This window comes from Callithrix jacchus, chromosome 8, assembly GCF_049354715.1.
Source record: "Callithrix jacchus isolate 240 chromosome 8, calJac240_pri, whole genome shotgun sequence".
NCBI lineage: Eukaryota > Metazoa > Chordata > Mammalia > Primates > Cebidae > Callithrix > Callithrix jacchus.
This window is the reverse complement of record NC_133509.1, coordinates 129,265,032-129,323,041: the sequence shown is the minus strand read 5'-3', so window position 1 is coordinate 129,323,041 and position 58,010 is coordinate 129,265,032. Positions and strand designations below refer to the sequence as shown.

General features: G+C 44.9%; 2 protein-coding genes across 2 annotated transcripts; both read left to right on the top strand.

Annotated features, from left to right (window-relative positions):
• Positions 1–4,177: 4,177 nt before the first annotated feature.
• On the top strand, positions 4,178–19,056 carry SERPINA9 (serpin family A member 9). Its single transcript, XM_009006493.4, has 5 exons — positions 4,178–4,225; positions 12,681–13,325; positions 14,299–14,572; positions 16,771–16,918; positions 18,288–19,056. The coding sequence occupies exons 1-5, from the start codon at positions 4,207–4,209 to the stop codon at positions 18,489–18,491; spliced, it is 1,290 nt and encodes a 429-aa protein (XP_009004741.2). The 5' UTR covers positions 4,178–4,206; the 3' UTR covers positions 18,492–19,056.
• Positions 19,057–28,874: 9,818 nt separating this feature from the next.
• On the top strand, positions 28,875–41,886 carry SERPINA11 (serpin family A member 11). Its single transcript, XM_009006492.5, has 5 exons — positions 28,875–28,940; positions 33,338–33,983; positions 35,472–35,745; positions 39,037–39,184; positions 41,541–41,886. Exons 2-5 carry the CDS (start codon positions 33,341–33,343, stop codon positions 41,742–41,744), a joined length of 1,269 nt encoding a protein of 422 aa, XP_009004740.1. The 5' UTR covers positions 28,875–28,940; positions 33,338–33,340; the 3' UTR covers positions 41,745–41,886.
• Positions 41,887–58,010: the final 16,124 nt, after the last annotated feature.

Below are 58,010 nucleotides of genomic sequence, written 5' to 3'. Positions count from 1 at the left end.
GCATGCTTGGCACTGCACGGGTGCTTTCCCCGCCTCACTGGCCCACAAGCCTTACAGTTGGTGTGACCATCCCATTATACTGATGAGAAAATTGAGGCTCAGGAAGATCACATCACTTGCACAAGGTCCCACAGCCAGTCAGCCACAGAACTAGGACCAAATACAAGTCCTCTGAGCACTTGTGGCTTTTATTTGTCCCATCAGTTCATCCATCCATCCATTCAACAAATATTCACTGAGCATATTTTATTCACAAGCCCCTAAAAGCCCCTCTCTGTCCCCACACAGAGAGGACATTCAGGGAAAGAAAAGGAGAGGAGAGGAGAAGAGAGGAGAGACGAGGGGAGGGGAGGGAAAGGGAGGGGAGGGGAGGGAAAGGGAGGGGAGGGGAGGAGAGGGAGAGGGAGAGGGAGAGGGAGAGGGAGAGGGAGAGGAGGAGAGGCAGGAAAGGGGAAAGGGAATAGGGAAAAGGAAGGGACAGAGGGAGGGAGGGAGAGAAGGAAGGAGGGAGAGAGAGATGGAAGGAAGGAAGGAGAAGAAAGAGAGAAAAGGAAGAGAGAAGAAAGAGAGAGAAAGAAAGATGGCAGGAAAGAAAGAAAAAAAGAAAAAGAAAGAAAGAAAGAAAGATAAAGGAAGGAAGGAAGGAAGGAAGGAAGGAAGGAAGGAAGGAAGGAAGGAAGGAAGGAAGGAGACATTAAGTGGAGTTGGTAAGGGCGACTAGGTGCTGGCGGGCATCACAGCTGGCCTCCCTGCGGGGCTGAGACAGTGAGTTGTATGATTCTCCTCTTCAAGGTCTCTGCTGCGCAGTTCTCTGGAGCCTTTGGCCTGGGTGATGCTCATGTAAAGGTGGACTTTACGCATAGGAGAGAGATTCGCCCTAACCAAGAATGAAGGGGTCCAGTGTCAGAGGCCCAGGATAGACAGGCTGCCTTGGTGTGGTCCAGCTTGACCTAAAAGAGGCAGAAAGCCTCTGTGCAGCCTTCAAGCAGGAGGCTTTCTGCCTCTTCCAGCAGGGGTTGGGTGCCAGGAGTCTGGTTTCCCATCTGCCCCCACTCTGCCTATAGCATCGCCTGCCTGGGCTGAGGTCATTCACGTGGGCACATGACAGAAGTGACAGACTGGTGTGTTGGCAAGGGTGATAACAGATGGGAAGTCCTAGTTCCTGGCCCTGCTTTTCCCAGACACTGACTGTGTGGCTGGAGCAAATACCCTTCTTCCTCATGGGCTTACACTGCCCATTTGTGCAGTGATGAGGTTGCCCTGGATGCCCCAGAAGATCCTTCTATTTTAGGCAATATTTTGATGCTCACATGGGAAACGACAGAACTGGCTCCAAAGTTTTATGAATAGCAAAATGCATTTGTTTAGTCAATAATGCATAATAATTATAATAGTAAAATGCATTTGTTTAGCCTATAAATACTTACTGGGAATCTACTGTGTACCAGGCATGCTTTCTGAAAATGGAGAAGCCAGGGTGGACAGGAGAGACAGAGACCTGGTTCAAGCAGAGCTGAGGTCACATGGCCTGCTTCCTCCCCATCCCCCAGTGTCCCCCTCAGAACCAGCCAGGAGCATGTTCCTGGCCCTGCTGGGTCACCACGTCGGTGCTCGGGTTTTTCCACAGGGGTGCAAAGCTGCTACCTCCTTTCTTTTCTGGAAATCAGCTCTCCTTTGGTGCTGTTTCTCAAATTGTATTCATTCCCAAACCACTTTCATGATTAGGGCTGAATTGCCATCTTTTTTTTTTTTAACTATTATTCACTTAAGACCTATCCTTAAATCAATTCATGTTAAGAAAAGGAAATCTGTTTAAATAGAAAAACGAATATTGCAGTCGTACATAGAAACTAGCACAACTCGCCACAGTACAAAGTACAAATGCACACAACAAAACTAATTCGGTGACTACATTCCACCAAGACCCCCAGCCTCTGGTTTGCTCACCCCTGTTAGAAAGGAAAGTCACCAAGTCTAAGACGGTGGTAAAGATGGGCTGGCACCAAGCCAAGACTCACTCCTTGGGGAGCTCAGAATGATCAAAAGAGAACTGGAAGAGGGAGGACTTTGCCACTGAGTGATTCCATGTCATGGGCAGAAACCACATGAGATTGTTTACCCCGTGAACAGAGTAGTCGTCTCCCTGATCCCTGGAGTCCTTGGCTAAGGTTGGAATGTTTTCCTGATTTATGTCCTTGACTGATTGGCTTTTCTTTCTTCTTTTTAAATTTTGGAATAATTTTAGCTTCAGGTAAAAGATATAAAGAGTCCACAGAATTTCCATGCACCCTTCAACAGCTTCACCTAATGCTAACGTGTTCCATGACTATGACACATCAGTCATAACTGAGGAACCAATATTGGCAGTTTACTATTCATCAAACTGGAGACTTTATTTGAATTTCACCATCTTTTTAAATGAATATATTTTTTCTGTTCCAGAATCCAATCCAGGATACATGTCACATACAGTGGTCTTTCATTTTAAGGCCTTTGAGCAAAGGCTGGAGGTTTGTGGGAAGCCCTGGAGTCAGACAGGTGGAGGTCAAAATCGCAGCTGTGCCATTTATTTGGTTTGTGATGTTAGGCATGTCATTCGGTGGTCCAATCCTTAGTTTTGCATCTCAGTGATGTGAGGACAGTAATACTGATCCTTCAGGGTCTTGGGAGGATTCAATGCCATGGCACACATGCACCCACTTGGCATCTGCTGAGCAGGTATCCATAGAGTACTGGCTTTTAGAGGCCTCTAAGATCAGAAGGGCAGTCCACTGGATGGACTTCCATGAACATTGAACATCCTTCCAGCACAGACAGCTTTTTGATAGTTGTTTCTTTCACCATGATGTCAACAGAGGAATCACAGATTTCTGGGAAAGGAAGGAAAAGAGGCCCCCCAGGATGAAGATCCCTGCTTGGGTAGGAATCCCATGTGTCCCATGATGTTGAAGTAATGACCCCTTGCCAAAAACAAAACAACAACAACAAAAAATAGACTAATTAACAGACAGACAAAACTCCTCAGGGTATGGGGTCTGGTCTGGATCTATCTTCCTTCCCCATCTCTACCTTCAGCTTGGTTCAGATTCTTGAAAGTCAGGTGATCACACTGGGCAGGCTAAGAAACAAACAGTGTTGCAGTAGAAGGGGTGGCAGGGAGCTGCACTTCCTGAGACAGATCCATGGTGGGGATTGTGGATCTCAGCTGGGGAGGCATCTTAACAATCCGAAGGGTAGCCTCTAGCTAAGATGGCACTGCAAGAGTAGCCTTGAGGTACCCAATCTTCTCCACTTGTTAGGAGAAACAATGGGTGAAATATTAAAATAAGTATTGAAATATAAAAGTAAAAAGATTCAGCCAGTTTTAAAAGTAGTATGAATATCTCCAATAAATTGGGAATGGAGCAGAAGCGTTAAGAATGTGTGAGGCAGGCAAGAGATCCTGTAGCCAGGGACCCAAGAGGATCCCAGAAAGGCCTGGACATAGCAAGAGAGGCTTCATGGAGGAGGATGGACTTGAGAGAAGGCTCCATTTTTATGGGCCCATGGGGATTTGCTCCCAGCTGGTTGCTACTCCAGCAGCCTTGGTTTTATGAATTTGGAGATAAATAGATCTTTACTTTCCAGGTGGCCCTGAGGCCCCAGGCACCAATGACCTCAGAGCTAGTGGGAACCCTGAAGAGCGTCTCTCAGTGGCAAGGACAGAGGGTGGGGTGAAGGGTGGGGGGAAGATGTACCCAGCCCTCCCCACTTTCAAGTCTTCTCATCTTTCCCTGAAAGATCTGATTGGGTAGTTCTGCATGGGACCTGGGAATTTGCATTTTATTGAGATCCCAATTAAGCTTGATACTTACTTCCCATACTTCTTCAGGCTGTCTCTCTGTGTTTCACCAACTATGAGTCTTTACAAAAGTGCCTGGGTGTGGGTGAGTCAACAATGACTGGCCCTCAGGGTTCCCAAAATCCCTCCCACTTCTTCCTCCCTCTTCACATTCCCATGTATTCTGCTATTGCTTTCCCTTATCACTTGCTAATAAAAGTCCCAGCCCTGGAGGATGCCACACAAAGTCCAGATTGTCTAATCAGGGAGACAGACATACAAGAAGACAAACTGCTGTGGTTTGCTCCAGGTGTTTGTAAAGGGAGGAGCAGACTTTCTAGGGGATCTAGAAAGTGCGTGGGTGATTTTGAGCTGGAGCTGGCAGGATGAAAAGGAGTGTGTCAGGTAAGGAGACTGGGATGGGTAGTCCAAGCCAACTGAGAATTGTGTGATCTTAGAGAGTAGAGAAAGAAACAGCAGGGTGGCATTCATTTCAATGTACTGTGTTTTGGCTTTTATTTGGGTATAGTTCACATAAAGTACACAAGTATCACAAATATTTCTGCTCACTGTTTCTTCAAAATTTTCTGTTCTCCACTCTTCCCAAATTTTTTTGCCTAGAACTCCAATTACACATATGTTAGACCATTGATGTTGTCCCACAAGTCACTGGGACTCTTTTTATTATTATTATTATTTTCCAGCTTGCTGTCTTCAGTTTGAATAGTTATCATTAATATAATTTCAAGATCACAGATCTTTTCTTCCATAGTACTAAATTTGCTGTTAAACCTAGTCAGTGAATTTTTCATTTCAGATATTAAGTTTTTCATCTCTAGATGTTTGATTTTTCTCACATTAGAGTAACATTTTGATTATTTAAGCATATTTTAAGTAGCTGTTTTAAAGTTCTTATCTGTAAATTCCTTAATCTCTATTATGTTTGAGCCTGTTCCTGGTGCTTAATTTTTGTTCTGGTCACGGGTCACATTTTCCTATTCTTAGAATGTCTAGCAATTTTTCACTGGATGCTAGACATCATAACATTACAATTTTATTGTATGGATTTTGTTGTCTTCCTTTGCAGTGTTTGACATTTGTTTTAAGAGTCAATAAGTTACAGATCTGCTTGAACTTGTCAAGGCATGTTTTTAAGTTTTGTTAGTTGGGTCGAGTGGAGCTTTAGTTCAAAGTTAATTTAGCCCTAATGCAAGATGTGACACTTCTGGGTCTCTACTGAATGTTCCAGGTCTTTTTACTTTGGATGGTCATAACCTTAATATATCCTCATGCTTTGTGAACTCTGGGAATTGTTCTGTTTATACCTTCACATTAGGTTTCTTTGTTCTTCTGTGTGTATGTGCATGTTGACCAGCCATGTGGAATTTTGCTTCATGCATGCAGAGCTTAGCGCTTAGTTTGAACTTAAGGAGACCTCTATACATGTTTCTAAAGCTCTCCTCTAGCACTTCACTGCACAAATTGTAGCTTCCTCAGCTTTCTCAAACTCTGATGTCTGTCTCCTAAGCTCAGCAAGCCTACCATGCTTTCCTTGAGTTTTCTTCCACACATCCAGAAAGTGTCCTTAGGCAGAAAATTGGGACAATTGTAGAGCTTATCTCATTTTTTTCCTTCCCTGCCTTTTCTCTAATGTCTGAATTGTTTTATATATTTTTTCAAATATCTCAATAGTGTCATAAATTTTGTCAAGTTTTCTATCTGTTTACAACCGTTTGCAATCAATATCAGTTACTTTATATTGGCCAAAAGTGTAAGTCAACTCAAACTCTACGTATACACCTGCATAACATTCCTTTAAGTAGCTACAGGACTTTTCATCACCCTGAGTTTCCTTTGCTTATTGCCAGTCACATGTGAGCATCAAAAAACAGGGCAGAATGGCCTAACATACATGTCAAGGGCAAAGGGCTTCATGGTCTGTGATGAAGTTACAGGGGCCAGCAGAGCTCAGGCTATGCAAGTTAAGACTTTATTGTTTACTTTGGGAAATGGGAGGCTATTGGGACATTTTAAAATAGTAAGTGACATAGTCAGGTCTGAGTTTTAAAAGGCTATTCTAGCTGTCACGTGCAGAGTGAATTGAAGGAGCAGGATAGAGTATGCAGAGAGAGCTGTTAGAAGGCTTTGTAGCATCCCAGGCAAGACAGGATGACAGCACAACTAGCCTGTTAGAGTGGAGGCAGAGAAAAGTGGATGGACTTGAGCGATGTTCAGAGGAGGCAAAGTTGACAAAACTGGGAATGTGTTAACATAAAGAAAAAGGAAGTACAAGGATGTCTCATAGGCTCAACTAACTAGGTGAATGGTGGAGCCAATGATAGAAATGTTGAAAGGTGGTTTCAGCTGTGGCTGTTGCTGGGAGATGCTCTTTGGGAAGGAGTCTGAGTTCATGGTGGTTCATACTGCATGGAAGGTTTATTTCAACATCAGAAGGAGATATCAAGTAGGCAGTTAGACATACAGAGATCAGAGGAAAGGACTGAGCTAGAGACTAAAAAGAATACTAGGACATTTGCATGTCTTAATAATGAAGCCATGGGTATTGTGGCATGAAATCAGCTGGAGGGAGAGGAGAGATTAAAGTGAGGAGAGAGCTGCAACCAAGTAAGTAAGTGCCAGGACTCGCCAAGCACACAAGGACAGAGCAGAAGAGGAACCTGCAAAAATGGGTAAGGAGGAGGTACAGAGATATTGGGAATGTCTGAGCCAGAGGGAAGGACTGGATCAGAGCATGGTGTTCGGTGTCAAATGCTACTGGAAAGTCAAGTAAGATGAGAACCTAGACACATTAGTTGGCTTTTAGAAGCACCTGAGTCACATTTTTGTGATACAGAAGCCAGGCTAAAGTGGACCAGTGAGTGAGTTGGAGGTAAAGCCACAGAGACCATGAATACACAGCTCTTGAAAATTTGGGCCACAAGGGGAGGAGTGTGGAGATAGGGCAGCAGCTAGAAGCAAATGAGAGGGTGAAAGGAGTGTTTTTATTGTGACATTGTTGGTCTCTTTGTGTAAACAAGCAAGACTTGAACATGTTTCCAAGCTAACAGCAAGGATCGGGTTGAGAGGGAGTGTTTAAGTGCAGAAAAGAGAGGCAGAAGCGTCCTGAGATGGAGAGAAGAGATATTTTCCAAGGCTCAGGAAGCAGGACTGGCCATCAAAGGAGGGCAGATCAAGTAGGGATAGGAAGAGAGGATGCCCTTTGAGGGAAGTTGAGACAATTCCTTTTCATAGAATCTGTTTTATGTGAGATAGGAGGCAAGGTTTTCTGCCGTGTGTGTGTGTGTGTGTGTGTGTGTGTGTGTGTGTGTGTGTGTATGCATGCATGTGGGCACACATGCATATGTAGCAGGGTGGGCATCCATTCCACCACGGAATGAAAAGGTTAAGGACATGGAAAAGGTGAAGGTATTCCCTGAAGTCAATGGGAGAGTGAGCTCATGAGTTACATGTTGCCAGGCAGATAAAGGCTGGTGTTTGGGAACCCACAGTGGACCAGGTTGCCTTGCAGAAACGCTCGTCCAGCAGCACTTGGCAGGGAAGGGGCAGACAGGTAGGTTCTGTCACACATGGAGACTTGCCACTGGACTGGGACATGAAGACAGAGGCCTGGGAGTGAAGCACATTGGATTAAAATGAAGCCCTTGATGCCCAAGCTGGATAAAGAGGCAAATGAAGACAGGGGATGGGGTGGAATTGAGAAATGCGAACAACTGGGTCCTCAAAGATGAAGCTGGGGAAGTAAGTCAGGGCCAAATAGAGAAGGATCTTGAATGCCAGCGGCTTGAGCATTTTTCCTGAACTCAGTGGGGAGCCATTGAGGAATTTGAGGTGAATGACGCACCAGATCAGCATTTGGAAAGCTCACCCTGTCTGCTGGGTGGACGAGCACTTGGAGATGGGAGTGGGTGAGAGACAATGGAAGGTGGAATGCAGGCTGTGGTAGCTGGGAGGGAGAGGCCCAGAAGAGGTAAGCCCTGGGGATGGCAGAGTGTCCCTGACACCCCAACGAAGAGCAGAGCCCACTGGCTGAACACTCACATCAACCCAGGCCACAGCCAAGAAAGGGGCAAGGGTCTTGGCAGGGCTGGGAGAAAGAAGGGGTGGCCACAGGATGACAGGAGTTCAGGGTGGGGAGAGGCCAAGTATGGTGGATTTTTAAGAGCCAACCGAATGAGCTTCAGCCAGGGTTTTCCCCCATTCTTGGGAGAAATGACCTGGGGGCCCTCAGACATAAATCCCAGACTCAGAAGGGAAGGAGAGCCTTTTGAGACCACCTCCTCCTAAGGTTTTGTAAAAAGCAGAGACTTATCTGAAGTCACATGGAGGCCGGTACCATTAATGGGTCAGGACACTTACTAGCCAACTCCCCGACTTCAGGTGGATCTCCCCTACTCAACCCAAGCCCAGAAGAAACAAGACTTGGGGCATGAAGACCATGTCTAATAGGCCATCTCTGCTGATGGGAATGGGGATTCTCTGGGAGGGACAATGCAGTGTCAGTGGGGGCCTCTGAGAACAACCTGCCCCACCCCCAGCCTCGCCAAAAGGGGCACAGACCCCTGGTGGTTGTGGCATACCCCTGTATGTGGCTGATATCCTCTTCTTTCAGCCTGGTCCCCTCTCCCATGGTTACGAATCACCAGGGACAATCCTATTCCTTCACCCTGCTTCCAAGGGAGGAACACAAAATCATAAGAGTCACAAAAGAGAAGCAGCTTTGGTCTCCTGTCCACCATGGGCCAGATGCCACACTGGGCATTCTGTAGACGTTGTCCCGCCTCTCCTCAGAGCTGCCCTCCTTATAGATCCGGTTGATGCCATTCAGAAGGTGAAGCATTAAAAGGACAACTTTATTCTCTGGACAGAAAATACTACTCTGAGGTTAGGAGGGTAAGCATGATCTTGCCTAGGCTCTGACTTCTGAGTGGCCGTCAAGATCAAGTGCTGCCCTTTTGTGATTGAGTCTAGAGGGCTGAAGACCCCAAGTTAACACAGTAGACCCCAGCCTGTCACAGGGAAGCCTAGAGATGTCACATTCTTACACGGCTTCCTGAAAAGCCCCCGTCTGTCACAGAGCTCATCAAATAAAAGACACTCGAGGTTTCAGTCCCATGTTCTTCCAGGTGGCTTCCATTTCACCATTCCAGCCCTTTTTTTCTCTTTATTCTTTTTTCTTTTTTTTTTTTGAGACCAAGTTTTGCTCTTGTTGCCCAGGTTGGAGCACAATGGCACGATCTTGACTCACTGCAACCTCCACCTCCCAGGTTCAAGTGATTTTCCTGCCTCAGCCTTCCAAGTCGCTGGGATTACAGGCACCTGCCACCATGCCTGGTTAACATTTGTATTTTTAGTAGATACAGGGTTTTGCCCTATTGGCCAGGTTGGTCTCGAACTCCTGATCTCAGGTGATCCACCTGCCTCAGCCTCCCAAAGTGCTGAGATTACAGGCGTGATCCACCATGCCTAGCCACCACCCCAGTTCTGAGGCTGGTATAAATGCTTCTCCATCTCGGGACAGTGCATCAAGCGTCTACTGAGCCCCTATAATGGGCACTTCTCTGTGCTGGTGGGTGAAGGGGGTAGGAGGACAGAAAGCAGGTGTGTAGAGCACCAAAGAACACAGACAGGTGCCAGGATAGTCTTCAGAATTCTCTGCTGCTGAGGGTTTCTGCAGCCATCCCACAGTGGGGAGACTGGGGCCCAGAACCAAGTCAGCATATCCCTGCCTAGGACCCCTCTCTCTGCAGCCCATCTCTCCTACTCCCCAGCCCTTCCTGCCAGCCTCTTGAGATCCATGTCACAGAACCTTTTCTGTTCCTCAAAGCTGCCTAGCTCTGGGTTCCCTCTGAGTCCTTGCACATGTGGTCCTCCCAGCCTGAATCTTTCTCTTCTCTGCTTTTCCCCTTTACTTTGCTAACATTTTTCAAGTCTCAATCAGCTGTCACTTCCTCTGGAAGACTTTCCTGTTGTGGAATAGGTGTGCCAATACCTGTACTTACACACACACACACACACACACACACACACGTGCCTAGTGGTGTTTGCTCATTGCCCATCTTCCCAGTCAGCTCCTTAAGGACCAGGACCCTGTCTCTCTGTCCCTTGTTTTAGCCCCAACACCTCCTGTAGTACCTGCATAATAAGTGCACATGTTCAACGCAATGGACTGAATTCATGAATTACACATTCAAAGAACCTAGAGATTATCGAAAGGCATAATCATTCATCTGGTGTGTGGTCAGTGATCATTCATCTGGTAACAGAAGTCGAGTAAATTTCAGAGGTGGCAGAAGACAGAAGGGAGTGATGAAGTCACAACAGGGGAGGGGGAACCAGGGAGGGCCTCTCACGCTGGTAATAGCTACGTAGAGTCTTCCAGAGTGAAAAACAATGGCTTTTCCACATGCAAAGGAAGGTGGTGCCCAGGAGGGGCATTTGTAGCGGAGTACGCTGTACCTGAGCAGGGCATGGGTGAGTGAAAAGAGGAGGGAGGGAGGTGGACCCTGGGCTGTTTGCTGTTGGTGTTGACTGCAGAGAGACTGCAGATGAATACACAGGAAGGCAGTGGGGCCAAAGAGAGGGGAAGGGGCCAACTCTTAATGTCATATGTCACAGGGTTCCCAGTGAGCTCCTTAAGAGCCAGGATCCTGGCTATCTGTCCCCCACTGTGGCCCCAACACTTCTATCTCCCAGCAGATCGTCTCTGCTCAGAGTCAAATTGGTGAAGTTTCTTAAGAAAAATGTTTTGAGGAAACATGACCAGAGGAGGGAGATGAGTTCAGAAACCTTCAGGATTGTCCCTGGGGGAAATTAAGAGGGGCTGGACCAAGAAAAGGGCAAAGAGATGGAGAGAGCTGGGGCTTGCAGTGTCCCGAGGAGGAAGAACGGTGTGGGAAGGAGGTAGCTGAAGAGGGCAGAGTGGCCATCAGTATCCTGACTTGGAAGACAACAGCACGAGTAAAATGACCGTCTCAGAGAAAGGGAGAGATGCGGCACTCAGGGTGGGGGCAGATCCAGAGGTCAGTTCAGAACACGGGGCAAAAAGTCCAGTAGGTGAATGGAGGGATGCAGACATAACTTAGGGAAAAAAACCCACTTCAGTCAAACAGGCAAACACAAAACTACAAAAGAGAACTCGCCCAATCACATAAATGGAAATAGAGAGAAATGAACACTTTTGCAAAAGAATTACTCAGTAAAAGGGTTCTTTATAAAGTTCCATCTAAGTTAAATTATACCTGCTATAGTGAAATATGATTCATTAGGATATTTCATTTCCACAGAGAAATTTTTGGGAATGCTGCTGTTACATGATGCTTAGTCTTACATAGACAAGTGGCTGTGTGTGCCAGTATTTTTGTCACTCTGGGCAAAGGTTCTTTTGTATTTTCCTTCTTCATTTCTGGTGAAATAATTGTTCACTTGTTGACTGAATTCTTGTTCCAGGGGTAAAGTTTTCCCTTCACAATCAGGAGTAAAACTTCATGCCAGTGGCCCTAGGAGAAGAGTGTGTGGCAGTCATTCACACTGTAGTATAAATGACCAAAGAGCAAAGTTTGATGAAGGGCAAGGGTGGTTATGAAGGTACTGTGCTTGTGAAAAGGGTGATGGGGTGAAGGACATCCAGGTCATGGGGGAGAAATTATAAAATTGGAGAGAGAAAAGCCTTCAGACAGATGTAACCTATCAGAGCACATACCTGCTTTGCTTTCCCCTATGGCTGAGCACAGACCCCACCTTGCATTAGATTCATACACCTTCGTTCTATAAAATGACCATTTACTGTGGTACCTCAGGATCAACCCACAGGGTTGGAGCTCCTCTGTAAAGCTGTGTTAAGGCAGATGAAATCTTTCTGATGAAACTGAACAGGTGAGGGTGCTGTGGGCAGGGCTGGTGAGACCTGCGAGCATCAGTTGATAGAGTTACCCAAATCAAATTCTCTCTGACTTCAACAGAACAATGGTAAAAATAATATACTGAGCACTCACAGTTCATGTGCCTTATCACACTCAGTCCTCTGAACAACTCTGGAAGGTAACTAGCTCTGTTTTACAAAGGTGAAACAGAGAGTCCGGAGAGGTTACTTGCTCACCATGAAAGTCAGGGTGGAATGCAAGCCCAGCCCTGTTGGGGTTTGGAATTGCCATCAGGTCATTCGGTCTGAAGTCTCCTTGGTGTCAAAGACTTGTCAGCTGAGGCCTGAATGGGGAGCAGACAGATGTGGCTAGAGCTGTAGCTCATTAGCAACTGACCCCCAGTGCTCAGTGCTCAGGAGGCCCACCGCAAAAAAGACAGCCTTTTGCTCCAGGTTTCCACTTTTTGAGAGACACGAACACATTAGTAAATGCCTGTGTCTGGGAACAGAAAGCCGGGGTGAGAAAATAATTAGATCTACACAAAATGGATAAAGAATGTGTAGAGGGACCTCCAAAGGCTGAGAAACCACTTCTGGCTGCTAAGAGGGGGGGACTCTGCGATCTGGTCTCACACTCTCAAGAAATAAGTCTACGAAGCAGAAACAGCAAAAAGCATGGGCTTTGGAATTTGAGACCTGAGTTTGAAGCCCACCCCGAACACAGACAAGTCAACGGTGTGATCTGGGGTAAGTTAGACAGACTCTCTGCAGCCTGTTTACTCATTTGCAAGTAAAACAAGAGCAATGATAATACCTACATGGCGGAGCTATTGCGAGGCTCAGAGGAGATTACATGAGAGAGCTCTGCTAACCGTCCTATCTGTCCTCATTCTGCTGCTGACGGCGTAGGTGTTGAGGGGTCTCTGATTCAGGGCCTGGACCCTCAGTTTACCCCCTCAATGGTTCTTACCTCTCTTGCAGACATACTTTGTTCCAAAATGGTATCTTCCCTTTATGGAGTTCTCTTTGCTGTTGGCCTCTGTGCTCCAATCTACTGTGTGACCCCGGCCAATGCCCCCAGCGGATACACCCACCATTCCTCCGCAAAGAGCACCCCTGCCTCACAGGTGTATTCCCTCAACACCGACTTTGCCTTCCACCTGTACCGCAGGCTAGTTTTAGAGACTCCAAGCCAGAATGTCTTCTTCTCCCCCATGAGTGTCTCCACTTCCCTGGCCATGCTCTCCCTTGGGGCCCACTCAGTCACCAAGACCCAGATTCTCCAGGGCCTAGGCTTCAACCTCACACACACACCAGAGTCTGCCATCCACCAGGGCTTCCAGCGCCTGGTCCACTCACTGACTGTCCCCAGCAAAAAACTGATCTTGAAGATGGGAAGTGCCCTCTTCATCAAGAAGGAGCTGCAGCTGCAAGCAAATTTCTTGCGCAATGTCAAGAGGCTGTATGAGGCGGAAGTCTTTTCTACAGATTTCTCCAACCCCTCCATTGCCCAGATGAGGATCAACAGCCATGTGGAAAAGAAGACCCAAGGGAAGGTTGTAGACATAATCCAAGGCCTTGACCTTCTGACAGCCATGGTGCTGGTGAACCACATTTTCTTTAAAGGTAAGGATTTAAGAAGTTGATTTTTATTTATTTATTTTATGATGAAGACGATGATTTTTGCTTAGTGAAATGTACAAGCCAGACAAACCCTAGACTGGTGGAGAAATGGGAGGGCCCGAGTTCTAATTAGCGCTGCATTAGCTGGCTGCAGGACCTGGGATAGCTCCTCATTTAGTTCTCTTTAGGTAGACAGATTAGGTGATTTGAGGTGTTACATTTGACTCTGGGGGGCCCATAGTAGAAATCTGGAAACTGCTTGAGAGAAAGGATCTCTTGCTACCAGAAGCTGTCCCACTGTCCCTTGAAAGTTTTAGAGAAGGAACATGGAGCTCTCTGACAATGCAGTTTAAGAAGCAAATCCAAGAGTGAGAACACTTTTATAGGTGTAGAAATGTAGACAAGCTGATGTGACTGTCATTCACACCCCATAGATAGATGGATGGATGGATAGATAGATAGATAGATAGATGGATAGATGGATAGAAAGATAGATAGATGGATAGATGGATAGACCCATTTATCCTTCCATCAGTTCATAATCCCTTCCATTCATCCATATATCTACCCAGCCAGCCAACCATCTATCCATCCACCCTCTATCTGCCAAGTTATCAACCCATTTATCCATCTATCCTGCCAAGAGGAAAGAGAAAGAAAGAAAACTGATATGCTTTGAGCCCTTACTAAGTTGCCTTCACCTTACGTTGCTCTATTTAACATAATTCTATTTTTAATTGAAATACAATTCACATGTCATAAATTCCATCATTTTAAAGTGTACAATTCAGTGATTTTTTGTTTTTACTATATTCACAAGTTTGGGCGGCTCTCCACTGTGTAATTCCGGAGCATTTTTTTGTCACCTCAAAAAGAAACCTCATACCCATTAGCAGTAATTCCCCATTTCATTTTGCTGTCTTTACCTCACCAATTGCACTTTGACATAAAGACCTCTTTTCTCTCTTTGTGCTAGCCAAATGGGAGAAGCCCTTTTACCCTGCATATACAAGAAAGAGCTTCCCATTCCTGGTGGGCAATCAGGCCACTGTGCATGTCCCCATGATGCACCAGAAGGAGCAGTTTGCTTTCGGGGTGGATGCAGAGCTGAACTGCTTTGTGCTGCAGATGGACTATAGGGGAGATGCCATGGCCTTTTTTGTCCTCCCTGGCAAGGGCAAAATGAGGCAACTGGAACAGACCTTGTCAGCCAGAACACTGAGAAAGTGGAGCCACTCACTCCAGAAGAGGTAGGCGTCTATGTCAGTCAATCTCCTGGGCCCTGGGGCAGGGGACGCACACATTCAAGGATGAGAGAGAGACTGTGCTAACAGCTGTTGGATAATCACTTCTGTACAGTGAGCACCAACTGCATACAGGACAAAGAGCCTGAGGCTGTCTATACACATTCTCACGTGAAGTTCACTATCACCTGATGTCTTAGTACCATTCATTTCACAGACGAGGAAGTGGAGGCGCCAGGGGGGGTAAGTGAATTGCCCAAGGTTATATAGCTGTTATATGCTAGCAGAGCTTGCCCTAGAAGCCAATCTGATGTTGAATTCTGTGGAATTATCTCATAAAAGCAAGCAAACAAAAGCATTGGTGGTCATGTATAAGATTGAGGATAACAATCCAAAGGTTGGTGAAAAGATAAAGTAACCTACTATTTACAAAGTACTTAGAAGAATTCCTAGAAGATAGTAACTTTACAGCAAATGTTAGCTAGCAATGTTATTATTAGTTCCATAATTATTATGGAGAATATCAAAAAGATCAATCATGAGATAAAAAAAGTCAAAGCTTTATGTTCTGTCTCTTGGCTATATAATTGGCATCGTAGAACACTTTTTAGCATCATTCCCTGGTGCTCATAGTCTAGGAAGAGAGAAGGAAGGCTGTAGCATAACTGGAATTCAAGAAAGAGATCAGGCAATGCCCCAGGGGAGGGCAGGCAAAGTGCTGAGGAGCTTCTGAGCAAAGAGAGATCACTTTCAGCTGGGATTCAGGGGCAGCTTAAGGAGGTGGCGGCATTGAGCCCCACACATATGGGTAGGATACGAGCACACAGAAGCATGGGAAGAGCAGCTTTGGTAGAGGACACAGCATCAGCAATATCTCAAAATTAAGAATGAAGAGATGCCACAGGGCATGCCAGCAACTTCTTCTCTTCTCAGGATGCATCTGGGGCTGGAGAGAGGAAGGGGAGGTGGCTCAGAGACTGAGGAGGAAGGGATGGAGCACAGAGCAGCAAGTGGAGCATGGAGAAGACAGGGAAAGTGGACAGTGACAGAGAAGAGAGAGCTGTCCCTGCTGTGAGGGGTCACAAGACACCTGTCAGATGAGGACTGAAATGTGTCCATTCAATATTTTTTTGTGTGCTTTCATTTCTGTGAGTCACTAAGTGCATGACCTTGAGCAAAGCACTAAAACTAAGCTGGCCAGGTGCGGTGGCTCAGCACTTTGGGAGGCCAAGACAGGTGGATCACAAGGTCAAGAGATCAAGACCATCTGGTCAATAAGGTGAAACCCTGGCTCTACTAAAAATACAAATTAGCTGGGCATGGTGCTGCGCACCTGTAGTCCCAGCTACTTGGGAGGCTGAGGCAGAAGGTGGAGGTTGCGGTGAGCCGAGATCATGCCATTGCACTCCAGTCTGGGCAACAACAGCAAAACTCCTTCTCAAAAAAAACAAAAACAAAAACTAGGCTTTATCATCTTTAAAATGGAGGTAATATTCTTAAATGTGCCTGGGACAATGTCTGCCATATAATAAATGTTCAATACATGCAGGCTGTTTATTCTTGGTTCAGAGAAACCCTTGCAGAGGAAAACAACATATTGTGCTAAATTATCAGGTGGTGTTGTCCAGTATAGCAGCCACCAAGCCACCTGCAGTTATTTACACTTAACCAAAACGTAGTAAAATTAAAATTGTAGCTCCTCATTTGCACAAGCCACTTTTCAAGTTGCTCAATAGCCACACATGGCTAGTGGCTACCATATTGGAGCACACAGGTACAGGATCTTCCCAACATCGCAGGAAGTTCTGCTGGACTTTGCTGCGCTAGGGCGTCAGCAGGGCCTGCATCAGGAAGTGCTGGTGAGGAGGTACTCCAGACAGTGGGTGGCTGATGAGCTTCCATTACTGCTTGATGTCTCCTGTTGGTTTCTGCCATAGACTCCCTTGCTGACCACTTTCTCACCTCTGCACCCACTTCAATGGGGGGTCTGTGTGTCTCCCTTTATGTCTTCAATGCTGGACCTGCTCAGCTGGGAGGCTTACTTCAAGAGTAACCTGGGTTGCTTGGCTAGGATGTGTTGACCATTTTAGCATCATCTAGCAATGGTTGGAGGAAGAACGGAGTCTCCCAAAATGGCACCTAGGAGCAGAGATGCAGACATCATAGACTTGTGACCTCGTCTTTTCCTTTTCCCTACTCCACAGGTGGATAGAGGTGTTCATCCCCAAATTTTCCATTTCTGCCTCCTACAATCTGGAAACCATCCTCCCAAAGATGGGCATCCAAAGTGCCTTTGATAAAAACGCTGATTTTTCTGGAATTACAAAGAGAGACTCCCTGCAGGTTTCCAAAGTGAGTTGAATGAGAATATTTGCAAAAACGTCTAAGCTTCAAGCACCTGAAGAATTCATCAAGCACTCTCACTGATAAGGAGACAGGCCTGGAAGGTGAAGTGAGGTTCTTCTGCGGCCAGAAGAACCAAATCTTGTGGCTTATGGCCACCATCCCTCTGGCACACAGCATCTGTTTTCCCTCTTCACACAAACATTCCAAAGGCATCCTCAGCAGGCAACTGCTCCCCATGCCTGCTGCAGGAAAGCAGGTGCCCCCACCGGGATCTGACCTCACCTTCTACCTCCCTGAAGTTTAGTTTCTTACACAGGCATCACAGCCTGGCTGCCCACAGACCATCTGCATCCTGTAGATGTGTTGTCTGGCCTTCAGTGTGTAAGGAGAGAGAGAAAGATAACTTTTAAAATCTAGTATATTGAATCTAAAAGTCTAGATTTCTGATCCTCTTGAAAGAAATCACTGAGTCCAATTCCCACGTGGCAACAGTGAGCCCATGTTTCCAGATGGCAGCCATCACTGGGGCTGAGCCGTGAGTGCCCCTTTTAGCCAGATGGTACCCTCCAGGTAACATGGGCACCCCATGCTCTTACAAGGGGTCTCCCTCAGTTACTTGGGGTTACCTGCCTAGCCCCTGCCCACATATGGGTTACTGATCCCTCACCTAAAATTTTATTTTGGTAATGGATCCTAATGGTCACAAGTGACCCTGGAGCCACTGAAGGGGACCTTTGTTGTTGGTTTTCAGAAAATGCAGAGAGTCCCCACTGGAATATGATGAGCATAATGGACTTCTCACGGAAAGTGCATCTGTGACCCTATGAAAAACAATGCCTGTAGTCTCAGGAGCTCAAGACTCCTTGGAGCTTAGAAGTACAGGAATTCCAGGTTAAGACTCTCTTCCCTAGAAGACAAAGGAGGGATCTAACCCTAGTAATAACAAACCCATGTCTGCCACGCGAGAACTGCAGCAGTTACTCCTGCTGGCAGGTCTGTGAGCACGTGCTTTGTATGAGCTCCTTTAATTTACATGGTAACCTTGTGGGACACGTGCAATTACTATCACCTTTTATAGATCAGGAAACTGAAGCCTGCAGCATCTAAATAACTTTTGCAACAATAAGCGGCAGGACTGAGATTCACTCCGATCTTCCTGCTCCATGTTTGTAACTATCTCACTCCAGGTATAAGGGCTAATGGGCCACAGTCAACACCCACTGCAATGTATTGAGCAAACCCAATGCCAGGCATTTGAACCTTGAATCTTTTCAAGGTAGACATCACCATCTCAGGGCAAAACACTCAGTTTAGTTTACTCAGTTAAGTAAAGTGTCTCCGCTGGGGCCACTGATGTTTGCTTTTTCTTTGGCAGGCAACGCACAAGGCTGTGCTGGATGTCAGCGAGGAGGGTACTGAGGCCGCTGCAGCTACCGCCACCAAGTTCATAGTCCGAGCGAAGGATGGCCCCTCTTACTTCACTGTCTCCTTCAATAGGACCTTCCTGATGATGATTACAAATAAAGCCATAGACAGTATTTTCTTTCTAGGGAAAGTGGAAAACCCCACTAAACCCTAGGTGGAAAATGGCTTGTTACACATTCTAATGCACAAGAAATAACAAACCACATCCCTCTTTCTGTTCTGAGGGTGCACTTGACCCCAGCGGGGCTGCATTCACTGGCAGGGATCAATCACCAAACCATCAACAGGGACCCCTGTTGTCACAAGCCAGTGCCCATTCACCCCAGTCAGTGCTCTTTCCACAAATTCTCCCAGGGAACTAGCTTCATGGGATGTTGCTGGGTTGGTATATTTCCTTTCCTTGGGGCTCCTGGGAATGAAAATACACCAACCCAGGCCAGGCACCTCTATTGCAGAATTACATTAACACATTCAATAAAACTAAAATATGAATTCACCTGTCACCAGGGTTCTAATCGGAAAGTGATTTACTGGTGAACTCTCAGTGGTGGGGTTGTGGTCCCATGACATCTCAGAGGCTGCATGATTTTTTTCCCTTCATTTACTCAGCAAAAACTCATCGAGCACTTAATATATGTTAGGAGTGAATCAGACAGAGAACACTCCTGGCCTATTAGGCCTAAATGGGGGAGACGGAACCCCCTGCAACAACAATAAAACCAAACCTATACACATGATTGTGACAGTTTATGTTAAGTGCCACGAAGGCATTGAATAGGATGACTGAGCGTGAGGGAGGGCAAGCGGGGAGGGGAGCACAAAGGCTGTGAGTCGAGAATGAGGGATGAGCAGCATGCTAGAGGGACAGAGCAGGGACCCTGTGGCTGCAGCATCATGTGTGACAGATGGAAGAAATGACACAGAGACTCAAGGAGGTTGGCTGGTGGAGACCAGTGTTGGCCAAGGAGAGTCTGGGTTTATGGGGAGCGCCAGGACCCTGGCTGAGGAGGGCTAATGCATGGGCTGTGAGGGTCTCCCTGGGCGCCATGAAACAGTTTGCCATCTGCTCGAGGCTGGCTGCCTTCCTAACTCTGACGATGTCGCGTATGCACATGCAGCCTTGTGGGTGCCCAGCCCCTTCCCTGCTGGTTTGTAATGGCAATGGTCTCACTCCCACACTCTGAGTCCTGAGAGGAGCACAAGGAGCAATGGGCCATGGTGGCACCATGACAAAGGCAGCTTGTGTCCTCTGAGTCAGAACCACCATCCCTTTCTCCCTCGCTGCCTGATGGGCTGTGCTGGCACCTCTGCATCACCCTCATTACCAAGGGCATCTCTGGCAGTCTCAACAGAGCCCTTGCTCCCGTCAGATCCAAAGACTCCTCGTCTGGGGGCCCTGGTGCCCCACCCACCTTGGATGTGCCAGAGGCCTCGTGTTGGCTTTCTCATGCTCTTCTACAAGGAAAGAAATAAAACAAAAAGGAGAGCTGGCAGAAGCCCAAGGAGAATCTAACCCGCTGGTCCTCATGCTCCCGCTTTATTTCACAAACAGAACAAGCTGCCACTGCGCTCCAGCCCGGGCAACAGAGCAAGGCCCAGTCTCAAAACAACAACAAACAAACACACACAGAATAGCTGAGACTCAAAGAGCAAAAACAGCTAACCTCAACCACAGGGCCTTCCTGCGCCGAGTTAGAACGAGGACGAATGGCCATTTATGAAGGGCTCCTGCAACACTGCCTGGAGCGAGCACTGTTTTATACACAGTCCTCTTCCCTTGGGCTCTAAAGGTCATAGAGGAGAGGCCCGGCATCCTTCCTGGGACGGAGCTTACCTGCTCAGACACTGCCCCAGGCTTCTGCAGACTAGTCAAGATGCCCTACAGCACACAAAGGAGATAGCGGGTGTGAAGAAGCGACTAACAACACTTGTTGCTCACAACTAGTTCTTTCTACAAACTGCAGGGAGCCCAAGTAGTCAGCAGTGGGTGAGGGCTGTCAGCATCCCCCCGACAGCTTTGCGTCCAGTGGCACTTACAATGAACCAAGCTTAGGTGGCATCCTGGTGCCCACTCAGACCTGCATTGGCAAGCAGGTACAAGAATAGTCATGGGATGTTTTCTGTCAGTTGCTGAGGTCCCGGCTCTCTGTTTTTTGAAATGCCAATCCTTTGCATTTGTTTTTAACTGTGCCTCATATTTTGTTTTGTTTCCATTGGGTGTGGTAAGGTGACAGACAGAGACACCTGCCTTTGAAAGAAGAGTTTATTACTTTGACCACCCAAGAGGAGGGGGCCTGCCCCACAACACAGGGCCACACGGATAAACACCGGGTCTGGTCCAGAGGCATGGGAGCAAGGGGAACGTGTGGCCAGAGCCTTTAGTACTGCAGTGTGGGGAGTGGTTAGGTGGGATGTCCCTATTGGGCATGAAGTAAAGCACACAGGTTGGGGCGTGTGGTGGGAGGGTTTGTGAAATGATTCCTGCGTGCCCACGAAAACGCAGAGAGGGCACGGACATAATCAGCTGTGGCCATTAGTTTGGGCCATCCTTTCAAGATGCAAAATCATCAGTCACAGAATCTCAAGCATGAATATTACAGCATCGTATGAAAGTTTCACTCAAGCAGGAGTGGCAAATACAGACCTATGGGCACCCACACTTCTACCCCATTGAGGGAATCTGGTTCAGCCTCCTGAGACTTTATGTTTTACAAATGCCTTGATTGGAACCACTGTGCAAGCCTCAGTGTTTATCCTTCCATGTTAGGATAAGCTTTACTTGTACTACTCAATAATTCCACTTTTCAACGCTATTGTTTTATTGTTTTTAACTATAAATAAGATGCATGCTCTTTATACGGAATTTGGAGAATACAAAAATCTACAAAAAAGAATTTAAAGTCACCTTAATTTTATCATCAAGAGATTCTGTCATAAATAAATACTCATTTAATTCTAAGCTGGTTCCAGACACTAGGGAGAATGGATGATTGTAAGCCAATGATTCCCCTTCACACGTTTCTCAAAGTAGCAAGAGGAAAGATTTTTTTCTGTTTGTGGAATTTCCTTCCAATTATTTTTTGTCACCCAGGCTGGAGTGCAGTGGCACAATCTTAGCTCACTGCAACCTCCTCTGCCCTCCAGATTCAAGGGATTCTCCTGTCTCAGCCTCCCAAGTAGCTAGGATTACAGGTGTTTGCCACCACATCTGGCTAATTCTTGTATTGTCAGTATAGATGGGATTTCACCACGTTGGCCAGGCTGTTCACAAACTCCTCAAGTGACTCCCCAGGCTGACAGAGGTACTAGGAAGAGACCACAGGGAGAAGAAAACTTCCAGCTGAACTTGTTAACAATTCCAACTGAACAGAAAGTCTTCTGGCCAGAACTCAAGGGAGGGCGTGAATCTGGTGTGCAGACTCCACAGGCTGGGAGGTGTGAAAGCCCTACAGGCATTTGCTACCCGACCCAGCCCCTTCCAATCTTTTTATCAATACTCAGATTATATTTCATTTGAAGTTTCTGCACAATACTGGAATGATTTGGTGTGGTGGTGAAGGCTTGGACTAGGGGATAGGATCCAAGTTCTGAGCCTGGCCCCATCCCCCCACTTAATGAGCAAGTTACTTAACCTCATAGGGCTTCAGTTTCCCATCTATAAAGTAGGGATGACTGCCTCTCTCACATTCTTGCAGTGAGGGTGACCAATAAAGAACACAGCCTAAAAGGAAAAAAAGAGGGGAGAAGTGGCAGACAGAAGGCAAGACTAGATTGCATCTCTTGTCTTGGACAGAGCAGTGTGTGGAGACTCACATCTTGAACTTTTGCTCCAGAACTTCTCCAGGAATAAACCGGGAAAGCCAAGAGAACCCACAGACCCTTTGAAGGAAGCAGGTTGTTCCTGTAGGACCCAAGAGACAGTCCAAATATTGTGAGTGCCTAAGGTGTGAAAGTGGGAAAGGGGAATTGTCCACCACAAAACACATACCCTCTCTGGGGAATCTGAGGGTCTAGATCACAGAAGAAGGATCTGACCTTACCTGGAGCTGAGTCAATTTAGAAAGCCAAGCAAAATACAGGTAGAGGAAGCAGCAGGAAAAGCCCAGTGGATTTTCCACCCTTGGAAAGCTATTTCGGACTTTTCTCACAGGTGTTCTTGGGGAAGGCTGACAGAGGTACTAGGAAGAGACCACAGGGAGAAGTAAACTTCCAGCTGAACTTGTTAACAATTCCAACTGAACAGAAAGTCTTCTGGCCAGAACTCAAGGGAGGGCGTGAATCTGGTGTGCAGACTCCACAGGCTGGGAGGTGTGAAAGCCCTACTTGTTCTCACAGGTGGGAAGCTGGTAGCCTGGGGCAAGTTCTCAGCCCTTCCCACCCACTGCCTGTAAACAAACTTGGTGCTGTTTGGGAAGCCATGGTGGGAGTGAGACCAGTCTTTTTGGTCGCATGAAATCTGGGTGAGGCCTATAACTTCCAGCTTTCCCCCACTTCCCTGACAACCTGCATGGCACAGCAGAGTCAGCCATAACCCTCCTGGGAACAGCTCCATTGACCTGGGAACCATACCTACATATCTCACGCAGCCACAGCAAGCCCTGCTCAAGGAGACTCTGAGCTCAGACACACATAGCCCTGCCCTCCCCACTCCACTCACCCCATGATGATCCTTCCTACCTACTCTGGTATCTGAAGACAAAGGGCATATACTCTTCGGAGTTCTAGGGCCCTACTCACAGCCTGATCCTCCCTACACTACCACAGGTGATACTCTCTTAAAAGTGCCACCTTCTGGCAGGAGGCCAACCAGCACAAAAACAGTGCATTAAACAACCAAACTAAGGATCCTCACAGAGTCCATTTCACCCCCTCAACCACACCATCTTCACCAGAGCAGGTGCTGGTATCCATGGCTAAGAGACCTGCAGATGGACTCTGTGCAACCCCCAATACCAACCTAAAGTCTGGTAGACCTGCTGAGTGGCTAGATCCAGAAGAGAGATCATAATCACCATAGCTCAGCTCTCAGGAAGCCACATCCCTAGGAAAAGGGGGAGAGGACTACATCAAGGGAGCACCCCATGGGACAAAGGAATCTGAACAGCAGCCTTCAGCCCTAGATCTTCCCTCTGACAGAGACTGTCCAAGTGAAGAGCAACCAGAAAAACAATTCTGGTAACATGACAAAACAAGGTTCTTTAATACCCTCAAAAAATCACACTAGTTCACCACCAAACCAAGAAGAAATCCCTGATTTACCCGAAAAAAGTAATTCAGAAGGTCAGTTATTAAGCTAATCAAGGAGGCACCAGAGAAAATTGAAGTCCAATTTAAGGAAATTTAAAATAAAAGGATATAAGAAACATAGTGAAATGAATAGCATAAATAAAAAACTACCAACTCTTTAGGAAATAAAAGAGAGCATGGAGAGAAATGCAAAATATTCTGGAAAGTCTCAGCAACAGAATCGAAGAAGCAGAAAAAGAACTTCAGAGCTCAAAGTTTCCAAATGAACCCAATCCAACAAAGACCAAAAAAAAAAAAAAGATTAAGAAGAAATGACCAAAGCCTCCAAGAAGTCTGAGATTATGTTAAGTGACAAAACTTAAGATTAAGTGGCATTTCTGAGGAAAAAAATAAATCTAAAACTTTGGAAAACAGATTTGGGGGAATAATTGAGGAAAACTTCCCGCACCTTGCTAGAGATCTAGACATCCAAATATAAGATGTTCAAAGAACACCTGGGAAATTCATCACAAAAAGATCATCACCTAGACACATTGTTATCAAGGTATCTAAAGTCAAGATGAAGAAAAGAATCTTAAGAGCTGTGAGACAAAAGAATCAGGTAACATGTAAACCTAGCAGATTAACAGCAGATTTCTCAGCAGAAACCCTGCAGGCTAGAAGGGATTGGAACTCTGTCTTCAACCTCCTTAAACAAAACAATTATCAGCCAAGTGAAATTGGCTGACGGTTTGTATCCAGCAAAACTAAGCTTCGTGAATGAAGGAAAGATACAGTCTTTTTCAGACAAATACTGAGAGAATGCACCACTACCAAGCCAGCACTACAAGAACTGCTAAAAGGAGCTCTAAATCTTGAAACAATCCTGGAAACACATAAAAACAGACCCTATTTAAAGAATACATTTCACAGGACTATAAAACAAAAATAAAATTTAAAACAAAAACAAAGTATACAGGCAACAAATAGCATCATGAATGGAATACTACACATCTCAATACTAATGTTAAATAAAAATGGCCTAAATGCTCGAGTTAAAATATATAGAATGGCAGAATGGATAAGAATTCACCTACCAAGTATCTGCTCCCTCCAAGAGACTCACCTAACACATGAGGACTCACATAAACTTAAGGTAAAGGGGTGGAAATAGACATACAAATAGACACTAAAAGTGAGCAGGAGTAGTTATTCTTATATCAGACAAAACAAACTTTAAGGCAACAGCAGTTTAAAAAGATAAAGGGAGGCATTATATAATGATAAAAGGCCTTGTCCAACAGGAAAATATCACAATCCTAAATATATATGCACCCAACGCTGGAGCTCCCAAATTTATAGAGCAATCACTACCAGACCTAAGAAATGAGATAGACAGCAACACAATAATAGTGAGGGACTGCAATTTTCCACTGACAGCACTACACAGGTCATCAAAAGAGAAAGTCAACAAAAAAAAAAAATCCATTTTTTAAAACCAATGGACTTAACAGATGTTTACAGAACATTCTACCCAAAAAGCACAGAAAATACATTCTGTTTATCAGCACATGGAATTTCCTCCAAGATAGACCATATGATAGGCCGCAAAACAAGTCTCAAGACATTTAAGGAAACTGGAATTATATAAAGTACTCTCTCAAACCACAGTGGAATAAAACTGGATATCAACTCTAAAAGGAACCTTCAAAACCATGGAAGTACATGAAAATGAAATGACCTGCTCCTGAAGAATCAGTGGATCAACAATGAAATCAAGATGGAAATTTAAAAATTATTTGAACTGAACTATAATAGTGACACAGCCTAACAAAATTTCTGGGATACAGTAAAGGTAATGCTAAGAGGAAAGTTCACAGCCCTAAATGCCTACGTCAAAAAGTCTGAAAGAGCACAAATAATGTAAGGTCACACCTCAAGGAATGAGGGAAACAAGAACAAAGCCAGCCAAAGCCCAGCAGAAACAAAGGAAATAACCCAGGTCAGAGCAGAACTCAACGAAATTGAAACAACAACAACAAAAATCCAAAGATAAATGAGACAAAAAGTTGGTTCTTTGAAAAGATAAATAAAAATAATATACCTTATCAAGAATAACCAAGAAGAGAGAAAATCCAAATAAGCTCAATTAGAAATGAAATGAAAGATATTACAACGGACACCACAGAAATACAAAAGCGCATTCAAGGCTGCTATGAACACCTTCATGTGCATAAACTAGAAAACCTAGAGGAGATGGATAAATTCCTGGAAAGATACAACCATCCTAGCTTAAATCAGGAAGAATTAGCTACGCTGAACAGAAAAATAACAAGCAGTGAGATTGAAATGGTAACTTTAAAAATTACCAGCAAAAGAAAGTTCAGGACCAGATGGATTCACAGCTGAATTCTATCACATATTTAAAGAAGAATTGGTACCAATCCTATTGACACTATTCCACAAGATAGAGAAACAGGGAATTCTCCCTAAAACATTCTATAAAGCCAGTATCACCCTAATGCCCAAACCAGGAAAGGACATAACAACAACAACAACAAAATGACAGACCAATATCCCTGATGAACATGGACGCAAAAATCCTTAACAAAATGCCAGCTAACTGAATCCAACAACATATTGAAAAGGTAATTCACATGATTAAGTGGATTTCATGTCAGGGACACAGGGATGGCTGTCAGTAAATGTGATACACCACATAAACAGAATTAAAAACAAAAATCATATGATCTTTTTAATAAATGCAGAAAAAGCATCTGACAAAATCCAGAATCGCTTTGTCATTAAAACCCTGAGCAAAATCTGCACATAAGGGACATACCTTAACGTAAAAAAAGCTGTCTATGACAAACGTACAGCCAACATAATACTGACTAGGGAAAAAAATTGAAAGCACTCCCTCTGAGAACTGGAACAAGACAAGGATGCCCACTCTCACCACTTCTATTCAACACAGTACTGGAAGTCCTTGCCAGAGCAATCAGACAAGAGAAAGAAAGGGCATTTATATCAGGAAGCAGGAAGTCAAACTGTCACTGTTCGTTGATGATGTGATCATATACCTAGAAAACCCTAAAGATTCCTCCAAAAATCTTCTAGAACTGATTAATTAAGCAAAGTTTCAGGATACAAAATTAGCATACACAAATCAGTAACTCTGCTATACACCAACAGTGACCAAGCTGAGAATCAAGTCAAGAATTCGACGTCTTTTAAAATAGTCACAAAAATATAAAATAGTTAGGAATATACCTAACCAAGGATGTGAAAAATCTCTACAAAGAAAACTACAAAACACCGCTAAAAAAAGCACACAAACAAATGGAAACACATCCCATGCTCATATACGGGTGGAATCAATATTGTGGAAAATGACCATATCACAAAAAGCAATCTACAAGTTCACACAATTCCCATCAAAATACCATCATCATTCTTCACAGAACTGGGAAAAAAAACTAATACTAAAATTCATATGAAACCGAAAAAGAGCCTGCACAGCCAAAGCCAGACTAAGCAAAAAGAACAAATCTTGAGGCATCACATTACCCGATTTCAAACTATACTATAAGGCCATAGTGACCTAAACAGCATGGTACTGGTATAAAAATAGGCACATAGACCAATGGAACAGAATAGAGACCCTAGAAATAAACTCAAATACTTACAGCAAACTGATCATCAAGAAAGCAAACAAAAACATAAAGTGGGGAAAAGGCACCCTCTTCAACAAATGGTGCTGGGATAATTGGGTAGTCACACATAGGAAAATGAAACTGTATCCTCATCTCTCACTTTGTACGAAAACCAACTCAAGATGAATCAAGGACTTAACTCTAATATCTGAAACTATAAAAATTCTAGAAGATAACATTGGAAAAACTCCTCTAGACATTGGCTTAGGCAAGGATTTCATGACCAAGAATCCAAAAGCAAATGCAATAAAAACCAAGATAAATAGGTAGGACTTAATCAAAGTAGAGTTTTTGTACAGCAAAAGGAACAATCAGCAGAGTAAACAGACAACCTACAGAGTGGGAGAAAATCTTCACAATCTTTACATCTGACAAAGGACTAATATCCCAAATCTACACAGAACGCTAACAAATTAGCAAGGAGAAAAACAAACAACTCCATCAAAAAGTGGGCTAAGGACATGAATAGACAATTGTCAAAAGAAGGTACACAAATGGTCAACAAACATGAAAAACACTCAGCATCACTAATCATCAGGGAAATGCAAATCAAAACCACAATGTGATATCAACCTTCCTCCTGAAGGAAGAGCCATAATCAAAAAATAATAATAGCTGTTGGTGTGGATGTGGTGAAAGGGAGCATTTCCGTACTGCTGGTGGGAATGTATACTAGTACGACCACTATGGAAAACAATGTGGAGCTTAAGGAACTAAAAGTAGAACTACCATTTGATCCAGCAATCCCACTACTAGGTATCTATCCAGAGGAAAGGAAGTCATTGCACCAAAAAGATGCTTATTCACGCATGTTTATGGCAGCACAATTTGCAATTACAAAATCGTGGAACCAACGCAAATGCCTATCAATAAATGACTGGATAAAGAAACTGTGAGATATAGATATAGATATAGATATAGATATAGATATAGATATAGATATAGATATAGATATAGATATAGATATATAGATATATAATGGAATACTACTCAGCCATAAAAAGGAATTAATTAATTGCATTCCCAGCAACCTGGGTGGAACTTGTGACTATTATTCTAAGTGAAGTAACTCAGAAATGAAAAAGCAAACACTGTGTTCTCACTCACAAGTGAGAGCTAAGCTATGAGGATAGAAAGACATAAGAATGATACAGCGGACTACAGGGACTCGGGAGAAAGAGTGCGCAGCGTGTGAAGATTAAAAGATGGCGCACTAGGTTCAGCGTATACTGTTTGGGTGATGTGCGCATCCAAATCTCACAAATCACCACTGAAGAACTTACCCATGTAACCAAATACCACCTGTTCCCCCAAAACCTATCAAAAGAAAAAAAAAAGAATACAGCTTGGATCACATAAGCACGGATACAGGCATCAGCAGCAACCACACCACCACCCACTCCTAGCTTCAGAATATAATATTCTTAAACTGAGCCTTGGCTTAAGTCATAATCCAGCATTTGTTTGTGGGACAGGCAGCCAGGGCAGATAATTTGGGGAAAAAAAGAGCCCTTCCTGTTTGCTGTGCATTGTCTTCATACCAGTTCCCAGAATTGACCTGACAAATATTGACCAGGTTGCTGCAATCTTCAAACACCATTTTCCTGTGGGTAGACGTGATGCAGTGCTGAAGACCCGGGTCCCCGCTCAGTGACTGCTCTGTGAGTACTGTGCCTATGCCTAAAACGAGGGCAGGGGCAGCAGCTGCCTCCCTCCCTTCTCTCTCTCTGTCTCTCTCTCTCTCTCTCTCTGTGTGTGTGTGTGTGTGTGTGTGTCTGTCTGTCTGTCTCTCTCTCTCTCTTTGTGTCTCTCTCTCTGTTTCTCTTTCTCTCATTCTCTCTGTGCGTGTGTGTCTCTCTCTCTGTGTGTGTCTCTTTCTCTGTTTCTCTCTCTTTCTCTCATTCTCTCTGCATGTGTGTGTGTGTCTCTCTCTGTGTGTCTCTGTTTCTTTCTCATTCTCTCTGTGCGTGTGTGTCTCTGTCTCTCTCTCTGTGTCTCTTTCTCTCTCTGTTTCTCTTTCTCATTCTCTCTGTGCTTGTGTGCATGTGTGCGTGCGCGCGTGCGCGCACGTGCTTGTTCCTGGCTTTGGTGGTGGCGACGGGAGAAGTAAGTCCCTGAAGAAGAAATTCAGCCAGGTACTCCCTCTGAGTCTTAAAGGAAGCACTTCAGGTTTTCAGTCACCTTTTAGGGAAAACTTGGCCCCTAAGAATTTTGAGAGAAGAACCCCAAATAATCCTGGATTAGACAAGAAAATGAAGCAATACAACCCAAAGCACAATGACAACGGTGCTGCAGCAGATTTACTAGGAGCTGCCCTCTGAAAAGGGTGCTTAGGAGCTCTGGTCTGGAATCTAAGTCTTGCTCCTGCTGTCAGCAGCTGGCTTGTCCTAACCCTGCATCAGTTGTCCCCTGTGTACAATAGGGCTGATAATCCCTGTGCTTTGAGGTTCTCCTGAGGACTAAATTCAATGAGACGAAGCAAGTGTTTCTCAGAAAGTACACCACTGGTATTTGGGCAGGACCACTCTTCACTGAAAGGGACTGTTCTGAAAGCTTTCGGGAGCTCGGGCTGCTCCCCACCTCATCTCCAGCAGCACCCCTCCTCCAGGCACTGAGCTGACCCAAAAAGTCACCCCTACCTCCTTTACACACGCCCCTCCCCCTACCTTTGTCAGGAGCCAGTGTTACCATCACTTCATAAACCCTTAGTAAGTGAAAATATAATACTTTATGAATATAGTTCTTAATTTTCCCCTGGGATCTTTCTGGAAGAGGAATTAAGAAAAGAATTGGGCATTTTTACTCCCAGGCTTGATAGAGAAGAAAACCACCACTGAGTACTTTCGACACGCTGAGAGCTTGGTACATTGACTGTATAATCCTGAAATGGCCCCACACCCGGGAGGTGGGCAATATCATTTACATTTTGCAAATGGAGACACTGATTTCAGAGACTTGCTTTTGCACAGTACCCGGCAGTGAGTTACTGCACAGCCTTGATTCCAAGGCCCCCTCATTTACAATTCAGTCCTCTTTGGGAAATAGGTCCTTTGAAGTCAGGGACTCCTTGGGGTGCAGTGGGGTAGAAAATAAAGCTGAGTTCAGTGGAATAGAAAGAATAAACCAGAAATAGTTTCATCACAGTCGCTTTACTTTACTCAGGGGGAGAACAATTTTTAAATTGTTTTGCGTCTTCCAAATTTTCCATCAAAAGAAAATCTGAAGTGCGTGGAGGCTGTGATTAAGCAAGCCCACACTGAGCTGTGCTGGAGGAAGGGAGGAAATAGCCTTGGGGCCGAGCTCACAGGACTCTGACCAGCAAAAGCATTTCGACATAGCAGATAATGAGAGCGCATTCCTCCCTCCCTGACACCCGGCCTTTGCGGTTTGGCAGGTTATTTAGGGCACCAGGGGCTATCAACCATTTGCAAAAATATAATCTCTCTTGCACTGTCACAGCATTTGCAATTGATCCAGATGTCATTGGTTTGGGCAAAAAATTATTAAAGGTGCCAGTTAAGACACACATGTCATCAGGACAAACCAATGAGAAGTGATAAGGGCAGTGAGCATTGCAGAGCTGCTGTGCAAAGAGCGGAACAATGGGAGGGTTGGGTTTGAAGGGAGAAGAAAAGGCTGCCTTCCTTACTGAGGTCATCAAGGTTTGGGAGGGCCCCAGCCGCTCTGCGGTAGTGAGTCTTCTGCAAGAACCTGAGGATGTGTGCAGGGTGGGTGGGGCATGGGACTGAAAGGGAAAGGAGAGCATGGAACACAGGGCAGAGTAGAGTCAACATCGTTGGCACTGCAATCTCCCCTCCAGCTCAGGCTGCATCCCCTGCCCTAAACCAAGGGGCCTTCCTGCTCCTGCACCACTTTGATCCCCTGGTAGTGGACTGAAGGCTCTTTTGGCACATTTTGCAACTTAAAATAAAGCACAAGAGATATCTCATTAGTTTGCAAGGGCCAGCTTAATAAAATACCACATGCCGGGCAGCTTCAACAACAGAAACTTTTGGCTCACAGTTCTGGCGGCTGGAAGTCCAAGAACAAGGTTGGCAGGCTTGGTGCCTTCTGAGGCTGTGCGGGAGAATCTGCTCCAGGCCCCTTTCCTAGCTTTGCCTCTCTCCTAGTTTGCTGGCCATCTTTCACGTTCCTTGGCTTGTAGAAGCCTCACTCTGATCTCTGCCTTCATCCTCACACGGCATTCTCCCCATGTGCTGTCCGTGTCCACAATTCTCTTTCTTGTAAGGACACCAGTCATATTGAATTAGGAGCCTGCGCTAATGGCCTCATCTTAACCAATTACATCTTCAGTGACCCTATTTCCAAAAAAGATAATATCTGGAGATACTAGGTGTCAAGACTTCAGCATATGAATTTCGGGCAGGTACAATTCAGCCCACAACAGATATTTATCCCCACAGCCCTGCAGCAATTAAAAAAAAATAGAGGTTTCAACCTCTGCATGTGACAAGAGGCATCCCAGATATCAGAGGCTGGACAAAGACATGGAGACGGAGTTGATCCTCTCACTGCTCCTCTAGGCTCAATCAATCCTGCTGCTTTGCTGTCCCTTCTGGGCCGTCCTCACCTGCAAGTCCAGGTGGCCGATCTTCACATCCACCCTCCAGCTAATGAATGACTGGAAAGGTGGATGGCATTCTTCTCACTCTTGGGGCCTGACGGAGGCTTTACACATCATCCTTTCCCTTCCAGTGGGCAGGATCATTGTCAATAGCCACGCTGGATGTGAGGGACGCCTAGCATCACTGGCAGCATGGCCAGGACATTGGCTCCAGGCATGTCCTTCTCAGTTTGTCATCACATGTATATTTGCTTATTTAGCTACTGAGTGTCACCTAAGCTAGTGTCAATTAAACCCTAAATTCTAGGAAATCTGAAATTTTCTTTACTTCTTTCCCCCACTAAATACTGAGGACCCAGTGTACCTCGGACTAGGCAGATCTTTGAAAGTTAATGAATTATTGAAAGAATGACTGGAAAGAAGAAAGAAAAAGTAAGGAAGGGAGGAAGGGAAGAAAAGAGGGACGGAGGCTAGACTATGGAAGTTGTTTTGTTGTTGTTGTGTTGTTTTGTTTTGTTTGTATGTGTGTTTGTTGGGTTTTTTTTTTTTTTTTTTTTTTTTGAGACAGAATTTCACTCTTGTTGCCCAGGCTGGAGTGCAGGGGTGCGATCTCGACTCACTGCAACCTCTGCCTCCCAGGTTCAAGTAATTCTCCTGCTTCAGCCTCCCGAGTAGTGGAACTACATCTGTGTGCCCCCACAACTGGCTAATTTGTGTGTGCCTGTGTGTGTGTGTTTTTTAGTAGAGACAGAGTTTCACCATGTTGGCCAAGATGGTCTCGATCTCTTGGCCTCGTGATCCGCCCACCTCGGCCTCCCAAAGTGCTGGGATTACAGGCGTGAGCCACCGCACCTGGCCTTTTGTTGTTTTTAAAACAGGTTCTCACTCTGTTGTCCAGGTTGGAGTGCGGTGATGCAATCACATCTCACTGCAGCCTCAACTTCCCAGGCCCAAGCAATTCTGTCACCTTGTCCTCCAGAGTAACTGGGACTGCAGGCACACGCCACCACACCCAGCCAATTTTTAAAAGTTTCTTTTAGAGGGGAGGTCTGCCTGTGTTGCCCAGCCTGGTCTCAAACTCCTTGATTCAAGCGATCCTCCCCACTCAGCCTCCCGAGTGCTGAGATTACAGGTGTGAGCCACCATGCCTGGCCCTGGCCAGGAGTCGCTGTCGTTGTTGTTGTTATTGTTTTAAAGCCCAGAGACTTTCACTCAACAAAATCTTAGAACAAAATCTTAGAAACCCATATGCAAAGCAGATAAAGGGTTGCTACCTTCACTGAAGCCCTGGAGGAGAGTGTCCAGAATCCTAATCACAGAATCCTAATCATCCATGGCCTTGTCTTCTGCAGGGCCCCTCATGGCAGCCCTGTGAGGCACAGTGTGAAGATGGGGTTTGTTTGTTGTATAAGCAATAAAGAATCATGATGTTATTTATGAAGAAAAGTGATATGTTCACCCTCTTGGTTTCAGAGAATGGGGCCAGCTTGGCTTTGGCTGCTGGGAGCAGGGATCCTGGCCTCTGTCCACTGTCAGCCCCTTCCTGCCCATGGAGATAAAAGTCTGCAGGGACCTCAACCTCCCAGGCATCAGCTCTCAGAGCCAGCCCCCGCCTACCACAGAATCACACCCACCATTACCAATTTTGCTTTGCGTTTGTATAAAAAGCTGGCAGCAGACACCTCCAGAAACGTCATCTTCTCACCGGTGAGCATCTCCACCACCCTGGCCCTGCTCTCTCTTGCGGCCCAAGCTGACATCTCAGCTCTGATCCTGGAGGGCCTAGGATTCAACCTCACAGAAACCCCAGAAGCGGACATCCACCAGGGCTTCCAGAGCCTCCTCCACACCCTTGCCCTACCCAGCCCCAAACTCGAACTAAAAGTAGGAAACGCCCTGTTCCTAGACAAGCGACTAAAGCCTCAGCAGCACTATTTGGACACCATCAAGGAGCTTTATGGAGCTTTTGCTTTTTCTGCCAACTTCACAGATTCTGTTACAACTGAGAGGCAGATTAATGACTATGTGAGAAGGCAAACATACGGGCGAGTCGTGGACTGCCTCCCGGAGTTCAGCCAGGACATGCTCATGGTTCTCGCCAATTACATCTTCTTCAAAGGTGAGGCTTGCTCAGACAGAATTATTGCCACCTCCTCTGCATGTAAATGCTCTTACGGCAGGCAGCTAGCCAACAGGTTCTTTGCTAACCACTTGGGGAAATCCATGAATAAGATAGAGCTTTCCCACCCTTGCGTAGCCACAGTCCATGTGGGTTGGAAATAAGTACAGATGCAAAATAACTCAGTGGGATGGTGATGGATGCCACAGAGTTCTCAAAAGAGGCACCCATCCAAACTTGGGAAGCTTCCTGGAAAAATAGCCACTTAAGCTAAGACATGAGAGCGAGTTGTATTTACTCAGGTGAAAAGGCTTGGGAGGGGTAGGGCAAAGAGGGTTCATGATGATAAAAAGCAGCATATCTAAAGGTCCAGGGAAAAGAGGTACCATTGCATTTTCAAATAACTGAAACAAATTTAGTTGGAATAGGACATCAAACACAATAGCGGAATAATCGGAGGAAGCCAGGCGTTGTGCTGTAGAGGGAAACAGGGCCACGAGGAGGGTTTCCAACTTTATTCAGGGAACCTTAGAATTGCCAGAGAGTTTAAGTGTGAAGGGATAGGATCATATATGGTTTTAGGAAGATCAAACTGGCTGCAATTTGGAAGGTGGCTTGGAAGGGAGGAAGAGTAGGAAAGGAGACAAGTTGGGAGGTTCTCAACGTGGTCCAAAATAAGTATGATGGTGGCCTTGAAAATAATATTGTGGTTTTGGAGGTAGAATTTGCAATACTCGGTCGTTGACTGGGTGTGGGTATGTAGGACAGGATGACCCAGTTCTGTTATCAAGACCAGTGTTTGTGGGGACAGATTTATAAGAAAAGAGAAGATACCACACGTGTGAAAGTAACGACGACCCCAGCATTCTTCATTTCTAAGTACCTCTTAATGGGCTTTTGCTAATGCACGACATTTTATTAATTGAATTCTTTTCCTTTTTCAGTTTGATTAGGGAGCTGGGGTGTGTGGGTGAAGGAAGAAGCTCTCGAGCTTCTCTGTAGAAGGTTGTTGTCTAGAGGTAGTTTGGTTGAGAAGGATTAATTCAATGTTTGCAAGCAACCTGAGCTATGCAGTCAGTCATCCCTGCTCTGCAAATTAGTATGTGTAAATAAATTCACAAAGACTCAGTTTGATCATCCCTGATATGGGAATAATAACACTCATTTTTATTAATTTTTATGACAATTCCAAGAGATAATATCTAACACATGGAAGGTGCTTAGTAAATGGAAAAATACCTTTTGGCTTCTTAGAAGCTAAGTTCCTCTGAAATGGAACAAGTCATAGGCTGTTCGTGCTCAAACACCGGTGACTTGTCCTAGAAGCTGAACCAGGCCTAAATTCTAGTCTCCTGGCTCTGTATCCATTCCACTTTTTTGCCCTATCCTTGCATAGCCAAGAGGAAGTCACCAAACCAGTGTGGTTTTGTGTGTGGTTTTGCTCTCTTGAAAAGAGTTCTCATGGCCTTATGGGTTTTGTGTCCTAAGCCAAGTGGAAGCACCCTTTTAGTCACTACCAGATCCAGAAGCATGAAAGTTTCTTCGTGGATGAGAGGACCTCTCTCCAGGTGTCCATGATGCACCAAAAGGAAATGCACAGATTCCTCTATGACCCGGAACTGGCTTGCACCGTCCTCCAGATTGAATACAGCGGAAATGCCCTGGCCCTGCTGGTCCTCCCTGACCCAGGGAAAATGAAGCAGGTGGAGGCCGCTCTGCAGCCAGAGACCCTGAGAAAATGGGGCCAATTGTTCTTGCCCAGGTAAGAGTCACAGCAGAAGGACACTGGCTGACCTTGCTCAAGAACCCCGGCAGGTATTGATCAACTTCAGCTGCAAAAGCCCAACGTCTCGATTAGGCTCACCGTCTTGTCCTTTACTAACCGTGTGATCTTGGCAATTTTCTCACCTCTTCTGGACCTCTACTGTAAAACTAAGGACATGATACCTGCCTCATTGGGTTGCTCAGAGGATTCATTAAGAGAACATAGACTGGTACATGGAGCGCAAGAAGTGCTCACCTGGCACTGTTATTATACCTTCCTGGTGTCTGTCTGGTTCCCATCGCCTTTCCTCTTGCTTTTCTCTCTCCCCTCATAACAATTTACTACCAGAAGGTGGTAAAAAAAATCAGATCAAAGACAGTTAAGAATAATCATGGCCAGCTGCAGCAGCTCACACCTATAATCCCAGTGCTTTGGGATGCCAAGGTGGGAGGATTGCTTGAAGCCAGGAGTTTGAGACCAGTTTGGGCAACATAGCAAGACCCTGCCTCTACACCAAATGAAAAAAAAGAAAAAAAAAATAGCCAGGCATGTGGGTCCATGCCTATAGTCCCAATCACCCAGGAGGCTGAGGCAAGAGGATCACCTGAGCCCAGGAATTTGAGGTGATAGTGAGCTATGATTGTGCCACTGCAGTCTGGGCAACAAAGCCAGATCCTACCTCTAATAAAAAATTATCCCTATCATTATATTGTTAAAGGTTGCTTCTGTTTTAATTAAAACATATTTTAAAATTAAATCTTAAGAACACTGGCAATATTAAAGTTCCTATTTTATGTGATCTCGAAACTATTTCCCATCTCACTTGCTTATTGGTTTATAGTTTTCTCACAGCAACTTCAGCTTTTCCTTGTCGCCCTAGACCCCCTTCACCAGCTAACACCTTCTTGGGGGTGCATCTTCTCTTGTGAGGTACTCTGAGATGAAATCTGGTACTGAGTTATAGTTATTGCTTGCTGTCTAACAAGCCACCCCCTGTCCCGACGCGCGGGATGAGCAACGGAGACCCTAGGGAGGGAGTGGGGATTAAAAGAGAGAGACAGGAGATGCGGAGAATGGAGACAAGTCAAGGATCTGATCAAGTCTCGTTTATTAGCTACAAGGCGGTTGCTTATAAACAAGTAAGGGCGGGAAGTTCTGAGGGCTGAGGTCAGAGAGTAACCATGGAGACGAGGCTGCAGGCTAGCCTCCTAACTAGGAGGAATGTGAAACTTAAACAATAAGGGAAGCCCACAAGATGGAGGTTTAGGTAAGAGGAACAAAAGCTTAAGCAACATAGTTAAAAGATGGCTACTGTTGCCCACAACCCCCAACTGAATGACTTGAGGCAATCACTTCCTTGGTTCTGTGGGTTAACTGGGCTCAGCTGGGCAGTTTCCTTGTGTTGGGGTAGATGGTAGCTGGAGCTGAAGTCACTGAACTCTCTTCACTCGTGTGCCTGGTGCCTGTGCTGGGCTGGCTGAAAGAGACTAAGGCTGGGAGGCATCTCTCTCTCTCTGTACGCAGTGTCTCCATGAGGCTCGCTCAGGTTCAGTAACTCAGCATAGTTAATATGGATATATGGCAACTAGGGTCTCCAAGACAGAATGCTTCTGTTAAGGCCTATGCCCAGAAATCAGCACAGTGGCACTTCTGCCTGTTGCAGAGCCCACCCAGATTCAAGGGGAGGGTGCATAGATGCCACTTTTGATGACCATCTTGAATCCGCCACAACCTGGTAGGCACCAGCCACCCCATAAACTCACAGGTAGCTTCTCTCAGCACCCCATTCACACTGAGGTACCAGGGATAGAGAAGGCGTTTTGTGTTTGGGCAGAGATTAAAGCACAAAATAAGAGACACAGGCCAAGGGGAGAGGCCAGGATTTAAGGGATTATTCCTGTTGTCTATGAAGCTACATGGCTCTAGTCAGTTGCTAAGTTCAGCCCCATAGTCCCTGGCTCCTTTGGGGTGAGGCTTCTTCTTGCCCCCATCACAGAAGGAAGTGCCATAGACTCTTCTAGACTAGTAGATTTTTTCTCAGGGAGAGTTTCATTTGACTTCTTCCCACTTGGACATTCTAAAAGCAAAACCAATCCAAGCTAGTCCTCTAAATCTCAGACGTTCCTTGTGCCAGAGACTTACAGTATCTTAGTAGCCATTTTTATGGGCTTTTATATATAAGATTCTGCCATGTTTCACTCCACTCAGATGTGAGGCAGGTTGGCTTGCCAAGGGGAACTGCACCTGCTGGCACACCATTCACATATGTATTCATTCGCATGTTGAACACCCACTGTGTTTTGGGTTCTCTGTCAGACCCCTGCCCTACTAGACTCTTTTCCACCCCCCAACCTACTGGCCTGGGGCTTCCCACCCAAGTACTACCTGTGGGAAACTTGTCAAGTAGCCCAAGATGTCCTCCCACTTCGACTAGGCATCAGACCCTCATATTGCCCAGAAGTCAAACTAGCCACAATTCTCTAACCTGAATTTGATTTTCTGAGGCAGAAGTGTTCAAGCTGATTATGAACTAGTCGTGCTTTCCAGTGTCTGGGTAGCTGCCAAACCATAATTAAAAAGATACATAACACCAGAGAAAAAAGGGAAGAATTGCTGTGGGTCCAAAGAAATTTCTGAACTTAACCCAGGGAATGTGGCAATCAGATGGTAAAAATGCCCCAAACGCAGGAGAGAGAGTTCGTTTGTGCCCTGTGCCCGACATACACCATCTCCCATCAGATCCTCACAACAGCCCCAAGGAGGGGGCATCACTATGCCTTTTAACACATGAGGAACCTGCAGCAGAGATGGGAGAGAGATGATGGCTGCTTGTATTGGGGGATGCCGGGAGGTGGATTTAGGACATAGTACAAAAGCTGAGCCAACAGAACTTGCTGATTCATCAGATATGGAAGTGGGAAGATGTTGACAAGTATTTACCTTATATGGTCGTGATGTGGATTCCATCAGTTCAGCCTCGAAGAAACATTGCCAATATCGGACACCTAGAAAGCTCTCTATAAATGTGATGAGGATAAAAAAGACATGTAGCTGTGTCTGGAGCCTTTTCAGATCCAGACACAAAATAATCCACGTGGTCCGAAGAGAAGGGAGCTGTGGTTCTGGGTGACAGAATGGTCCATCATAGCAAATAGTGTCGTGGGAAGACTGATTGCCCCTTACACTGGGAAATGCCTTTCCCTCCCACAGCTCAGGTTGCCAACAGGCAGGGCAAGAGCAGCATGTATAACAAGAGAACACCATTTCTCTGTCTGATTCTCTCTCCAGTCTGTTGGATTTGCACTTGCCAAGGCTTTCGATTTCTGGAACATATAACCTGGAAGACATACTTCCCCAAACTGGTCTCATCAACATACTCAACTTAGAAGCTGACTTCGCAGGAATCACTGGGCAGCTCAACAAAACCATCTCCAGGGTAAAGTGGTGAATATGGATGTGTGTGGGCAGGTGGGGGCAGGAAAGAGGTTTCTCCTTTGACATACAGGACATTTAAAAGTCAAGTTTTCTGTTCTTTTTCTTTTCTTTTTCTTTCTTTCTTTTTTTTTTTGAGACAGAGTTTCGCTCTTGTTACCCAGGCTGGAGTGCAATGGTGGGATCTCAGCTCACCGCAACCTCCGCCTCCTGGGTTCAGGCAATTCTCCTGCCTCAGCCTCCTGAGTAGCTGGGATTACAGGCACGCGCCACCGTGCCCAGCTAATTTTTTTTAATTTTTTTAGTAGAGACAGGGTTTCACCATGTTGACCAGGATGGTCTCGATCTCTTGACCTCGTGATCCACCCGCCTCGGCCTCCCAAAGTGCTGGGATTACAGGCGTGAGCCGCCGCGCCCGGCCTGTTCTTTTTCCGCAGACTATTTAACACCACAGTCTTTAAGGCATCTCTTGATGGACAGCTCCTTCTCTATCTCCCCTTCTCCAGGTCCCTTCTATTCTTCAGCATTCTAAATAGAATCGGGGGTCATTTGGGGTCATCCATGGAGCCAGAATTTCCCCAGGTGTTGCATGGCTTTATTTTGATTCCCGATACCTCCTCCCAGGGCAGGAAACTCTATCTGCCTTTGTTATAGCTCTAGAGGGTAGTGAGGTATAAACTAGAGGTGCCTCAGTCAGCTTTGCTGCAGTAACAGAATACCCCAGAATCTCAGTGCCTTACTATAACAACTGCTTATTTCCTGGTCATATTCCTGTCAGAAGCAGGTCACTGCCTTCAGTCACAGAGCTGCTGCACATGTCTTCTCCCTTCCAGGATGTAGGTTAAAGAAGCCCCTATTTGGGGCAAACCATTTTCACGGCAGGGGGAAAGCAAAAGAAGACGTGTAAATAGCTCTAAACGCTTGCCCCACACACCGCCTGTGCCATAGGCACTCACATGCCATCAGCTGAAGCTAGTCCCAAAGTCCAGATTGTCTCCCCCTCCAGGAGGCACTGCCAGTCTTGTGGAATAGTCAAGGACTGATAACCCTCTAATGGGAAGGGAGGGTTTATATTTGGGAATAACCATGTATTTCTCCATGGAAAGGAAGACACAAAGGCCCTTCTCTGATCTTCAGCTGTCCTCTTTGTTTTAGGATAGAGTTGTGCATTACCATTTGAGTCTTTGTTAGGAATTTCATAAGGAAGTTATTCTGTCTTTTATTTGGAAAAGATCGGCTGAGGGGTGAAAGAGCACCCAAGGCAACAGGGACACGGTCCTGTGTGCATGTGTGTGCAGGCATGCATATACATGTGTGCATGTGCAAGTGTGCATGTGTGCAGGCATGCATGTGTGTGTGTGTGCATGTGTGTGTCGGAGAGTTAACAAGAAGGGAAAAAAAGTAGTTTAGCTTTTTTTTTGAGATGGAGTTTCTCTCTTGTCACCCAGGCTGGAGTGCAATGGTGTAATCTCAGCACACTGCAACCTCCTCCTCCCAGGTTCAAGCGATTCTCCTGCCTCAGCCTCCCAAGTAGCTGGGATTACAAGTGCCTGCCACCACGCCCAGCTAATGTTTTGTATTCTTAGTAGAGATGGGGTTTCATCATGTTGGCCAGCCTGGTCTTGAATTCCTAACTTGAGATGATCTACCCGCCTCAGCCTCCTGAAGTGCTGGGATTACAAGCGAGAGCCACTGTGCCCAGTGTAGCTTTTTAAAGAATTCTTTTCACACTGACCTTAAATGCTAGATCTATCTTTTCATATAGCTTGTTCGTTCAGTGAAAGGGATCATCAAGGCCAATGTTTTCTCCACTTTTTTCAAAGCCTCAAAATACTTTCTTTCTTGGAATTAGTGTGAAAATGAGGATTTCAAAAGGAAGTTTCTTGCACAGAGGCTGGTAGGAGGCTTGGCACATCAGACATGCTGAGCGCTTTCTGAACACTGTTGACTTCAGCTAAGTGAGCCATTTTATAGTTGAGAAAATCGAGGCTAGAGAGGTTATGTGGAGCTGAGAGCAGAAATGACAACCACACCTGTGCCACAAGTACACCCAGGGGCTGGAGAGATGCTCCTCAAAGTTCCTGCTGGGTTTTGCAACCTGGTAGCTGTTTAGCAGCCCTCTGGCTCAGGCTCTTTTGTCTCCCTATTGAAGAGTGATGGGTGCTGTCAGTGTAAACCCTCAGGATGGAGGGGGAACATGGAAAGAAGGGAAAGGTGGAATAAAAGCTGCAGTTTCTTCCTGGGATGGTAGGGCCCAAGAGGCCATAACAGGGTGACTCTCTCTCCATCTCCCCTTGCTGCAGAAGCAAGTGTCTTCCCCTTGAAGGCCCTCAAATTGATGCTGTCTCTGTCTCCTCTAGGTGTCACACAAGGCGATGGTGGACATGAGTGAGAAGGGAACCGAGGCGGGAGCTGCTTCAGGCCTCCTCTCCCAGCCCCCATCTCTGAACGCCACTTCGGCCCCACATGCTCACTTCAACAGGCCTTTCCTCTTGCTGCTTTGGGAGGTAACCACCCAGAGCTTACTCTTCCTGGGAAAAGTTGTCAACCCAGTTGCAGGGTAACTGTGGTGGGAGGCCAGGGGGTATCTTATCTCACCCTGGACCGAACAGATTGGCCAGCACCAGCCGGCATCCCGGTGCTGCTATACAGACCAGTTAATCAGTGTGCCAAGATTCTAATAAAGTTGACCTTGGGTTTTGTGAACACTAAGAAGCAGTGCTTACAAGGGAGGGCCAGCCTCTAGCCGCTTACTCACGATCTCAGATCTGGTGTTATCTGTGCTTAGAAAGTTGGAGAACAACCCTTGTGTATGGCCTCCCAGGATATGTCTTCCACTGCTGCCACCATTTTAGATATTTGCTGAGCATCCATTGGGTATGGGTTATAGAAAAAAACCTCAGAGGGAATCAGCAGGAGTAAGCAAGTCTCTCCCTTCACAGTGGCTGATATGGGCTGTATAGACAAGAGAGGTTGTCCTAAAATATCATTGCCCAGACATCAGGGCTAGATCCCCTTGAGAGGAGGTTGGACCTGTGTCTGGGCTCCAAACTACACTCCATGTAGAAAAGCGGGTATGCAGATGGGCCAGCATAATCATGGGTCAACCTAGAGGGAGGTCAGGTTCAAGCAGCAAGAACAGAGCATCAGAGCCCAGGGCAACACGAAGACCAAAGAAAGCAGGAAGACAAACATGGCCGGGAGGGATGATGGACGTAGGATAGGGTCAGCGAGGTCAATTGGAGGCCATATTTAAGTGCGATGGAGCCTCCATTAGAGATCAAAAGACCTACTTCCCCATGTGTGCCCCTCCAAGAGGCATTCATTTGAAACTAGTGGAGAAACAGAAAGAGATGCCCAGCCGCATGTGCGTACCACTTGGATGACAATACCCATCACTACAATGGACTCAGTGCCCAGACACGCAGCAGGGTAGGACACAGGTGGTGTGTGTCTAGGAAGGAGCCATCCCAGAAAGTCATAGTGGTGGAAACCCCTGACCCTTCCCCAAGGAGGTGAGACTCCGATCCTGAAGAGGAGGTAAGTTTAAAATAAAGAGAAAAGGGTAGGACAGTCTGGGAGAGGGCAGGAGAGAGATGCCAGGGGCAAAGGCAATGAGTAAAGAGAGGAAAAGGTATGTTCCAATGAAATGAGAGAAAAGCAACTTTGCAGCCATGGAAAGTTCAGGCAGGGTCATGGTGGGAGGCAGTGCTGCAGAGGGAATCAGAGATAACACCAAAGCTGGAGGCTTTGGTCCCCACGGAGTAGGAGTGAGCCTGGTCTTGTAGACAGTCGAGAGTGGCTGTAGGCCTGTGGGCAGCTGTAGATGTGAACAAAGTGACGGGGAATTCTCCTGTCAGTTGGGCATAGATAAAAGTGAGTAGGGTGAAGCCAGGTAAGGGCCGGCCAGGATGGCACCGTGAGGTCCATTCGACCACCGACCATGCTGCATGCAGGGCTATGGGAGCACATGCATCCACTGCTTCAACACAGATTTATTAAATGCCTCCTATGGTAGGCGTTGGGAATGCAGCAGTGAACAACACAGATGATAGGTCCTGCCTCCAGGGGGCTTACATTCTAGCAGAAGAAACCCGGCAGTAAACAAAACCAGTAAGTAAAATATGTACTGTATGACAGCAGCAAGGACAAGGTCTTTGTGGTCAAGAATAGGCCCGAGAAAGTCTATACGGTGCATAGGAAGGGGCAGCTGGCCCCTGTCTCTGATGGTGACAAAGTGGATCGCTCAGTGGCGAAGCTGGATTTAAGCCCAAGGCTGCAATGCATCTACATTCATTCTTCTTGATTAAAGAAAACTGCAATTGAAAGATCCCTCCCTGTCATCTCTTCTGAGAAAGCGGCATTTTATTGAGACCGATGTAGTCAGTGGTCTAAAGATATTCATTAGTTGCCATGGAGGTGTGGACCAACCCTTCAAGGCTTCCGTCTTCTGCACCCAGTGCTGCCTAGGGAATACACTGTTGAGACATGCCTTGTATTCACTGCATGTTAGACACCATGGGAAGCAGGTGACAGATGTTAATAAACTTAACTATTTCCAACAGTCATAAGCGGAGGCACTGCTACATCTCCATCTTACAGGTGGGGAAACTGAAGCACAATGTGCTAGTATATGCAGAGCCTGGATTTGAACCCAGGCTGTTCATCTCCATAGCCCAAATGTTTAACCTCTATGCCACATTTTTCTTGTGAGCACAACTCAAAAGCCCTTCAGCCACACCTTGCTGGCTACCACACTGCAAGAACCCAACTCACAGGGTCACAGGAGGTAGGAGAGGGAAGAAGCCACATGAGCAGGAGCATCTGGGAACGACCTTCTAGGGAAAGACCCAGAAGCATGGATGGAAAGTTGATGGTTTAAGAGGCACTGATTGAGGATAAGGATGTGCCCTTTGTTGTTTATTTCTGGTACAGAGACTGGCATAGAATACGTAGAAAAACCTTTCTACCTTAATGCTGTGAGGGGAAGTTGTGTCACATGGTGAAATTCCATGACAAAGACTGAGAGGCAGGAAAGAAAGCAGTCTGGTGAAGGACATGCTATAAACATGCACTAAGTTTTGGGAGAGAACTCAGTGGGAGAGACCCCACTCTACTCCAAGCTGCATAGACAGCACTCCTGCCTCCCCTTCTCCTTGGGAGGGAAGTTGAGGCAGGCTTCCTGGACTCTAGTGACATCTTACACCCTTCAACTGACTGGGCAACCTTGGACACACTGCTCAATCCCTCTTTGCCTCAAGTTCTTCTGCAAAATGGAAAGTGTAAACCTTGCTTTACAGAATTGTAGAAATCAAATGAAGACGAAAGCATGAAACACTAAGCACTTGATATACGCTAAGTGTTCAATGAAGTTTCCCTCTGGCCCCATCTTTTGGCTCCTCCGAACATCAGGGGTGCCGTTTCCTCCTGCAGAGCTCAGGGCTCAGTAATGTCAAAATCCCCGCAGTGGTCACCGGCCACATAACTAGCTCCCAGTGAAACCATGAAGGCAGCACATCAAAACCCAAGTGTGTGGATGGAGAGGCTTCAGGGCTCTCTCTGGGCACTAAAGGTGATATCTGGAAGACAGAACCACTGTTGCTGCAGCAGCATCAGCTGTGACACTGTGGCACTAAGTAGGGGAATGCTGGCCCAGGGATCAGGGCTGAAATCGCAGAGGCCCATGTGAAGGAGAGCCAAAGCATCATTGTCAGAGATTGGCCACTGGATTGCTTCTCCTTTTCCTTCCTAAGATGTCTCCTTCAATCTTTTGTGAATTAGGCCAGATTCTCCCTAAGCACACATTTCAGATGTATTTACACTACAAACCAACCTTTTAACCACCTAGAACAGACCATTTTCAAGGTAAATCAACAGTCACCTAAAATTTATATTTTCAAAGATCTTGCAATGCTCTCTCTGGTGGAATTGAACCATCTCTGTAACACCATAGAGTCCCAGGTATATTTATTGTGACCTGGAATGGAGGTAAGTAGGCTTTGAAAGTTGGGACTAACACCCTGTTCAGGTACAGCCTATATGAACACACGGGAACAAGTGATGAGAATACTGGGGACACTGGTATCTGTCACTCCACCTCAAGGCTCCATGTGTTTCACAGAGACCGTGAACATATTCATAAACTTTCTATTCCCTTTATTCTAGCCTCGAACAGAGCTGAGATCTTTAAAGTTTCCTGTGAGTGGTAGGTCTGTTTCTAGACTCTCTGTTTACAATTCCGTTGAATGATTTGTCTTTCATTGTGTCAATACCACACTGTCTTATTTACTCTAGCTTTATAAGTCTTGCTATTAAGTCCTCCAGCTTTGTTTTATAGAAGTTATTTTATTTGCTTGTGTTGTTTCATTTTGCTTTCAACGATTGTTATTCTGCCCACTCCACCAAGTCTGGCGACAGTGGCTGGTGACTCTGTTCTTCCAGCTGCCCCACCCCTTCTCCTCCCACACTTATGTAAGCCTCAGGTCTTATATTAAAACCCTTTATTACACAAAGTATTTGGAGTGTCTCTGTTTTCCTAACCCAGACAGATTCATCTGAAACATCTTTGTTCTGCCTTCACTCTTGAAGGATGTTTTCGCTGGACACAGAGTTTTAGGTAGCCAGGTGTTCTCTTTCAGTGTTATAAAGGTGTCACATTTTGACTTTCACAGTCTGAGTTAAAAAGTTATCTGTATTACTGTTAGTATCCTTTGTAGGTAACCCATTTTTCCTTTTGGCTGCTTTAACATTTTTTTCTTCGTTTTTGTCTTTCAATTGTTTTCAAATGATATTCCTATGTATAGTTTTCCATGTATTAATCCTAATTAACTTAATCTTAATTAATCCTAATTAATGTTAGTGTTCATACACCTTCTCGAATATGTGACTTGATGTCTGTTTTGGAAAATAGACACCATCTCTTTAAAAATTACTTCTATTCCATTGTCTCTTCTTTCTCTGGGACAACTGAACATATATCAGATATCTTCCTCATGCGCCATGTCTCTTTTGCTGCTTTCTGCATTTTCTACTCGTTTTTCTTTCGGTGTTTAAATATTTTTTGCATGCCTATCTTATACTTCTAGTCTTTTCTGCTACGTTTGATCTGCTTTTAAATAAACTTATCGAACACTTAATTTCAGTTATTTTAATTTTTAATGCCAGGTTTTTATTTTATTTTTTTGATGGGTTTTTGTTCTCTATGCAATGCTTTATATTTTCTTCCATCTTAGTACACAGAATAGTCATGGTTATTTTAAACCCTGTGTTTGATAACTCCAATATCTGGATCAGCTGTCAATCTCTGTAGTCTATTCTATGCTTTTCTCTTGGCGGTGAATTCGTTTTTCTCTTACCTGGAATGCTTGGTCATTTTCACTGAATGTCATACAGTGTGTATGGGTAATACTACCTTCCTCAAGAGGAGATGTGATTTTCTTCTCCGGCAGATAGAGCATAAAAAGATTACTTTGATTCAGCCAAGGATGGTTTTCAGTTCTTCAGGGGTCTGGCTTATTTCTTTGGGGCCTTACCCTGTCAACGTTGGCTTTGGGAGATGTCAGCTGAAAGCCTGGGCTGTTTGTGAGGGCTCCTTCCCCTTAAAATGTTTATATACCAATTTTTGTCTCTTTAGTTCTGTGAGGCTGCCCTCCTAGCAGGTGGCTTTTCGCATGATTATTTGGTATCTCCTTCCACACATACATCACTTATGAGGCAGAAAATTACCTTGAAGGGAAATTTCATTCAGGACACTGTATTTGCTTCATATAATTCTCTTTTATCTGGAGCGTTGAACCCTTAAATCCTAACTACTTGTTGGCTCTGAACTTCAACTTTTGTTTCTCCAGCCCAGTGACACTTTATAAAAGGCTCTAAGCCAGCAGTCCCCAACCTTTTTAACATCAGGGCCAGGTTTCATGAAAGGTAATTTTTCCACAGATCAGTGCTGCAGGGAATGGGTTCAGGATGATTCAAGTGCATTACATTTATTTGTACTTTATTTCTCTTATTACATTTAATATATAATGAAATAATTATACAACGCACCATAATGTAGAACTAGTGGGAGCCCCGAGCTTGTTTTCCTGAAACTAGATGTTCCCACTAGGGGTGATGGGAGACAATGACAGATCATCAGGCATTAGATTCTCATAAGGAACGTGCAACCTAGGTTCCTCATATGTAGAGCTCACGGTAGGGGTCATGTTCCTCTGAGAATCTAATGTCACTGCTGATCTAACAGGAGGTGGGGCTCAGGCAGTAATGCGAGCAATGGGGAACAGCTGTCAATACAGATAAAACTTTGCCCACCAGCTCACAGCTCGCCTCCTGTTGTGTGGACCAGTTCCTAATAGGCCATGGACTGGTATCAGTCCATGGCCCAGGGGTTTGGGGACTCCTGCTCTAAGTGACTGACTTCTGTTCACCTGCATGCCTCAGACTTAAAACCAGCAAAAGTCCTACAGGAAAAAGCTAGCAGCAAATGTAAGCCTCACCTCAGTGCAGTTCTCCTCTCTCTGGAATCTCCTACCATTTCTTAAGTTATGGCATTCCTCATCGTGCTCCAGTATTTTCAGCCATCTAAATTTTATTTTGTATTCATCTTTTATACTTTTCTTAAGAAAAGATCAATCTGACACCAGCTCCTCTATCACAGTCAGAAGCCAGATCTTTTCTCAATAGAGCAAAGAAAACCCCCATCTGTACTGTTGTGCCAGCCGTACTAATCCTATGTGATCATTTCATGTTTCAACCTGAGTGAACCACGGAGTGCCCAGATATTTGGTTAAACACTATTTTAGGTGTTTCTGTGAGAGTGTTTTTGGATGAAATCAATCTTTAACTTAGTAGACTTCACAAAGCAGATTACCCTCACAATGCAGGCCAGCCTCATTTGATCAGTTGGAGACCTGAATAGAACAAAAGGCTGATCTTCCTCCAAGTGAGAGATAACTTTCCTTCAAACCGGAACATTGGCTCTTCTTAGTTCTATAGCTTCTGACCGTCAGACTCAAATCGAGATATTAGATCTGCAGATTTTGAACTTGTTAGTCTCCAAAATTGTGAGCTAATTCCATATGCATGTAATATACATACATGTATCTTATTGTGTGAGATGATCCTTTGGTAGTAAGATACGTTATCTTTCAACCTTGTAGAATAGAAATTTTATTTTGTCTTTGTTCATGCATGTGTTAAAAACCAGTGTGCCATTAAGACTGTAATAGGGCAGGGATCTGGAAACATTCATGTCCTACTCCAAGTCATAGCACCACCTCTCCAGGAGTTTCCCGATGGTGACGTGTGAATAAAGTTCTAAAGGCAAGTGGGAGTCCGAGGTTTGTTGTTGTACTCGTCTGCTTTCATGCTGCTGATAAAGACATTCCCAAGACTGGACAATTTACAAAAAAAAAAAAAAAGAGGTTTGATGGACTCATTAGGAAACTGACCCTTCCAGTCTTAAAACTTGAAACTCACCTTTGAGTTTTTCCTTGGGAAACTGACCCTCAATCCAGGAACGAAACTCGCCAGGTCACCACATCCAGACAGTGAGACTCCAGACCCCTCATTCATCATGATTACTTCCTTACCCCTCCCTAATTCCTGTTTTCCTGCACATAGCTACATTCCCTGCTATATAAACTCCAAATGTTAGTCAGTTAAGGGAAGTAGATTCGAAGTTTGGCTCTCATCTCTCTGGCTGATGTCACCCAAATAAAACCTTCCTTCTTGGTAATACTCATTGCCTCAGTGATTGGCTTTCTGTGCAGCCAGCAACAAGGACCTAGACTAAATCCCTGGTCTTTTGGTAACACAATTATATGACATTCTGGAAGAGACAAAACTGTGAACACAGTAAAAAAAAAAAAATCAGTGGTTGCAAGGATTGAAGTGGGGGTAAATAGAGCGGAGAATGTTTATGGCAGTGAAAATATTCTGTATGATACAATAATGATGAGACATGTTATTATATATTTGCCCAACAAATATAGTGTACAACTTTATATATTGCACATACATGTATGCCCATAGAATGTGCAACACCAAGAGTGAACCCTAATGTACATTATGGACTTTGAGTTACTGTGATGTGCCAATGCAGGTTCATCTGTTATAACAAATGCTCCACTCTGGTGGGGATGTTGACAATGTTGGAGGCTATGCATTGGTGGGGCCAGGGAGAATATAGGAAATCTTAGTACCTTTCTCTCGATTTTGAAATGAACTTAAAACTGCCCTAAGAAAATAAAGTCTTTGGTTAAAAAAAAAAACCCAAGATGCATATCTTTGGAATGTAATCATAGAATTAAAATTGCTCACTCAAAGAATATGTCATTTACAAGACATTGAAGCATATTTTTCAGATTATCTTCCAAGTGAGTTGTATCAACTCAACTGGGTAGCCATGGTTAATTTGAATTTGTAAATCAAATTTTTATGTACACATGAATCTATTTCTTGATTCTTCATTGGTTAGGGTGGCTTTGTTCCTGTACCCTGGTGCTTCATGTGTTAATTACTATGGATGTATTAAAAGAAGTCCCTCATATTATTCTTATTTAAAGAGATTTTCCACAATTTCTTAATAAAGTAGTTCTTCTGTTATAAGTAGATAGGCATGAGTGGGGCAAGAGAGGGATCTCCCACTGACCCCCTAGAAAGGTCAGGTGATGGTTCGGCAATGATCTCACTGCCTCTCTAAAAGTGACAAATTGGCAGCTGGCACCAGGAAGAAGCCATTTCCTGACAGTCCACACCTGTTAACTTCAAAATGTTAATTACATGTAGACCCCAGGGAGAAACAACTTCCTGGGCATGCACATTAAGAGACAAAAATGGCCGGGTGCAGTGGCTCACACCTGTAATCCCAGCACTTTGGGAGCCTGAGGCAGGCGGATCACTCGGTCAAGAGATTGAGACCATCCTGGCCAACATGGTGAAACCCGTCTCTACTAAAATAAAAATAAAAATAAAAACACAAAAATTAGCTGTGCGTGGTGCCATGTGCCTGTAGTCCCAGATACTTGGGAGGCTGAGGCAGGAGAATCACTTGAACTCCGGAGGCAGAGGTTGCAGTGAGTTGAGATCACACCACAGAGCTCCAACAGAGCGAGACTCTGTCTCGAAAAAAAAAAAAAAATAGCGAGAGAAAGGGGGACAAAAATGGGAAAGTGTGAACTTCCAGGTACATACCACGGGAAAAGGGAAGAAAGTCTCAGATGGGCATGCATACAACTCCCTACACACTGCAGGCTCTCAGTTCCGAAGGGTAAGGAAAGCAGCCCCTTTTTATTTCTTTGACCTTCAGGCGCCCACTTGGATCTCTTCCAAGGGCTCGTTCCTTTCTTCCCTGTTCCAGAGCCTTTTTAGTAAACTCCCACTCCTGCTCGGGAGCTCTCCTCAGTCTCTTTTTCTGCTGTATGTCCCTCTGGCGAACTCTTTCTTCCGAGGAGGCAAGAACTGAAGTCCCTGCAGACGCGTGTGTATTCACTGCTGGTAACTCAGAGTAACTCAGATCTCTCCCACTGTAACACTTCCAAATGAATTTTAGAACCCTTTTGTCCAGAGTCCCCCCGAAAAATCCTACCAGCATGTTGATAGGAATTACACTAAATATAGAAATCAATTCAGAAAAATTTACATTATAGGCAATATAGAGTCTTCCAATCTAAGAACATAGTGAATCGCATCTCTTACTCTCATCTTTACGCGGCCCAGGTTTTCTTTTTTCTTTTTCTAAAGCCCATGCATATTTCTTTTTAATATCATTCTTGGACGATCTTTTCTTCCATTTTCCGGCTGCCTTTTAAACAATAGGTAGGAAAACTATTGACTAGCTTCATAAGTGACCACTTTAACATGTTGAGCATGTTAAATGTATCTAATAACTTTATTTTTCTCTTGGATTTTCCAGCTCTATAATGCAAACCATTTATATACAAGATTATTTTGTTTCCTCAAAATAATTGATTTCTCTCAGGGCCAGAGATGGAGGAAAGGGAGCTTCTTGAAGTTTGGATTTGCAAGCAGGGTGAGGGCATAGAAGTGAAGCAAATGTTCTCAGCAAAAGGCAGTCTTGGATGAAAAGTTCGACGATTGGATTTTTACTCTCCTGGTCCAAAGACTGCAATCAGTAGAGGCATGATTTATATGCATCCATAGAGAGGGGTGATTTTGTGTGCAAAGCAAGTCCTGCTTAGAAGTTCCTTTTTATCCTCTGTCGTACGAATGCTGGCAGCTTCTGAGGCCCCCTTGACTCAGCCTGGGAGAACAACCTTCTCTTCCATGTAGAAGATGCCTGCCTGCACTCCATGGCGCTGCCCAGCCTCTCCTATCCCCAATATGGGATTCAGAGCAACTAATTATGTTTTTGCCAATGTACTTGGTCAATGTGAAATTGTGCTTGGTCAATGTGAAGTGCAAGGCTACTTTCTTGAAGTGAGCTGCAGAGTCCCTAACAGAACATGGATTCATTTATTCCCTCTTGAAACGTATCCTGCCTGGAGACTAATGGTGAGCAGTGTGTCTGTGAGGGCTGGAACCTCTTTCTGGTTAACTGATATTTTAAATATTGGCTTTTCAAAATCTGTTGTTTCCTGCAGGTTTTTAATTCTACAGAAAGGGTTTCTTACTAATTTAACTTCTCATCTCATGTCCCTTCTACTCTCAACCAAAAATGCTCAGGGGAGTTATTTACAAATGGAATGATTATTTCCATTACCTTGGAGTGGAAAAAGAAAAAGATAAACTGGCAGTGGGGTTGTGCAAATTGTGTAAAGAACAGACTCCAGTGGCTCTTTTGTCTAGTTCTAACAATTTGGCAAGTAGTTAAAAATAACTCTGAAAACCATTAAAATTCCTGGGAAGAACATTGGTTCAACTCTAATTTTCCGCACTGTGGGGCAGACTCAAAGGCTGGCTTTTGGTGGGGGCGGGGCTTGTTGAGCTGCAGTGTTTTATCCCTCTTTGGTTGGATGCACACAGAAGGCTTTATCACAGATCTACTGTGTGTGCAGGTCCTCCTTCTACTTGCTTTGAAGCTGACTGCCACACATTTTTCATAAACCTCAAAGTCAAGCTGCTACATGCCCTTCCCAGCTTCCTCTGGAGACTTTCTATTCTAATCAAAACTTCTACCTGGTAGCTTAAAGGAACAAGAGGCCGTATAATGTGGCAGCAGGAAAAAATATATATCTATGTACAGGCTTAAATCCCAGCCCCACTACTTCATACATGATGTGGCCAAGTTGAACTTTCTGAGCCTCAGTTGCCTTATCTATAAAATAAAGGAAATAAAGATGCTTCCATTTTATTAATGATCTTAATAATGAACCTTTGAGTACTAAATATGGGTCAGGTACTTTGCCAAGCACTTTCTGTGTTGTCTCCTTTACTCCCACAATAATTTTCGACATGGCTGCAACGATCATCTTCCTTTTACAGGTAAAAAAACAGAAGTTCAGAGCCATTTCATAACTTGCAGTTCAGCTTCCTGGAAAACACACATTTGCATGCAAGAAGTTTGTCAGGGAACACGCTCAGAAACAGCCCCTGTGAGGGAGCAAGGAAAGCAGGTGTGGACGGAAGAGAAGTTCAGTGCGATTGCAGCAGCAGCGGCAGAATGCACGGGATGCTCCGAAATAGATACACCCGATGAAGCTGAAGGGGAGCGCGCTTTCGCATCCCCACGTCAATCCATCATTGGTGCAGATTTATCCCCAGAGGGATTGTCACTTTAGGCATGGCAGTTTCCTTCAGTAGAAAACCATTTTCAGAGAGAAACAAAACCATGAGCTGTCGGCAGCTAACACTATTGGCAGATAAATTAATGAGAAATTGAGTACTGAGGGGGCATCTGAGTGTAGAACCACAGCCTCCCGTACCCAAACGTCACAGAGACGGTAAGAGTTGGAGCCAGAATTGAAATGCTGATCTCCCTGCTTCCAAAGCTTGTGCTTTGGTCCACTCTCCTACATCACGTTGTTGCCTTGAGTGAAACAACATATATGAACTTCCTGGAACATAGTAAGTGCTAATTAAATGTGAATTTCTGTATTAATTTAGGAACAATCAGGAGACAGAAACCATATTGTGATTTAAACAAGAGAAGTTCTATATAAGTAATTATTAAGTTATGGTAAAAGTGTAACTATAATATGTAAGAGAACTCTATAGAATATTCTAGGGCTGATGGAGAATATACAAAGGACAAACTTGGAAAGGAGGTTCTACTTTCCAAGGGGATCAGACCTCACTGGAGAAGGGGCTATTGCAACACACTGGGTGTCAGAGACATTTGCTGGTTTTCATAGGCCAGAACTGGTCCACGGTCCCTGGGCAAGCAGGAAGCAACACTCCAAAGCACTTATGGGCCACAGTCAGTGGCTGGTTATTCAAGCACATGGAGAAAGTAGGGGCTCTGGTCCAGGCAGGAGGATGTGAGGGGTCCGTGTTGGGAGGGCCATAGCATCGGGAGGGCCATGGAAGACCCATGCGAATGCTGCAGGAGAAAGCTAGCAGAGGGACATGGGCACCAGTGCTTAACGTCATGCTCACTGTGAAGAAGAAATGCTTGAAGGAGGCCCTTCCATTATCACTGAGCACATATCCAAAGGCGACTTTGGAGGTAAGAGGCAGTAACACGATAACCGACACACAGAAACATTGTCACAGATTAGTTCTTCGACAAGTCAGAATTATAAAGAGATCCAATTATTACTTTTTTAATTTTTTTTTGAGGCGGAGTCTCACTCTGTTGCCCAGGCTGGAGTGCAGTGGCGTGATCTCGGCTCACCACAACCTCTGCCTCCGGGTTCAAGTGATTCTCCTGCTTCAGCATCTGAGTAGCTGGGACTACAGGAATGCACCACCACATTAGTAGAAACATGGATTCACCATGTTGTCCAGGCTGGTCTCGAACTCCTGACCTCATGGTCCACCCGCCTCAGCCTCCCAAAGTGCTGGAATTACAGGTGTGAGCCACCACACCCAACCAAGAGAACAATTATTTTAATAAAAAAATGAATTCAAAGATAAAAACCTGCAAACCAGCTAAAACCGTGTGCCTTTCCATGATCCATGGCTGCCCCTGCACCTTCCACCTACTGATAACCTGCTTGCAGTATCTGTTTGCCTTCGGAGTATAACCTAAGATGGCATTTGAAAGAGCCTAAAAACCTGTCTGACTTATCTTTCCTGTGCCCAGATTCAAAAGCAGGAACAGAAAGTAAGTTTCCTGGGTGCAGGAGAGTCAGAAAAGGTCAATGGAACCAAGTCTCTTTTTGGAACACTGATGGGAATGGCCAGGAGAATCGCCAGTTTGTTTCTTGGAACCACGTACTGCTAGATGATATGGCCTCTGTTGCTTTTTCTCTTCATATTTCACCCTTCTTATCACCACGGTAAAATTGGTTTACCTCATATCAGACCTGGGCAAAAAGCAAGTGATACACTGACTTAAAACTCTCAGATAAAATTAGTGACTTGCTATTTAGAAAGAGCCTAGCACTGTGTATAAATTAAGATGTTTTATTTTATTTGAATATTCTATTTTATTTCTAGGTTCTAGGTCTTACATTAAGTCAATTTCAGAAAAAAATGGTAAAAAAATTGTATGCTAGAGTGCTATTTTAGCTCACAGAATTCTGAAAAAGAAGTTCTGAAATAATATTCCCTGCACTTATACCCCCAAAATGCTTTGGGTCCGCAGACCTCAGTTTGAAACTGGTTTTCCCTGGAGGGAGCTCCCCTCCCCCAGCCCCCTTTGATTTCCTGTCAGCCTGGCCCCTTGACCAGCTCTAACTCAGATCTCTGGGCTAGACATCAATGCCCTTATTGTTTCCAACGGCCCATTCCTAAGATCTTACTCGGAATTCTGACATGCCAGCTTGATCTGGCTTTTGTAAGCATGTCCCAGCCACATCATGATAGTTCCTAAATCAGTTCCATGCAATCACGGAAGGTACCAGTCACATGCCCTGTTCTCCCCAGCCTTCATCCCTGAGTCAGCATCTTGACCTGCAAAGCATCTCCAACCTGCTCCATTTTGCTTTCAGCCAAAGGAGACAATTGTGCTCTGGACATTTCTTTCAAGTCCATCTACCATCTGCTGCCCGCCTTGGGAGGAAATGTTGGAGTTAAGCTGCTGAGCATCTAGAACAGTGCCTGGTGCATAGTAGGTGCTATACAAGTGTGAGTTACATGAAAGTAAATCCCTGATGTGCTTGAGAGAGGACATTTCCTGGAGATATCTGCATCCTCAGAGAAGTAAACAGCCACCAAATGTGCCCAAAAATGTGCGCCTACCTTGGGAAAGGGTATCACAGAAGTATTCCTTTATTTGTAATTTATGTCTTTCCTCGTGGTTTCCAAACTTCTCAAACAAATACCAAACGGAGTAAAACTTGATTTAAATGGAAAAGCAAGTAGAAAAATGTAAACGCTGCAAGATTCACCAAAGGAGAACTCAGGCAGGTCCTGCAAAGTGCACTGGAAGGAGGATGCATTTGAAATCACAAGAAAGGCTGAGAGAATCTCCAGTGACCTTTCTATGGACAGTCAGAGGACTCGTGCTCAGAGGTTTGTTTCTGGGAGTCTTTCTGGAGTAAATACTTTCCAGTGTTTTAAGTCTTGCCACTGTCATTGTTATGCGAAGATCACAAACTAAATTGGTGTTTGGTAAACACACCCCAGAAGAGCGTGGCAAAGACTCAATACAGGCAGTCTTTGGAGTGTTGGATTTCGGGTTTGGTTAGCTCCCTGACTGCTGGGCTGCCCAGGTGATGACTTGCCGCAGAGCTGTGGGACTTAGTCTACAACGAGGTGATTCGTGCGCCCCCGTGTGTTCAGACACTGCCATGTCATTCGGGGTCTTTCCAGGGACGAATACATACTCCTGAAGTCCCTGGTGAGGGTAGCTCCTGAGCCAAGGCTGAAGACTGGGGCCGTGCAGTGAGGAAAGGGAGCGGGAGTGGGACTCCTGTGACAGAGAAGGGTTCACAGTCAAAAGGAAGGGAGACCTCAAAAGGCCTCACAGAGGTCCTGGTGGTGATGAGGAAAATGAAAAGATAATATTCTGAGCAGTGGGTATATGCCCAACATCATGCTAATCCTTTGCAGATATTTTCTGTTTAAATTTTGGAATTGTGATTTTTATAACTATAAAAATAATATGCAAGTGGTAAATAAAATAAGAAGCAAAACTCTCACTCTGTAAACTCACCTTCTTGGAACAATCAGTGTTAACAGTGAAGTGACAAATAAATGAACAAGCAAAAAATAAGCAAAATAAACGTTCTTTAATTTGTAAAAATGATAGAGCACATCATTTGAACCAACCCTCCAAATAAACACAATGAAAAGATCTAGATTAAATACTTTTCAAGGACCTTTAAAGCACTGAAAAGCTGACAGAATATTGAGGTTTACTGAGCTAAGTTTCAGGAAAGGATAAAAATCCACAAAGATAACCTGGGGCCACTCTTACTAAGTGAACTCTTGCTCATCTGGGGGAGATTGCTGCTTTAGAAGACGCTGCTGAGATGCTAAGCAGTGTTTTTGATAACTTGGATGGACAAGCTCAATGGACATAAGTTGAAGTCCAGACTCTGCACTGGCAGGGGGCCTGGTAAGCCGGGGGGCGCTGATGTGGGATCACAAAGAACGTTTACCATGATTTAGAATGAGCCGAGCATAATTTCAAGACTTATTGCATCCTACATAACTAATACTCCCTAACACCTGGTAGAAACGAACAACAACAACAAAACACTATCTGGAGGAAGATATCATTACGTTAGACCCCAAATTATTCCTTCAAGTATGTTTTTAAAACTTTTAATACTTAATAAAGAGAATAATTATGCTATTGCACAACTTTCAATGTGTCAAAAAGATTTGATGACAGTGGGGAGAGCCAGGAATCCAGGATAACTCTCAGGTTTCTGACTTGTACAAAAGGCTAGATGCAGAGGTGTTCACGGAGATTTCAAACACAAGAAAAGGGTGAGGTTTACAAGACAGTGAATATTTTCCTGAATATCCTGAGCCTGGAAATTGAGGAATACATGTATAGGAGGCTTAGAAACTCCTTATATCCCACACTCAAATCCACCCATCACATACTCTAAATACAATTTCTATATAATCAATAAGTGAGACACAGCTGGCTGGTTGTCTCCATATTATTTTATAGCATTTAATCAATCTACCTGTTTGTAACCTTTCCAATCTTTATATATTTCCAAATTTTAAATATATAAACTACTGAAAGATGGAGCTAGGACCACAGGGTTTAACAGGCTTAGCACTGCTTCAGCATGCCTGCTCACACAGCTAGAGAGAAAAGGAAATTATATGAAAATGGCTTACTCTCTTAAAATTGGTTTTTAATGAGTGAACTTCCCCCTTGTTTACTATATAATGTTTTATATTAAATTTTAGCTTTCCAATTTCCTTACATAAATTCATTTTATTAAAAAGAATCCCATTGGTGAGCCAAAATAGTCTAAATTACATCCTGTTAAACTCTCAAAACACGATCTGTTCTTGCGTAGCACTTACCATACCAATTTTCAATTATGTGTATGTTTGTGATTTTTTTCTAGTTTGTCTCTCCTGTAACCCTCTAAGCTCCAGTCAGATAGAAAGGACGTCTATATAGTTGGCTTCTGCAGCTCCATCACCTAGGATGTAGTCGGCACTCAAGAGCTGTTAAAACATGACAGACACCAATTCGGGTTATTTGCAAAGTTATCACAGCTGTGGATGACTGAGGTAATGCCTTTGTGTTGTATGAGAAAGTCTCTTACTAGGCTCTGCATGGGGGTTCT

Coding starts and splice junctions, on each gene's coding strand:
- SERPINA9 (XM_009006493.4), top strand. Junction 13,326..14,298: donor GAACCACATTTTCTTTAAAG/GTAAGGATTTAA, acceptor TCTTTGTGCTAG/CCAAATGGGAGAAGCCCTTT. Junction 14,573..16,770: donor AGCCACTCACTCCAGAAGAG/GTAGGCGTCTAT, acceptor CCTACTCCACAG/GTGGATAGAGGTGTTCATCC.
- SERPINA11 (XM_009006492.5), top strand. CDS start 33,341: ATGGGGCCAGCTTGGCTTTGGCTGCTGGGAGCAGGGATCCTGGCCTCT. Junction 33,984..35,471: donor CAATTACATCTTCTTCAAAG/GTGAGGCTTGCT, acceptor TTGTGTCCTAAG/CCAAGTGGAAGCACCCTTTT. Junction 35,746..39,036: donor GGCCAATTGTTCTTGCCCAG/GTAAGAGTCACA, acceptor TTCTCTCTCCAG/TCTGTTGGATTTGCACTTGC.